We start from the raw sequence: 68,069 nt of genomic DNA, 5'->3' as shown, positions 1-68,069 counted from the left end.
GACCACTGAACAACTTATGATAATAATCCTCAAACTAGAAAAACGACAAAAAAATAAATAAATAAATAGGTATTACAATATCTTATAAATCTCCGACGGCGTAAAGTATTATAATGTTTTACCTGACACGCGGTGATTATCTTGTAGAAATTTAAAGACCGCGTTTCAATTTTAAATTATTTAAAAGAGAAATATCTGATTCACTGCAAGCCACCACAGCGTCCCTTCTTGTTTATATTAAAAGACGGTTTCCTATAAATTAGTTTTCAACATACCATTTTAATCGACTTTTCAAATTCCTGCGGCACTGCAAACGGTATAACTTGCGTAGACCCCAACGGCCAAGCACCCGCCTGGAGGACTTTAATGGAGAGATTGATGCCTGTATAGAAATATACATTTTAGCCAACTAGGAAAAACAAATTATAAGTTATAAATAACCTAAGTCCACATTGTTATCCTTTAGGTGAGTATTAAACTTGTTGTTCAGGTCTGTAGATACCGATATATCCGTAAACATTCGATGTAATTTATTGGTAAACTCATATCCGCAGGCTTGCTGTAAAAATAAATAAAAATCTTAATGGAATATAAGAAGAAAAGTAAGCTAATATATATCACTATTAGTGTTAAAGGGCAGTTATAATGACAAATTATCAAACTATAATATAAATCAAATTAGGTTATCATGGTGCGCGTGCAATATTACGATAATTATGAAAGGTCAGTTTTCGCAGTTATCAGTTTGTATGATTATTTTCAATTTATCTGTCATGGCTATTAGCTAATCATGCTATATTCCTTTAATTTTTTGTTGTACTGACTTGTATCCTTCCAAGAACACTCACCTTCAACCGATTAATCATTCCCTCCTCCGCATCCATGCTCTGACTCTGCTCGTGGATGAGGCGCTTGGCTAACAATCGGCTATAAAATTTCTGGTACACATCCTTATCCTCGATATACTTAAAGATGGTTATGTTGTTGGTAAGCTTTTGGTCGATCTCCGCTTCGCAGGTCTTGGACTTTTTCAGTAGCGTATCACAGTATTTGGCCACATACTCGGCACTGCGACAAGGCTGCCGTTCAGTCGGCCGGCGATTAATAACGCTGGCGCATGCCTTGTCTAACGCGCTAAGGAAGAGAGAATCGTTCTCGAAAACGTCTGCGATGAGCTCCTGGTACTTTTGATGCACCTTTAACATATTCTCCACGAACGCAATGTGAATATTTTCGCCCTTAAGCGCGGATACAGTCTGCAAACCCTCACTTTTAATGTGATCAAGGAAGGTCGTGATGAGCTCGGATTTCAGGTTGTCAGGTATGGGTTTGAGTACGATATACATGTTGCGCAGATCTTGTCGCCGCTCTTCGGACACCATTTCGCGACACTCCGAATAGATAAAGCCCAAACGGTCGTTTATAAATTTCTCCTCGCACTCTTTTCGTAACTTTGGCAGGGAGCTAAAATGCAGGAACTTCTGTGCTCTCCGGCTCTCATATTCTAGTATGCGAATAACCTCCTGCATGTACTCCGATACAGAGCAGCGCTGAAGCAGCTTGTTGGCCTCGTCTGTGTAATAGGCACCACTGGCATCCAGCATGGGGCCTTCGAAGAGTTCCTGGTAGAGCTTGAGCGAACCTGTTTTCTTGTAGTCCTGTACCTCCACGAAACTGTGTATCACTCCGTTGATAATTTGCACCCGATGGTGATCTAAGGTGCCATTGCTGGCCCTGTCTGCGGCAATTCCCTCAAGTATATGACGCACTAGTTCGCTGGAAAGGAACTCAATCATATTCAGGCGCCAGATGTCTAACCCCAGTTCACCAATTTCCATTTGCTCTGAAGCATCGCTGGACAGATTTCCGTAAAATGATTCCGTGTCGGTGATCTTTTGTTTTTTGATGTGCTGCTGGTTCAGATAGCTGAAAGTAATGAAGCCCAATTGTCAGTACGTTTATAGAATAACTTTTAACGGATGCTTACATATACAGCTGGTGCAGATACTTGATTCCCTGACTGTATTCCATCCAGGTGGTGTAGTAGCGATGTAGAAGGTCCGGTCCACCGTGCGAGTTGGAGCTGTCGCCCTGGACTACCACCTTCTTGGACAACATCTCCTGGACGTGCTCTTCGAGGAAGTGCTTTGTCTCGCCATAGAGTCGATCGGCCATCGGTTCCGGCTGCGCCACGCACAGCGTGTAAACGTCGCTATATGTTTTGGGAAGGTGATTGGACAGGCAGATGTGTTAGTGCGTATTTTATTTTAGCAATTCCATTTTGGCAACTCACGCTGCACACACATATACGAACAGCTGCGGTCGGAATAATAGCAGAATCTGACTTACCCTAAATCCCCAAAATTTACAAACAATGTTTCTTAAAGATTGCGGTCAAAATATGCGGCTGCAAAACAAACCCTATTTGTTATCTACACGTTTACAAAACTATCAGTACATTAATCAGGCCGAAAGATTACGAAATTGTGCAAATCACTTGCGACTTATTTGCATCTAAATTAGTGACGGCTGCTGTTGGGAGAAACATATGGCTATAAAGCTAAGTAATAACACCTTGTTAAGCTAAACAAAAAATAACTTGCTATTTCTAAATATATATTTAACATTTTAAATATAATCTTCTCGAAGACCCTAGTGGGTGCTATTGTCCCGACCGCATCTGTGGAAAACCGATACCTACCTGAAGCTTGTGTTCCACACCGAGCGCTCCACTTTGGTGAGCGTTATCACCGACTCGGCGATGCAGCGCAGGCGCGGCCAAACATCGACAAACTCCACTATCTTGGGCTTGAGCGACATCTCGACTGGGTCTGGATCGTGGGTCCGTCTGGGGATGGATGTGGAGGTGTTGGCTATTGGGGCAGGAGCAGTAGCACAAGGGCGGGATTCAGAGTAGGATGGAAGCGGATTAGAAGGCGAACTGATCCCGCGGCCTGCGCGATTACCAAAACGGGCGGACGACCGACCCTCATGCGTTGGCAGAGGCCACTTTTGCTTTGCGTTTTGGCATAATCGCGCAGCTCGCTCACTTTTTGTGTGGGGGCCACCAGCCCGATGGCCTTGCCCTCGGTCAATTTCACAGCTGGCCAGGCACAACTTCTGGGGTCGCGGGGTGTGCGGGCTGTGCGCCTACTCACCTGCTGCTTAACTACGCTATTTACTAATTAATTACGCCGAGAATTTAGTTTTTTGCACTTTTTTGCTATCGTGAAATGGGTCGTCAGACGGGACGATATCGATATATCGATATATTGTTATTGGAACGAACTATCAGGGCTGCACACACATTTATTTCCGAAAATTCATACGTTCTCACTGCACCGTCAGCTGTTTGACTAACACAACATAATTTAAAAGTGTACATTGCGCAACTTAGTTTAATATTATGTTTTTTTTTGAAAATTAATAATATTGGAAATGTTTTCCTTCTTATTTATAATTTTTGGCTTTATCAAGAGCTATAAAATACCTTAAAACTGGCAGGTGAAGTATGTACACAGGGCGGGCTTCTTAAAAAGAATGATTTATAAAGGTTGTTTCCACTGATTTTCAAAAAGGAGTAATAGAAAATAATAAAACCATGGTTTTGGGAAGTACCATTGTTCTGAGTGAGATGAGAACTAATTAATTACATAGGGTAATTTGAATTAATTGAATTAAATATTAAACCCTTTAAAATTAATTGTAAAAACGTGTTTAGAAACTACGTATAAGAGTTTTAAAAATAATTAAAAACTACATTGGATTTTCCACTTTCCTTCTCAGTCATAAAAAGAAACTAAACACTTTATAATTTATTTATTTTATTTATTTCTCTATAATTTGCTAATTGTTTGGTATTTTGTTTTCCAATTATAGATACATTTTAGGTAATCATCTTTTTTAAATGATAGGATATCCCAAATTGGAAAAAAATAATTTTAAAATCACCACACCCTTTGGCTAGAATTAAATGTTTAATAAAGTTTTGTAGTGTTTATTTAACAAGTGGAAAGGAATTGAATATTTTGGAAGCTAAACCAATCATTTATACCGTTTCGTTCGTCTTGATTGTCATGCTTTTAGCCATCAAAGAAAACAAATTAATGTGGGAATTCTATAGGCTGATGGACATACGCATAAAACAGATTTTAGACCAAGTTAAGTTTCATGTTTTCGTTATGCTTGATAAGTAAGTTCGTTTGTTGTTTCTTTGCTAATTCGTTGAAATGTTCTAACAAGCATGCGATGCCATTTATAAGTTTCTTTACATCTATATACCTCTATATATAAGAAGGTGTGTATATATGTATATATTAGTTGATGACGTACAAGATTATTTCATTCCAGCTTGACTTCTATTGCGTTTTCTATTATTAAGTAATTTCGTTAACTAATTTTTATCGTTACTTTTATTTGCTTATTGGACTGACTTGTGGGTTGCATTTGTTTGTGGTGGGATTCGGATTCTCAACTAATATTCACTCTCTATATTATTAGGGCCTATTAGCGTTTTTTTTATTATTTATATTAGTGTTCCATAGTTTATGCGCATATATATATATTTTACACATTGAGATGCAAAATGGTTGTTTCTGGTGACCTACTAAACTACACATCAATTAATTTTTAAAGCAAAGTGGTTCACTTATTAGTATATTACAGTTCGTGGAAATCAAATAACAATTTTGTTTGAAACAAAAACCGATTCACAATAACCGAAAATACTTAGTCGTAGTCAAATATATTTAAATACTAAATATATTTCTTCTTTTTAGGTACACAGTTTACAAACTTTTGGAAAGCAACTTTATAAATTTAACTAAATCGGAATTATGCTTTATTTTTTTTCATAAATTGCTACACCTGGCATAGAATATCACACGAATACTGAGGCAAAACCAAATTTATAGCAAGTATAACAGCTTTATAACAGTTAACTTTTGTTCTCTGACACAGCCACACACACATTCACACCTTTTCGCATGCACACTCATAGAAACACTCCCACACAGACTCAAGTGCAAATAAAAAGCCAATTAGCAAATTATTCTAGCAAAGAATGGGATTCCCCGACCCCCGCTTGGACAGCCATGCCATTTCCCAAGCTCTGCTCCTGGGCGATTCCTTCACAGCCCGCGGACGCCTCCGGGACCTTGATCTTCAACAAAGGCGTCTTAATGTCGGAGGCCTCTAATTCGGTGGTGGATTCCAGAGCAGATGATTCCTGCCCATGGAGCTCAACGGCGGCAGGCGCTACTTGCTCAGCACTCGACTGGGACTTACCCTGTAAAAGAAAGCAAACAATAAATGTAGTACATTTCTTTGGGCTACAGGTCGAAAACAAACCTGCAAATAATATGTCATCAATTGTCCCTTTCCCTTGACAGCAACCAGACCTCGCTGAAGGAATGTGTAGCCAAAAGGCTGTAGTATGTTGCATGTTTCCTCTGTGACCTGAATGGCGCCTGCCTTTCCTGTGCTCTCCATGCGCGATGCCACGTTTACCGTATTGCCCCAGATATCGTAGTGCGGCTTACGGGCTCCAATTACGCCCGCCGTTATCGGTCCATGATTGATGCCCATCTTGAGGACGAAGTGATTGAACGACTGCTCGTTGATGCCCTGTAGGGCGTGCTTCAGTTCCAATGCAAACTCCACCAAAACGGCCAGGTGGGACCAGCGTTCTGTGATGGATGCATCACTGCGGAGGTTCCTCTGTAGGTTTATGCCGCTAGCGGCCATGTATGTGGATCCAATGGTTTTGATTTTGATGATGTCCTGAAACTGTGGCAGCTCCAATAACTAAAAAATAGTTCATGTAATAACAATGTAAAATCGTACCAGTTAGGTTATCTTTATAGAATACTACTTACTGCATCAAAATCTGAGATAACCTCATTGAGAAAGCGTAGACATTCCAAACCCTGATTATTTACTGTTTCTTCGGAATAGAAATCTAAAAAGGAATAAAGTGTTTTTTAATGAATTGAATTGAATTTTATTAGGTACATTAATAAGTTAATATTGGGCTTGGAACAAGTTTGAAACAGAACAGAAGGCTTAGTGTCTTACCCGAAAAGTTTGGCATACTGGCAAATAAAACGCCAACCTCAGCGTAACTCTGGGAGTATAGATCATCGTGGGATCGTTTAGTGTTCTTCATGAAGTGCTCTGCCACATGGACTGGTAGGACATTATAGACCAAAGCCTCGTTACGTTGGCGCATATCGTTTGCTGTCTCTTTTTGCTCGGCCACCTCGGTTTTCCATTTAAAAATGACTCTGTCTTCATGGTCCATCTAGAATGGTTTAATTACTATAGTATATCTATATCATGGGCTTGTTTTTACTCACGTGTCTAGCCAAGGTGCTTAACGCCAAGGCAGCAACCAGTAAAAGCCCTGAAGCGCAATACCGCGTAGATATGATTCTAATAATGGATAAGAGGGTAGATATTTTAGATAGTAAATTAGTAAAGCCTTCCCCACTTACGGTTGATGTGCAAAATCGTCCTCCAAAGCATAAAGGTCCTGCATGATGAATATGTTGAAGTAGCAATGCAGAGCTATTTTTCAAAAACAAAATTTTTAACTTATAAAAAAACAACACTGCGCTTTATCTAAGTTACCTGCAATGGATAACAGCAGCAAAATCTTCGTAAGATGAGTGAGTTGAGCAATTACGGCTATCGCAATCAATATAAGTACTCCAAAATTACTTAAGTAGGACGGATATAGAACTCTTTCCGTCGGCACTGCCTCGCGCATTTGTTCCACAAATGATGCGGGCAGCAGGTGCTCGGCGGTTACCACCCCCTCCATCTCCACGTCTACGTCCACCTCGCTATCCACGCCGGCCGTGGCATTGAATTCGCTTTCACTCACAATATGTTCGGTGCGCACGAAGGTAACGAAGAAGAACTGTCAAGGAAATAGAGGGAAATCAGTGCCAGGACTTGAGCACGCCTAACCAACACTCGCAGAAAAACATTTTTGGAATAAATACTACTTTTATGCAAATAACAGTGAATTTCCATCTGCCAACAAACTAAGATAAAATTATGATTACTTCGACTTATGAAAAATAAATGTTTGTATTATATATTAAATATATTTATGCCTCAAACTATTGCCAAAACGGTTTTTATTTTGCTGAGTGTAAAGTCCCGTATGAAAAAAATGAACAAACCATGTCTATGACATTGCTGAGCCCTATGGTGAGAGCAATAATTATGGCCGCCAGCTCCCGAACGAAGGTAATGTCATTGAAGCGCTTGCTCACGTCCACAAAAAACTTGGGCAGCATTCCGCTGAAGCTCTCGGCGATGCTAATCACAACTAGCATTGCGATCGGTACCAGTGGAGCAGCAATATTAATGAAGTGGAGCGTTGATCTCGGCAGAACTAAATAGGAGTATAATACGTCGATGCACTGCACCAGCAGAGCGGCAAGAAGCGGAAGAGAACTATACGGCTCTCTGTACACGGCATAGGATTGCTCCAGTTGCGGGTTCTTAAAGCGCAAGAATATGTTGGTGTCCTTGGTCAGGTTCCTACAAATAAGGGTTTGTTTGAGTGAGACTATAGTATATTTTTTGTTTAAAATATAACACATTAGGGCATACAACTTTAGTATAAGCATACATATTAGGGGTAAATCATATGCAAGTTTCTTAAAATACATATACCACGTTCCTTCTTAATCCACACATATGTAAGTGTGTACACATATGGAAACGTAGCCAATGTCTTATATACTTACTCATGTCCATCACGGGTCACCAGTTCGTCTTTCAATCGTTGCTTGAAGTTCTCCAATTTCACCTGCTCTTCTTCATCTTCCGCCACCGCTGTTTGGTGCCCATTAGATACAAAGTTCTGCGCCAGAAGCTCCTCATCATCCAATGTGGCGTCGTTGTCATCTTCACCTGCCACGACGTCGATGGCCGATCCATTAGGACTGTGGTGAGAGTTTTCAGCTTGAGTTTCACTGATTTTCTTGGCACATGGCGATGCAAACTGGGGAAGATTGATTTCATTTTTATTAAGCAAGTTGATAGACAATAAAAAAATAAAAATAAAATGCTAAGCATTAGCCTTTTAAATATAGAAATTCGGCATTATCATAATTTATCAGACTATTCTTGAAAGTCAATTAAAAATGTTCAACATTCAAAATATTTTTTGGTCAGGGAAACTATGTACATTTGAATCAGTAACTCGCTTACTTTATCATTGGTATTAGAACACATATTACACGTTATGTTTATTACGGTTACATTAATTAATTACATGTTAAAACATAATAAGTCAAAATTAAAAAACAAATCTGGGAAAGAAAGTACCAAATCCAGGAAAAACAAGTTTACACCTACCGGCTTCACCACCTTGGTGATGAAGTAAGTCTTTAGTCCAGCGATGCGCAACAGCTCCTCCCTTTTCTCGCCAAAGGCGGGCTCCACTTCAAATTCGCCGTTAAGGAAGGCCAGCGTTTTGTCCGAAATGTGAACGCGTCTAAAGCGATTAGAGTGAATGAAATTTCCATGAGTAAGAATCAGCGAACAGAGAGGGACAGGAGCGGAATAACTGAACGGTGCATAAACAAACGCATAAATTTGCATGCCAAAGTGACAAAGCCAAATCATAATAAGCACTTGCCACAAGTGACGACGACCGCGATGGCCGTTATCAATTATGCAACAGAGGGAGTGACGTGACAGCAGTTAAACCCGACTCACCCAGCCTTGCCGCTCGATTCCATTTTATTAGCCAGCTCTACGTCCTTGGAGTAAACGTCAAACTGCCACTGTCGCTGGCCGAGAATGCCGGCGAGCACCGCTCCCGTGTGAATGCCCACACGCATATCAACAGGTGAGTTGGCCTTCTGCTGCACATACCTGCAAACACAGAACGGGAGTGACACGCAACATCGCCCGGTGAGTGGTTGGTTGTTAGTAACGCCAGAAAGCATGCTTGGGAAATGGCTTTCGCCCAAAGAGCGAAAGGAGCGAGCGTGGTTAAGTGCAATTATTATTAATTGAACAAACGTTGATTTGGCATCGCCTTTCGCCTGTCAAGCTGCTTTCCCCACTTCCCCAAGGGAGCTTTCTTCAACTGCTACTCACTTGATGGCCTTCACCATGGAGAGTCCCATGTGCACGCACATGACGGCGTGATCCGGTCGCTCATCGGGGGCACCGCTAATGCAATAATAGCAATCCCCAAGAATCTTAATGCGCAATTGTTGATATTTCTATGGGAACATAAATATGATTTAGTTCAAGTTTAAATTAACCCAATATATATGGTTATTTAAATCAAAAGTAACCGAAGAAGAATAGGACCTGGCCAACGTAAGCCACCCTCGTACTTTACTTTGCCCGCAAAATCAAGTTAATGAACTGAAAAAACAATTCTTCCAAAGACCAGTGAAAGGATAAACGCAAACACACATGCAGGACTCATCCCATTCAGCCCAGCCCGAGCAAAATCGCTGTCAAATTAACTGAACCCAAAAATAAACCACATTGAAAAAACCGCAAAATAAAACCCCTCGAAGGAAAAAATCAACTCGAAACATTATATACGCCTGATTGGACATAACTTTTGTTGGTCATTCGCCCCCTTGTCCACCACGTCATGAAATCTAAAAAGAATAAATAAGAAGAAGAGAGCTGAATGAAAAATTTAAACTGAAAACAGAAGGGAAAAGAAAATTCAAATTAAAGTAAAGAGACACCCAAGAAGAGAAAAGAAAAAGTCCCCGTTTCTAGATGGGGTATCTTAAACATCATAATCATCATTAGAAGAAAATTCTATGAGTTAGACCTCACCCATGGCCCGGACAGGTGAATGAACAGCTGGAGTAGAATCAACATAAAAATAACGCAGAAAAAACATAAAACGTTGGAGAAGAAAAACACAAGGAAATATTACCTCGGCGAGCCTATCGAAGCGTGCGAAGAGCTCGTTAAGCATTTTAACCAAATCTTGGGCGCTATAAGTCGACGAGATGGCGGTAAAACCAACGATATCCGCATATAGAATACTAGTTTTGCACCAGGCAAGGTATGAGAAATTCCGGAATTTAATCGTTAAACAAGTGGCAAAGCAATACTGTTTTATTTAAATGTTTACACCTTGAAATATGCAGCATTATGTAAGTGGCATGAATAAGTTAGAACCTGTTTCCGACTGAAACCGCTCGAAAACATTGGAATACTTTTTTTAAATTTATCATTAGGTAACAATATACTCGTAGTTTTTGTTTAATTATTAATATTTTAATAGCTGCTAAAACGTTACTTTTGGTTTTAAATAATCTAGCAACAAATATATGTTTTCAGATTTGAAAATACATTTCAGAAGGCGTAAAACTGTTCAGGCCAAATTTATAATGAGTCCAGGAAAAGGTTACAGGTCTGAATTTAAAAGCTTACCTCACATTCTCGTGTCGACTCATGTAGATTTTTTTGAAAGCCTCCGAACTAGATGATCCCAAATCCTCCCGCATCTTAATAGCCACGTGCTTGGGTAGCACGGACAACAGCAAACGCTCCTAGTGTTGATAAAAATGATTGCAAACATATATCCCAAGTGGGCCTTAACTCGTATGAGCAAAGCTTACCTGCTCAGCTGACTGTTCCTCGATAACCATTTTCACCTCGAGGCTCTTTTTGGCCTCCAAGAATGCTCGTTTCTGCTTAGCCTCGCCCATGAAGTAGTACAGGAGCCCTATCAGCGCGGCAGTAGCTATTAAAACCGCATTGGCCGCCAACTGATTTGAGAGCAGGGAGTCCCAGCGAGAGTAACCCACTGGCAGGCTAAGACAAATAAAATACGTGACACATCCTATGGACAGACCAAGGAAAATTAATGGCAACGGCAACGTCACATAGACAAGGAAGTTAAGCAATATGGCCCATCCTAGAACGTCCCTAAGATAATAGCGGAAAAGAGAACATATCAATTAAAATCTGCCGCCTTGTATTCAATAAAGAAAGATCCGTTTTGTTATTCGATAATACCTATAGAATAACAAGGAAAGTTTTTCAAGAGTAGTAAAATTATAAAAATAAAAACTAACCTTGGGGAGAAGCTGGGTTGTAGGATTACGTAGGCGGCAAAGTGTAGAATACTTAGTAGCCACAGTGCTCGTGGAACAATCGTCAGGAGTATTTGGTGGAACCGCCTCAACGCCGGTTGCTCGGAACGTCTACCAATGTGGAGTAGAGCTGTTAGGGCCAAGTACGCCACTAGCATACAGCAGTTGACCACTAGAATGCCGTTCATAAAAATAATTAAAGTTATTCAAATAATTTTCAATGAGAACTCTTTAATCTTTAATCTTTACACACTTCAAGTCTAGCTCTCAAATATACACAATTATATATACAATTATACACAAATGTAATGCAGAAGTAAATACAATATTATTAAACAATATTATTTTATAGATAAGCAATTTCGATTTCTTTTGTATACATTCAAACAACATCCATATTTCAATGTTTTGTGTGAATTGTAGCTTTATTTATACATAGTAGGAGGCGCTCTTTTGGATAAACCGTAGTATAGGGTTAAACGTGTATCCACTACGTATAGGAAAAATGTGTCCACTTTGTACTTACCTCTTGTGGGCACCGCCTGATCCCAGGGTATTCCGATGGTCCAGATATTAAACAGCACGGCAGCGAAGAGGAACCACTTTAAGCCGCTGCGTCGCTGCTTGATAGAGTAGTTGTGGTAGAGTTCGTTAAGCACGTGCTGCGGCAAGATGACGACTCCGCCGCCGGTAATTCCAACCCCACCGGCCACATCGCTGTCGTTTTGACGGCGGCGGGATGTTGTCTTCTGACGCTGCGGCTTCGATTTGCTAGGCGTCGAGGCAGCCGTCGCCTGACCATTCTCCAAATTGCCCTCCTTCTCCTCAGGCATGGTGATATTACACTTCTATACCTTCCGCTCCTTTGGGTCCTCGGGATTCCGTTTAATTATTCGTTGATCGGCGGCCGTCTCCAGGCTTTCTGGCTTATGAATGAAGCGAAACCATTTCCTTGGCTTATTTATTTATGATGTTTGGAGGTCCTGGAAACTGGGAGACGACGCTTGGGTAAATAGAAGCACAGCGAAGCACAAACTCAAACACAAGGAGCACAATCGGAAGCAAGTGAAAATACAAACTCGCGTTAACGGTAAATTTGAGTCTTAGCGCTGCTTCATGGCGCCTCCCTTCGCCCCATTCCAAAGGAAGTTAATGTTTGTATGTGTGTATGCGAGAGGCAAGGCGGAAGCGTCCTTGTGTGAGAGCGGTGAGTATGCCCGTATGCACGTAAGTCGGTGTGTATCTGTCTGTGTGGGGTATCGCACAGTGGTTTGCAATTAGAATTGCATTGATTAAATATTTTTAAAAAATTTATAAATATTACTTGGTGATAAGGTGGACAAGAGCATTTTATTTACTGGTCAAGCTCTATAATAAAGTATGATAACAATTGTCTTTGACATGCCAAATTCTTATCTCTTGACATTCTTCTTTAGCTAACTAATTTTAGACACCTTCCCTGCGAATATGCTTAGCGCACTTTAGACAACAAAGCTGGTAAAATATTTAAAGACGTCGTGAAAATTATGTGAGCCACATTTCTCCTCCTCCCCAAAACGCCAATATCCTGCTTGCAAAATGCTCCTCTTCCGCTACTCGAATCCAGAGTCAATTTCCGTTGAACGTTAATTAGAGAAAATTGAGTTTTCTATTTTGGGGGAAAATTGAAATTGACTTGTCAAAATTAAAGCGGGACGGCTCCTACTCAAACCTCTTGCCCCAAATATGAATAAATTATCCATTTTTCTACCGCATTCGACACCCGCACAAACCACGGTAACTGTAATAGGAGAATCTCTCCGGCTCTCTGTCTCTCTCTCTCCCTCTCTCATTCACTGCTTCCTCTTTTTTTGAGTGCCGTTTCCTTTCCCCATTGCCGAATATTTCGACTGACGGACCGTGTAACAACAGCTCCTTTTTTTTTCCTTATAGAAAATCCTTTTCACGTCTAGGTATGCGCGTACATGTGTTTGTTTGTGCTTGTGTGGGTAAGGTTGATTTGCTCAAGGTTCGTTATAATGCGTTCTGATTTTGTTTGTATAGCTGCGAGCAGAGGGGTGTGTGTACACCCTTCTTATTACACTGCAGACGGGCTTCGATTTTAATTTTAATCCAAATAAGTTACACCCGCAGCCTAAAAAGCCCTTCCCTAAGTCCTCTATTTTTTTGGAGGAAGCTGCCATAACGGTTAGGGAATGTACACTTTATTTTTCACCACATTTCACACCTTCGTTCGCAATTCTCGCCCTATTATTGTATACTTTCTCCAAAAATCTGGTTATTTCCTTTTTTCGTTGTGTTTAGTTTTTTCTTCTGGTTAGTTGTATTTCACCTGGCTTGCGACTTTCTAAGCTTGGCGCCGCGCGATTTCTTTCAACTAAACTAAGGCGCCCGATAAACTTGACTGATTGTCGAGTGAAAATTTTCGACAGTCAACAAGCCCCAGCAGCAAGGACTTCCGTTATTTCCCGTTCTCCCGCTCAGAGGAAGAGCGCGTATGAGCTTTTTTTGCTGAAAGCTCTTTTCAGCGCATGTCTGCGAACGGGGCATGCCACTGATAACGGTACAGCTGAGCCAGCTTGATAAGGCGCCCTGCATCTGTCCCTTGCACAATGGCACAATGACATGCTATTACCACAAACGCATAAAGTTAATTAGATAGTGAGCAGAATTAATGCCTCTGCGCGCTAAACGCTAATCGAACAGCGGCTGCGGAGGAGGAGGAAGAAGACCGCTAGGCTGCAGCTGGCCTTGAATGGCATTGAAAAAGGTGCAGCTGCGGGCTGAGAGAACGTGTGTGTGTGCGTCGAGTGCAGATGCAAAGGAAATGCACAATAAAGCGAAAGAGATTTCGGTGTCTCAAGATGGGGGTGATGTTCAACATAAATTATGTACTTACATAAATGAACGGAGTGTTAATAAAATAAAAACAAAGTTTCTCTACATATCGTCAGATTTCTGTAATGAAAATTAAATCATTTTTCGGACAAATTAACTCCATTTATAGTTCCTTTTTATAGTCGTTGCATTCTTACAGTAAAGTGTTTTGTCCTAAACAGCTATTTAGTAGTAGTAGTTAGAGAGGTATTTATTTCACTTATTCTTAAATTTGTTATAACTTATCCGTATTTTTTATAATATTAACATTAAATAAACATAAAAAACTAAGTTTAAGAGCAAACAACTGCATAACTAACTTTCTTCATTGATTGAACGCTATATAGCTTATATCTTTACTAGCAATTAATTACCTAATGCACATTATATATTTTTAAGTTAGGTGTAATTATTTCCTTTGATTTATTTATTTATATTATTTGTATATGTCCTGATGGAATTGCAGTTCTTCTTGTTTTAGGGGTAATCAAAATAACATCCTATTTCATTTAGTTTATATCTACACTTTAAAAAATAAACACCATACATAAGCATGTATATTTAATTTAATAAATGTACATAGTTCTAAAACTAAGTAATCGAGGTCAGAAATAAATGATATAGCTGACCGCTTTCCACAAAATAAAATTTCGCTTCTATTTTTCTGTCCAGTAGTGTAAGTGCAGTATAAAAATTTCAGTTTTAGGAGAACAGCTGCTTCTCTCGTGACGAGAGCCGAAAAAAGACATGTGCACCAAATTCACAGCGAGAAAATTTTCCCAGCAGCTGCCTGGTGCAGTTCAATTTATTTTCGTATTTAACCGATCCAAAAAGCGGGCAAGGCCAATGGGTACTTACCTGGCTACCTGGAAAAATTGAGCGAGATAGAAAATTGTTAATTCCGTCTGTGACTAACAAAAGTTGTTGATCGATTATCGACTGAGTAATAGTAACGGAAATCTGTATATTTTATTTAGTTATTTTTTTTGGGACTGGTATGTAAATGTTTGGCAGATAGTGCAGCTGGTTATTTAACAGGACATCTTTAGGCATCCGATCCTGCCACATCAGCATCTGTCTGTAATCCCCCATTTTCTTTCTTGAGCAAACTAATCCCGGAGCGGATATATGTAATAGCATGTGAGAATGCCTAATCCATTGCGATCTGTAGGGGTTTTTACCTGAAAACTATTTTCAACGCTCAGGTACACATGTACTTACACAAATTTAAGGGAAAGTTTTAAGCCATATAAGCTATAAAAAACTTGAAAGCTGACAACCCTTTTGTAGACATGAACTCTTATTTAAAAGTAAGTTTCATTTTCCATTTTATAAATATATATATAAAATAATATTGGTTAAAGAAGATTTAACAATATTTAACAAATTTAATCCAAAATAAAACCGGTTTTATGAGTGAAAATAGAATTCAATATTTAAAAATAACTGTGACACATGAATAAGTTCCACCTCTAATTCTTATTTGGTGTTGGCTAACGCCCAAACGTGCGCTGCAAGCTTACAAAGCTCTTCTGTCCCATTCGCCCGTTAGCTTTTCATAAAAAGCGCCAAGAGAGCGTTGTGATATGAGAAATTAAAACAAATTGAAAATAACATAATGTTCAAGCAAATCAATCAATGCAATGCCCTTGTGCCCGGAATTCAAGGGAAAATTGCCAATCTGCAGGCAGAATCATCGGAGGCAGAGGACCGACGCCTACCAACACTAGAGCAGGCCGCTTTAAAAGCCGGGTCGACGCTCTTCGCTCTCTCATTCGGCGTTTTTCTTCGTTACTGTGAGGACGTTCTCTTGTACGGCTAAATACCAGCATCCAGCGACTTTCTTAGCAAAGCTACTAAAGAGGAAACTGCAGTTTGCACAAATTAATAAAGTTTTCAAGTTTGTTTAAACCTACGTGTTGGTCTTCGAGTCGTGTTTGGCGCATACCAAAGCCCGCTATTTTAACGTGTTTTCGCGCTTCGCTTTCGAAAACTTAAAACCAACAGTAATTCAAAATGGCTGATGTGGCTGAGCAAAAGAAGTGAGTACTTTATTTGCCTTGTATATGTGCCCGTGCATTTTTGTTTAAACAATTGGATGGAATTGACTTGAATCGAATTTCGCGAGTGTACATCTTTTTCGATGTTCGCCGCAACGGTTTGGAAAAATTTTCTTTTAAATTCTGTGTCTATATACGCAAACCGCTTTGTGGAATCTATGTTGTTGTCTCGCTTTTGCCAATGGGCTCTAAGTGTGCGCGCAAAAAACGACGCCGTTGAATTTGGCGCGGCGTCATAGTGCTTTCTTGCTCACTCTCCGGCCGGCAAACCAACGACAACGAGAATTGACTTGTGTATGTGCGGTGGTGGTAGCGGAGTAGCTGTTTGTGAGTGTTCGTGCGCCAAGCGAAGTGCGCAAATATGAATTTGTATGTGTGCAGCATTCAAGTTGCCGCTCTTTTTCTTGTGCTGTTTAGTTTCAGCTGCTTTTTTTTTTTTTGCTTTGTTTGCTTTGGCATTTGCTTCTTTCCTCGCCAACCCATTAATTTTCGTTGGTATCTTTCACACGTTTTTTTCTCTCTTTAAGCTTAAAGCTTGGCATTAACTACCACCAATTTCTTATTCATTCAAGTTATTTTGTCATAGCCAAAAATAATCTACACTGTTGCCGGCTTCATGAGCATGAGGCTTTTAAGCATTTTAGGACGGTCGCACAAGGAGTGCAAATGGAAAAAAAAAAAAAAAAAAAGGGGGGGTGGGATTTAAATCTTTTGTCTGTTGTCTTAGGTTGTGCCGGTTTTCTTTGGTTGGGGGAGGGGGATAGGAACACAAAGTGGGTGTTTTTATACATGTTGCCTGTGTGTGCGTCCTGACCGTTATTTTTGTCTGTTTCACTGCACACTGCATCTTTTCTATTATCATACTCCCTCTCTCTATCTTATGGCTACGTGACGCGCGCGCAAATAATACGCTCATCGGTGTGTGCGAGTAGGATGACTATAGTGACTCGAGCCGCATATAAACCAGTTTTTTCTCTTTGCTTTCGTTTTATTTCAAACAAGTCTGGCTTTTTACTTTTTGCAAAGTCTGCAAACATCTCTTATGCTACCCACTTTTCGTCGTGTGTAGAAGGCAAAGGAATAACACACACATAAACTTATGCCATTTATATGAAAAAGAGCATGCTGGCAAATGCCGCTCACCTTTTCTGGTTCCTTTTTGCGTCGCAGTTTGCACGAGTTGTTGCTCCCATTTATCATCTTACGGCAGCGACGCCGGCAGATGGTACATTATTGCATTGTATTGTTGTTGCTGGGCTTGCTTGTCCTGGGTTTTGGCAAAGAGATGTACATATGTAAAGAGAAAGGGGGAGGAAAAAAAAAAAGAAAGAAAGATAGGAAGCAGGCATCAAAACCGTTTTGCCGGCGCTACAATGGAAAAATTTCCAATTGCACTAATGTTGAAAATACAAATACGATTGTCTGAACCAAATGTAATTCCGGTAATGACTAATGTCTTGAAGACATGTGCATTTTTATACGAAATAACTGTTAACACAGAATATAATGCTTTTTGAGATATTTGCATAAGTAAATTAATCGTATTTGAGTAATAACCTAATGAAATAAAAATTATCCAGTTATTTGAGCAAAATAGCAATAATAAATACCATCTTTACCTATTTACCTCTCATCAACAGCGAGACCCCTGTTGTCGAGAAGGTCGCAGCTGAGGAAGTCGATGCTGTGAAGAAGGATGCTGTTGTCGCCGAGGAGGCAGCAGCTGAGAAGCCAACCACCACAGAGAACGGTGCCGCCGAAGAGGAGAGCGCCGCCAAGGAGAACGGAGCAGCGGCCGCCGACAGTGCGACACCCGCCGAGGCTGACGTCGTCGATAGCGAAAAGGCGACCGAGGCAGCTGCTCCTTCCGCCGATGATGAGAAGGATGAGAAGAAGGACGAGGAAAAGAAGGAGTCCGCTGACGTCGAGGTGGCCAAGAAGGAGAGCAGTGAAGCAGCTCCAGCTGCTGCTGAGAACGGCGCCGAAGAGGCAGCCAACGGCGACTCAACAGGTGTGTGTACTACTGACTTCCTCATTTAAAAGGTGCTAACTTTTCTATTTCGTTATCGCGTCGCAGATGCTCCCGCCGTCGAGGCTGTTAAACGGAAGGTAGATGAGGCCGCTGCCAAGGCCGACGAGGCCGTTGCCACGCCGGAGAAGAAGGCGAAGCTGGACGAGGCCAGCACAAAGGATGAGGTGCAGAACGGGGCCGAGGCTAGCGAAGTGGCTGCCTAAAGGAATCACCCGCAGTGCAGCACACTCAGAAATCTACTTATAAAATACTTACTAACAACAACAAACAAACGCAAATCACACAAATTATGGTTCTACCGCCAGCGAAACGCACCGAATCACCCAACGTCCGCAAGTGTGAGCGGGTGATGTGTGGATGACTGCGTGGGCGGGCTGGCGCAATTCTCCAATAACAATCCTGCAATGGGAGCGTAGTCTTATAGCGTCTCTGTCTTTACTAACAACCAACCAACCAACCAACCAACAACAAACGAGAAACAACAAAAATCCATTATCATTTAAAACCTTACTTAAAACTTAACTTTAAAGCAAAGTATATATATATAAAGCGAAAGATTATGAGAAAAAATAAGCGAAATTAAGAAGCGAGACCCTCTATGTTTTAAGATTAAAAGTTGTAAACAAAAAGCGTCAAATTTAATAATTGTAATAATAAATACGAAGCGAATGAAAAAAATTGCAAACAAAATCTCTAAATAAGAAATTGAACGGCAAAATAACTTTTGTCACTTTTAATTTAACAATCCTATCCTATATTGTGTATGAATATTTATATGAAACAAACAACAAACTATAAAATCAGCAAAATGTAACATCAAGCTGCCAACAAATCCCCAGAAAAGTTTCTGCCAAATGGCGAAAAAAGAAGAAACAGATCATACCATATAGAAACAATAAAAATAAAAACAAAAAAACGGAAACAGAAATTACATTTTTATATAGTACTCAAAAGTAAATATCCAGTTCTTTTATAGACGGGCGGCGACATGTTAAGTACCTTTGCTTGAAATGTATTCGCAACATTCAAATTTGTTCATTATCAAGATTTCTAACTGTTTTACTCACAATTTTCCGCTCCGTTACTTTAGATTAATTGTTTTACCGCTCTTAATGCGTAGGGGTTTTACTAAAGAGAACCTAACTAACTTGTAAGTTAGTAAGCCTATTCCCACAAGCATGTGGGAATAATAATAAGTTAAAGCGCCCAGTTCAGTAATAACCCAGTAAACCGGTATTCAGAGTTCACCAACAACAAGAAAATTCGATAATACTCAAAAATAAATAGAAGAAAAACTGACAAAACAAAAAAAACAAAATATAAAGCTAACTGCTTGTATCTTGGTTTAAGGTTAAGTGTTCGGCAAAAAGGACCGCGGACTGTACTTTCTGTATGTGAGAAGAGGGTGGAAAATCGTGGTGGGAACTCTAGTTCGCCTGGAATCATCTAGAAAACCACTTCGGGTACGCTTCTACCAATTAATGCATATGTTCATTTTTGAGTACATATGATCTGGAACGTGAATCATTTATTCTCTAGGAAATTAGAGAAAAAAAGCTCGTATAGCTCGAGCTTTTAAATTTCTCTTGCATGAATCACGGCTAGAACGCTTTTCTCTCATTATAGTCAGTTGCTTGAATTTAAGTATGGTACGTAAATGGGATCAATAAAATATTCGATTTTTATCACCAGTGCTTTTTCGTTTTAAAAATGGAATAAATATAGATTTTCTTTGGAAGTGATAGGTAAACTAATGCTCTATTTCCTTATTAATAAGTCCTTATGATAATCGGGTTATAAAAATTATTTAAACCGTAAGCTCATCACCATTTCAACTGTCGGTGTTCATTTAAATGCTAAGCACATGATCCGGCAAGACTTGTTGACTTTATTATTTAAAATGGCAGCATTGGCGACTAGCGCTAGGGTGGCAACGACAGGTCTGGGGGATGCCACTTCTGGTTTCGTATTCGGCGGTTAATTTCGAATGTTTAAACTTTAGACCGTCTTGCTTTGTTGTCATCTTTTGAGATGTAATATTTCGATTTGTATTAATATAATAAAACCACTAAATTAAATATTTTAAAATGAAGTGTTCTGACAAGAAATGGGTACCAAAAATACTTGCCGCAGGGCCTTCGTGCCGGTCGTCACGAAATTTCTTGTGAAACATCATAAAAGCTTTTGTAAACATATTTTTAAAACGCAATTAAAAGGCTGTGACCTAGGCAGATACAAACAACTGTAAACGAAACAGAAAACTGGTTTCTATTTGTCTTCAGAGAGTAGATTAAAATTGTTTTTAAGTTAGTAGATCTCTTTTATCTTTCATTAGGCAGTTCATTTTGATATTTGAATGAATCAAAATGAATTTATGAAAACAATCAAAAGAGTTTTTTAGTTTTTTTAAGTTTTGTTTTTTAAGTTTACATTCATTTGGCACTTCATTTGAATAAGTTCTCAAATTCTAAATTTAATTTCGTCTTCGCATTTTAGTATTTTTTGTAATGCGAAAACCACTGATAAGATAGCAGAATTGCGAAAAGAGCAGGAGAGTAGGAATTGACTCTCTCGCTCTCGCTGCCACTGCTCCCACAGAAAATAAGCTTTTTCCCTTGGCGCCGCCGATCGAAGGTGGCGTGTGTTAAGTCGAAACTGAAGCGTTCTCGGGAGAGGTCGTGTTGAAACCGCTAACTGTGACTGGATTCGCGCATGTACTTAATAATACAACTTGGCCTTTGTTGTTGCAACTATATTTAATACCAAGTGACGTCGGCGGCCAATAGCAGTTCGCTCAAGTGCTTTTAACCTCGTGTCGTATTGCTCCATATTGTTGGCGTCTGCCGCTGTGTGTTTGTGAGTGCCCGCGCTCCGGAAATACCATATAGCATTGTTGAATCGAGGACGATGTCCACCAACCTGCAAAAGGTAAGAAACCTCAAAAGTGTTAGGCAGCGCCTAACCTTTTCTCCCAAGCGTTTTGCGACTGTCTGGTTTTGCCAATGTTTTTCCCACACCTTTCGTCATTCGAGGGAAGCTTTCGCGTATTCAGATCGTAGCTGTTTGCTGGAGTTTTGGTTACATACCCATTACTGACAATAAAATCAGGGAAAGGGTCTTCACTAAAAGGAATGCCCCAATAACCTTGTTGTTGCCTATTATCAAAATCATACTATGTAGATATGTATGTCTGAATGTATTTACTCAGTATGTTTTCCAACTGGACTGTTGACCATCATAGTGGTTTGCATGATTTGTTGCAAGATTACTCTTTTATGGTTCATTGACTTGTTATCTTGTTATCATCAAATAAAAGCCTATGCGAGAATTTTGTCTCTGAGTGCTCTGAGTCTCGATCAAAGAACCCATCTTATCTTGGACTGGTCTCGCATTCCGTTTACAGTGTTTGCGATTCCTGGCTGACTCGCAATCGCACAGAAAGATTTCTTATCGCCACCTCGTGGATCACTTCTTCGTTCATTGGCGTTGCCGTCCTCCTTTATTCGCAATTATCAGTAATTTGGCGTAAAGTCATTTCAGCAATTTCGTACGTCTCATTATTCCCTATACTTGTAGGTTGATGGGCATATTGTATTCGTTAAACAATATGATTCATACTAGTTGCGTTCTTCTAGCCAGACTGCCAGAGATCGCCGGAGCTATACGACAAAGAGAGTTGGTATTAATCAAACAGATTTGAATACGTCATTTTTAGACATTGGCTGCGGATATTTTCTTATTATCGTTGACAGACAAAATGCTTCACTCCGAAAAACATGGTGTATGGTGTATTTGTCCAGAAAAATGCCAACAGAAGGAGCGCATGGTGCAAGAGCATATTAGTTCGAATGCATATTATTAGAATGTCAGAAAAGTATATTTAGATTATAAAGGGTATCTGCTAGGCTGGGCACTAGACTGTTTTGTGTTGCGTGCGGCGCTCACACGGTCTTCCAAAATGAGTTATGGCCAGAATAGATTTTACGATCGAATTGATTTGACAACATTGTTGTGGTTAGATAGTCACGTTTTTGTTAGTCATTGCGCAGTTAGCATCTCAATCGCAGTTATATAGAAGCGCTTTATTGAGTCGTCCCATTTACAAATTATATTCCACATTGACGTTTTTTATACATATATCGTTAGACGGTTATTCCCAAGCTTTATAAAGATTCTAGATGTATGGGGTTAAGAATCCCATTACAACCCTCAACGTTTAATCAGTGAGTCGAGATTTGATGCATATTTATACCCGTTACTCGTAGAGTAAAATGGTATACTAGATTCGTTCAATAGATAGATGTAACAGATAGAAGGAAGCGTTTCCGACCCTATAAAGTATATATATTATTGACCAGGATCAATAGCGAAGTCGATTCAGCCATGTCCGTCTGTCCGTCCGTCCGTCCGTCCGTATGAACGCTGAGATCTCAGGAACTATAGCAGATACAAAGTTGAGATTAAGCATGAAGATTCTTGAGGTCCTGCCACGCCCACTCTAACGCCCACAAAAAAAAACCAAATTCGCTCAAATCTCGGGAACTTTTAGAGCTAGAAAGTTGAAATTCAGTATGTATAAACTTTGGATGCCAGTGCATCTTTTAGTGGTACTATTATCTGGCCACACCCACCTATACGCCCACCAAGCTCAAAAGACGGTTTTCTCGTGTTCAAGAAAACCTGATATCTCGGTAACTATAAGTAATAGAATGTTCGGATTAAGCATGTAGATTTTTATGATGCCCCAAATGTGTGTTTTTTTTCATCTAGCCACGCCCATCCTAACGCCCACAAAACCCGAAAAACCAAAAATGCAAAAATCTCGAGAACTAAAGGAGCTAGAAAGTTAGGCTTAAGAATACGGCCACGCCCACTCTAACGCCCACAAACCGCGGAAGATTGTGGCGTCTATAATAATATTATGAATGCCTTCGTTTTACCTTGTGTAACATATTTCTGTTAATATCTATCGGTTTTCCAAAGATTTTTCAAATCGGAACAAATCGGGATTCCGTTCTATAATGACTTGATACACAGCCTGCACGTTTCCCAAAACTAAGCCCCAATTCCGATGTACCGATTAGGTACTCATTATGTGGGACTATTTGCTCATTATTACTATTAAGCACCACTAACCGATTAATGAATTATCTTGATGGCAATAGATAAGATTCCTAGGGATAGCAAGTCCCCATAAATCAAAAATGAAATCACGTGTTATTCCTAATTACGTTTGTTATTTTTGACTATCAGATCGAAATATGTTGATTTATAATCAAGCTAAATTACATGCATAAAGACGTTTCCTTGCTATCATAATAATAGGAATAGTCGTTTGGATTAATCAAAAGGTTTTCAGAAAACAAACTTGTTTCCAGGAGAGCCGTATGTGACGTTTTTAAGCCCCATCGCGCGTTTTGGTGATTTTGCTTATCAATTAAAAATCAACTTCTATAAATCTTTAAGTTACACACTTAACGCACAATTTTTATAGCTTTAGATTGAGTGACTTTCAGAATATAGTTATCTTTATTTGGTAGTTTGGCGATAAGTACGCAACTTTTTTTTCCGACGATAAGGCTCCGGAACAGCCTAATCAAATTTATTTACAATAGCGCGTGCTAGTTTTGGCCGGCGAATTCTCGACTTCTCATTCGTCAATTATCATTTATACCCCATAGCCATGCCCATAGACCAGCAATTAGTTTAACCCATTATTATTATGACAGTTTTTATTGCCTTCCTTACATTTCAGTTCACACAGAGCCATGGCTTTTGTACTTGTTGGGGTATTTATTTGTTTTCACTTTTCGAGCGAGAAAATCAAAGCAACAGCATGGGGAATATTAACATGATAAGAGTGCAAGTTGGTTGTGCGTTGCCATCTACATAAGTGTTGAATGGAAGATTTTCATGCGTTTTACGATAGTTGCGTGGAAAATTCCATGGATTAGCCGAGATCGTTCGCTGCTCCCGTCAAAGTTTGGATCATATCAAGAGGATCCAGTTCGTTAGGAACTGTTTTTCCCAATATATAAAAAAGTAAATTGGCGGTTTATTGCCATTATAAACTATTATACCTAATTACAAACAAAAACTGTCTGTTAAATTGAAGTCAGTACACAAAAAATGAATTTAATTTATATTACTCTGACTTGTTCGGATAAATCGTAGTTGTTGGCTTAATCATACGTGTTTTCAGAGCTGTAGATTACAAACAGGTGTGATGTTAAATATAATCTTATCTGTTGAATTGCAATAACACCATACTGTAAGAGAATTACAGGCAATTATTGCGTTTAAATCGGACGCGTTTCCCCCTATTTTTACCTGATATAACCATCATTCTTAGCGGACGAACATCTGTTGAAAGTCCCAGCGAGGAAATTTTTTTCCCATTTCTACCTAGCCGCCTACGAGGTGAACATATGTTTACCTTGGCAACCGGTCGGTCGGTCGTGGGGGTGGCGCCCTTAGTTGGTGATGGTGGTGCGGTGGTGTAGGAACCACCGCAGCCGCCGAGAGAGCGAGAGCCGCGCGGAGCGTAGTTCTATTTCGGCTACCCCAGGGCCTTGGTCTTGGTCTAGCGATGAGTCAGTTTGTTTTTGTACTCCCAGCTGAGAACTACTTATCGCTTAGTGCTGAATCTAACCGAGAGACTTTCCTGTGTGCCTTTGCTGCCCGATTTCACATTTATATAATTCGATTATTACTATTTAGTACTTAGTTCTTTGCATACACTACGCGTAGCATGAGACAACGAATTCTTAGGAACAACAAAGCCCTGAAACGTCGCCAGCAGCAGGATAATTTAAATCAAAACTGTTGTTTGAGTAAACGCTGCAACTATGAAAATATCTGGCAGCATTTTAAGCGCAATGTAAGCTATTTTCCGAGTGTCTATTTTCTCTTGATCAGAACAAGTCAGATTTCTTAGCTTTAGACTGTATGCTGGATATAAATCTAGTTAAGAGAGAAAAATCCTTTCAGTTTATGTAATCACACTTAATTTCTGCTGGATTTCTTTCCATTTCCTTTTGGGTATTTAATCAATATGTTTTTCTTCGGCTTGTCTGCACCTCTAATTGCATTTGCATTTTCGTACCCACAATGTTTTTTGTATTTTTAGTTCACCACCAGCACCAGGGCCAATTGTTTTGTCGATTTGATAGTTTGCCTTAAGTTTTCTCTCCTCTCTTTCCTGCTTTTCTCTCCGGCATTATTTATAAAATCCACCCACCACCCTCTCGTTCACCCGCAGGCAACCCTTGAGGAAATTCGCCATGCGGCCGCACGCATTTGCCGGGACTATCTAACTGGGCGCTGGAAAGTGGTTACTCCGGAAAATTTGGTGGTGAAGCGCATAAGGTAAGTCCTTGGTACTAGATGTTATTTTCAATCTCTTTCCACTCAGTTGCATTCTAGAATTTTCTAGAAATATTTTCAAGTAATTTGTGTTAAAATTTGAAATATTGAGATATTGTTTTTTTGAATTCATACTGAAAGGTATCATTGGACATAAAAGCTTACCCAAGTATTTACCATACATCTTTGTTTGCAGTGGAGGTCTGTCAAACTTCTTGTATTACGTAAGTCTTCCCGACTTGGACGACTTCGATGAGCTGGAGGAGCAACAACACCAGATTGCAAATGGCAACGTAGGCAAAGGCGTCATTGCCGCCGCAGCCTTGTCCAATAACAGCCACGTTTTCGCACGCGACGATGAGAAGTCAACCAAGGCGGTGGGCGTGACATCGGTGGCCACGGAATTGCCGAATAACGACGACGACGACGATGACGACGCAGCGACTAGCGCAAAACAGGCGAACAAGCGTCAGCGGTTCGATAGCGATAGCCGCGACTCGAGTTCGTTGAAGCGATTGCACGCCCCCAAACAGGAACCCCGTGAGGTAGGTCATCCACATCGGCACCTTGCTGCCTCCCTATAACCTAACCATCCTGTGACCATTATCTACATCCGCAGGTCCTGCTGCGCATCTATGGACAGACACACGGCGATCACGCGCTGGAGAGCATGATCACCGAGTCGGTGGTCTTCGCTCTACTCAGTGAGAGGAACTTCGGACCCAAGCTGCACGGCATCTTTCCCGGCGGACGCATCGAACAATATATTCCGGTAAGTCGAGGCTATAATCGTGGACTAACTCAACTATGATGCTTTTTCTATTGCTATCTATGGTATATTAATTAATCCAACAAAAATGATAAGTCGAAGGCAAAAATGTCTTTAAAACAATTTTTGAATTTGTTTTTACTTTTTAGAGAAATAGTTAGAAACCTTCGAATTTAAAAATAAGAAATTTATATATTATATGTAATGTTAATTTCATTGCTTTAACTTCTTAGTTAACATACACCATTACCCAAAGAAGCAAATAATTAGTAATTTTGAATTTTCACATCACAAATAGGCCCGTGCGTTGACTACAGCAGAATTAGGAGAGCAGCGCATATTAATGAAAGTGGCTGAGAAAATGGGTGAGATCCACAGTCTCAACATACCCATGTCCAAGGAGCCGGACTGGATATGGAACTGCATGGAGCGGTGGGTTTCCGGGTTCGAGAACATTGTGAAGGGAAATGTGCAATCGAAACCGAAGTCGTCTGTGCTGGAGAAGCAAATGGAACTGATGCGCACCTTCGACTATGTGCAAGAGGTCGCCTGGATAAGATCGGTCATTGACGACGGAGATTATCCAGTTGTGTTTTGCCACAACGATCTGCAGGAGGGCAACATTTTGCTGCGACAGGCGCTAACTGGTCCGACCGAACGCACGCCGCGGGAGTCGATTAGTAGTCTGAGGTGGGTAAAGTGCAATCACGAACAGAAATATTGAATGTTCTTAGTGATCCTATTAAAGATAAATAATATAAGATAAATCATAAAGAAATGTTTTACATATTTCACAGGTCAAACTTCGACGAAACTTTGGGCGACAGCCTTGATGGCAATAGCAACATTTCGGAACCGGAGATCAAGTAAGCACATCTCGATCATTCGAGAAACTGTTAATCGCTAACCCGTTGTTTTGTTGTGGCCTGCTAACCAGTAACTTCTTGCCATTGGCCCATTAGTCGTAAGCCTCTGCTCGCCAGACCCATTTAAAACTACCTACAATTCTAGATGGCCCCAATTTGCTGCGGTCGAGATTTGAGTTTAAGAAGTGCTGGTCAAAAGCAATATAATTGTTGGCCAAAGCAAAACAAAATACAGGTTATTCATGACATTCGCTTAAAGCCATATATGCCATATGCTAACTAAATCCATTAACTCCTTGTATTACATTAGCAAATCGAGCAGCGTATCGCCGTCGCCCTGCCCGGAGTTGGACACCACTAATGACTCGGCGCTGGATGCCAGCTTCACTACCGATAATGAGCCGGATCTCATCATCATTGATTTTGAGTACTGCGCGTATAACTACCGCGGTTATGATCTGGCCAACCACTTCATCGAGTGGACGTTCGACTACACCAATCCGCAGTTCCCTTACTTCTACCACAACTCCGACAACTGTGCGACCGTGCAGCAGCGGCGCGACTTCATTGTGAACTATCTAAAGAAGTATCACGAAGACGAGAACTATAATCCCACTGGCCAGGAGCTGGACAAGGTGGATGCCGAAATCCAGTTCTTCACAATGCTTTCTCATCTCTTCTGGAGTCTGTGGTCCGTGATTAATGTCACGTCGGCCATTGAGTTTGGTTATTGGGTGAGTTGACCTCAAAGAGCTCTTTAGTTAATCGAAATCAATATTCCACATTATATTTATTTTTTAGGAATACGGTATTGCTCGAATTCTCGAGTATCAAAAGCTAAAGGCGGCCTATTTAGCTAAATGAGAGCGGATGGTTAAACAAGGGTCAAATATCAACAACCTTCACTTAAATCGAATCAACACCGTACTTAAGTGGCCTTAAACATTAAATTCCCTGTGCTCCCCGTCTCTCAGTGCCCTTCCCTAGCAAAGAGTTCGTACTAGTTGGCCAACAACCAGGTTTTTCACACAACTTCAATATTTCACAAGGAAAATGTAAAGATATCGAACTATTCAGAAAGACTAACTTATTTTTGTATAGAAAAAGTAGCTACTTAGAACTGATAAAGCTAAAAGGAAAAGTTATAATACCAATTACTGCTGTGATTATTACGTGAGACAGATGACAGATGTCAGATGATAGATACCTTCAATTGTTGCTCCTGTTGCGGATTGAGCTTGTCCAAACAGATTCGATCGAAAGTATTACAGGCAGCACCCACACACAGCACAACCCTAGATATCATATTGAACGCAGGCTCATTCTACGATTAAATGCATTCTATCTTTCGAATTTATTGCTTATTCGAATTTGTTTGTTTTTAAACTTCAAAAATTAGATTCGTTTCTAAGTATTATTTTGCATTCTTCTCACGAGTTGCCACACTACGTTGTACTTCTATGCACTAAAGGCTCAGTTACTTCTTTATCCCAATTCTTTTTATATTTGCTCAGTCGAGGAAATCATGCGAGTTAACAAGCTCGTCCAGCAACCATCGTGTGTTTTATGTACCTACCTAACTATACCATATTCCTTATTAGCAAGTAATTGAATGTTTTTAGATCTTATTATATTTTGGCGTGTATTTTTAATAAATAAATATTAGAAACTAAAGTATGCATTTTAAAACTTCAGGGTAACCTCCAAAGCTGTCTTTCTTCAGTGCGGTAAGTCTTTCTTCAAGGCAATTTATTTGGAACTATTCGAAAATGCGAATGAGCTGCCAAGAGGCAAAGGCCAGGTGTATAATTTTCAGAGTATATATAAACCCCATCCAGTTAATTAAAAACACAATGAACTGAAGCGCACACTTGTCGGTGTGGAACTAGGTAACCGATATTGCCACGCATCTTTAATTAACGTGTTGAAGCTGGATGGAGTGGCCGGAAGGAGCAGTTAATGCTTGACAGACAGGTAGTCCCTTTTCCGTCCTTGCCTTCCCTCCATTTGATAACTTGTCCTGTCCTATCTTGTGGTTATGCATTGCTCTTGAATTCATTCGGAGATTTCTGGCCAGTGCCTTTATATAATGCAATGCACGCCCCGATGGACAGAATCAATTTATAGCTATTGTCTGTAGAAATGCCACAGCTTGAAATGCTCCTGACATCGGGACACGTAGTACTATTATATGTGTACAAAGTAGAAAAGGCTTGCGAGTGCATCACATATCCTTGAATGGGTGTTGAGAATAATCAGTCAAATTAAACCAGTTCTTGTTGTTGATTTGTTGTGCTCAGATTTTTGACCGCAAATGGAGAGAATGTCGAACTTTCCCCCCAGAAGGCTGCACCAGCATGATATAGGGAAACTAATCAAAGATTATTCATTCACTAATTTAATTTTCAATATGTTCACTAAAATGTAGTCTTATAAAAAGCTTCAAATGCTTGCAATGGCCTTTATTTAAATATTTGGTAAACTATTTCGGTTAAGGATAAAATGATATCGTAATGATAGAGTACCGATTAAAAAAATTTAACTTTCTATGGAGAAAAATTTCCCAAATTCCGTGGAACTCTTGGAGTCTATCAGTAGTCGAGTTGATTTAGCCATGTCCGATTGTCTGCCCGTATGAACGCCATATTATGATGCCGAATTGTACAATTACAAGCGCCACCTTTTGATAGAACCTTAATTATGAAAACCTTAATACTCCCGTTACTCGTAGAATAAGAGGGTATATTGATAGATAGAAGCGTTTCCAACCCTATAAACTATATATATTCTTAATCAGGAGCAATATCCAAGTGGATTAAGCAAAGTCCGTCTGTCCGTATGAACGCTGAGATCTTAGGAACTACGAGAGACACAATCGCAGCGCACGTTTATCCTGCCTTAAGGTGGTACCATTATCTGGTCACGTGCACCAAGTTCCAACAGCGACTTTCACTTTTTGTAGAAATTCTGGGATCTCGGTACCTATAATTGACAGAATGTTGGGATTAGCATGCAAGGGGTATACTGGTTGGTAATGGCATCCAAACGTCATCTGCCACAGTGAGAAGTTTTTAGTGTACTTAATAAGCAAGGCTGTCGCTTTTGAAGTGATGAACAGCCAAATGCCATACAGGAATCATGCGATTTAACGTCCCCTTGATTATTTTTGTGTGGTTATGTGAAATCTTTAGTCTATGTAGACAAGACGAACACGATAAAAGCCATTCAGGATAACAAAACTCGTGTAATTCGTCGAATGCAGGCAGAAATGGTCGAAAAGTGACGCAAAACTGCTGGCCAAGTCTAAATAATCTCACAGGTGTAAGGACAAAAGTTTACGTATGTTGGACCAGTTGAACCGCGTACAACATTTCATTGACGTTATTTTTAAAACGTAAATGGCAAAGGCCAATTTATAGATTCCAATAAAATTTTTGATTCTATGATGCAAATTGGAAAGTTTAATTTGACTTAAAAAAATACGCTTAAAAAATGAACCTTTAGTTTTTAATCGTGCCCCAATGTGTATTATTTTCCTCCAAATCAGACCACACGCACTGTTGCGCCCAAAAAAATGCGGAAACAGAAAACGCTAAGATCTCGGTAACTACAAGACCTAGAATGCTAGGGTTAGGCATAGACATTCTAGAGATCCCACGCTCACTCTAACTTATAAATAATTTCATAGTGAAATTTCATGTCCATAAAGACTAAAATACTGGGAAGTAAAATGTTGAGCAACAATGCATACCTACTGTTACTGAAACATGATGCTGCAACACTTTTCCCCTTAATGTTGCTGCAGCATGCTGTGAAACGGTTTTCAGACTGTGGTGGAAATTAAAATTTGAATCTGAGAATAAAATTTTCCACTCAAACCCTGTTTGAAGGGGAATCGCTTTGGGTCGAACTACTTCATAACCTGACAAATGAGCTTTGTTGGGACCGGAAAAGATTTTTGGCTTTAATGCGCTTAAAATGTCTGAATTCAAAACCCATTGCAATGTTGGTGGTCGAGTAAGCGATAAAAATTTGAATTTCTTAACGCTTTTTATTGTGATCATATTTAAATGGATTCCTTAACGTTCCTATATCACTCAATCGGTATATTTTATCACGTTAATCCTATTAACGCCAACCTACCTTGTCTGGGAATATCGTAAGTCACTAGCAGTGTAGGAATGACTTTTTGAAAGATTTCAAGTTGTTCCGCTAAATATAATCATTTTCTTTGAAACTGCAGGAATGTTTTCTTTAAGTTAATAGTAACTTCTTTCTTTGATATATAAAATATAAAATATATATATATATATAATATGTATAAAATATTGCGAATTTGGAAACTGCCGCTTTAACTGATTTACTAAAGCCACAAATCTGCTCATCTTGTCTGTTAAATAAATTAATTTGATAATCAATTTGAGTTTGTTGTTTGCAATTGCAATCGTATTTTAGCTAGCAATCAAAAATACAAAACAACAATATCTGATTATCACAGGGTAAAACCACTTCTTAGCAATTGTAGTTTCAGATATGTCAGATAGACTCACAAACGGTCACAGCTAGATCGACTCGTGGATTGATCCTGATCGAGAATATATATTATAACACTGTTAAAGTCTTTAACACCTCCACTCTATCTTCCTCTATATTTTCTACCTAATTGAGCAATGAGAAAATATTAAACAAATATTATTACGAAAATATCAGTATATAATAAAAATGGTTTGAATGTCTTTATAAATAACATAAAAATTATATTGGGAATGTAGGGACGTTGCGCCTAGTAAATATGAACCATTCCGACCCAACATTTTTTATTCCCTACTTGGCCCTATCCTTCTCTTCTCCAGCCGCGGCAATTCAATTTCATGGCTCTGTGCGTAGGACAATTTGCCTACTGTGCAAGTGCTAAATAGTTGACTGAATGGTACGCCCACACTCAGTTACATCCAGTGGGGCGGGGTCAGTCGTGGATATGAACATACATCCGTACAGTCGGCAATCAAATGAACTGAAGCGTTGATAGCCTGTGTTCCATTGCACCGGGCTCAGGATCCGTAGCCATTCGTAGACAAGTAAGTCCTCCGAAACATAATGAAAACTTTTCGATCGAATGCATTCTACCCGCCTACCAGCAACGGTTAACTGTTCGTTATTTCTGCAAAAGTTGCTGCCCCAGTGAAAACATATAATCGGTCATATGGTTCCGGATGTGCAGCATTAAATAGAGCAGCAACTGCAAAGGCATTCGTTTAACAAATGTTTGCTGATTGCTCTTTAAAGGTGATACCACCTATAAAAGATAAAAAATTGTCGATTTATTATTGAGAAATAAGAATATTGGTCAATGCCTGAAATGTTTTTGGTAAATATACTTCAAGATAAGTTCACTAGATTGGTAAGATGTCAACAATTTAAATGAATACTTTTAAGTTCCTAGTTCCTTTATGGAATACAGAGCAATTGCCACTTCCATTAAGTATACGCACACATTGAAAAGGCTGTTAAACTTACTCGGAGCTGATGATAAGTATCCAAAAATATCGAATCTTTTTGTTGTAAGGGACAAGGAAAGCAAACCCAATTAAACAATGCTGACTAAGGGTCATGGCTAATTATAATGTTCTACCTCACCGAAATACCGTCAGCGGCGGACGAACTGCGATATACAAATCCAAATGTGCTTACCCCTTTGTAAGCAGTTATCCTTTCCCTTGGGAGTGCAGGGGGAGTTGGTTGCAGCGGGTGCCGGGAACCACGAGATTAAGGCTTAGATACACGTGCATGGGTTGGTCAGCGGAGGAGCTGACCGGAAACCGGTTTGGTTGAAATCTGAGGAAGTTAGAATGGGCAGACCCGAGGATTGTTTTCCCATTGGTGAGCATATTCAAAAAACTGCAAATAAATCAAAAGCCGGTTCCCGCTCAATCGGATGCATTTGACTAATTGCCCTGATTTTTCCATATTCTTTTACTTCGGTACTCACTCCCGCCCGAATAGCATCTTACTGCATCAGAATCTATATAGCTCGTTGGTTGGCAACACTTCATATGCAGGCAGCTAACAAGAAAACTGCATTAAGATTCGAATCGACGAAAAAGACCATGTAAAATGGAAATTTGTTGAGTTAGTTTTAAGCTGTGGTCGTGTGAGGAAATACGAAGTAGAATAAGTAAACGACTTAAAAGGTCACTCGACATAGTTTCAGTTACGCATTTTTCCAAATTGTGGAATGTTAAATTCTGTTTAATAAAGTATGTGTGGCTCGTCATGCTTGTAGAACTCAAGAGTTGTCTACATAAAAAAGTATCTTAATTCTGGAACAATCACTCACTCGCAACATCAATCCCAATTCCGGAATCAATAGACGGTAGAAAAAGAGCGTTTGAGACTGACGACCAGTGTCGGCCGTAATCAAATAAATTTTAACATTTCCTAGCACATTGCCGCACTTTTCCCATATAAATTATTAACATTAATGCCCAGCACGAGGCAAAGGCCAATGCCAAACACAAAGTGGGACGGACGGTCACTCGGCACTCTGTATTGATGGCAATCTAGGAGGGGAATAGGAAATTGGCAAAGAAAACGAACTGAAATAAATAATGCGACCCCATAATCGGAACGAAGTGCACCTCTTCGCCACCCCTCCCTGCACATTAATTGAGTGATCATAAATATGTGAGCATTGACTTTTCCTATGAGGAAAAATGGGAAAATCTTTGCCGCCCACTTTCGTTCACCGCTCCGAAGAAAAGATTAGCTCTTGCGTGATGGGAGGTTTCTGAGCCTCAAAGGCAGTTCCCCATACAAATGAGGGAATGACTAATCCACGACATTAATGGGTGTGACCAGTGCTTGAATCTGAATGGGCTGAAGACTCAAGGGAGCAAGAGTCAACGCAAGGCTTATGAATAGTACAAGTTGACAGTACAATTTGGTTAAAGTTTTTATGTAATTTTGTAATCTGGAATTTCGAGATTTTCGATATCTGTTTGAAAGAATAGAGCTTATAGCACCATTTATACTTGCTGTTAATTCTAAACATCAATGTTCAACCTTCAAAAATGCATACTGTCGTATTCCAAGTAGTTTCTTTTTGGAAATCATCCCGAAGTGCAGTAAGATATTGGAGAAACCGTAAACGACTTTTTGGTCCGATGCAAACAGGAGTTGCACCTAAAACGCAACTTAACGATTTATTTGAATTGTAATTCAGGTGAAAACTTTGACCTGCGAGATGAAAAGAGGTATACTAGACTGAATACCATTAAGCCCTTAATTACCATTCATTTTGTACATGCATCTGAAAATATCGCTAGTCTCCTCAGCCACAAGCGACGTACTCAACAAATCCACGCCGAGCAGCTCCAATCTGGCCCGAGCTCATTTCCTAATCAATTAAATATTCTGATTTCAATATTCAAAGCCTGGACGAAAGAATAGAATTGTAGGTTGGGCACAGAGCAGTTTGGGTTCATCGTGAGATGCGCCGCACTCTCTGCATCCTTTTGTGATTTCGTAATTACGTCTAATGAATTCAGCGAAATGAAATTGAAAGACCGTTGCGAAGCTTTCTAAGAATATCGCGAGCCCCTTCTTCCCCCTTCCAACTTTTCCTTCATGGTTGTTCACTTATTGTCTTTTTTCGCATTCCAGTGAGCTGCGATTTAGGCTGTTCCCTGTCCCTGTCCCTGACCCTATCCCTGTCGTTTTTCATCTTCAAGTCTAGGGAAAGCGGATGGTGGCGGTTGGGCTATGCAAATTCCATTTAAGATTTTTTTTGATAATAAATCCATTTTTGTGCTTGGGTCACACAAAGCCAATTAAACACTTTGGACCATCGATTTTCTAAGGTATGTATCTCGGCTCGTGAAGAGTAATTTCTCCAACTACCGGCTCGAGCCTTACAAGTGCTTTAAGCACATTTAGGGTAATTGACATTTTGACATCAATTACTGCATTTTCAAGGTGTACAAGGTGTTCTAAAGTTGAAGTTGTTTATTGGAAAAGGGTTGACAGTCGGGCAATACTCAATATTCGAAATGTTAACTGTGCGCAGAGAGCAGGTGCCCAACTTATTAATTTGAAGTATTTAAGCTTAAAGGGAAAATAAAAGAAAACTTTAGAGCAGGATTGGGAGATTTTCTTGCCAAAATAAAATATCTCTTGGCCCTCATTTGGGACCACTCGTCTGGTCCAACTGGCGTCCAAGGGGCGCCTCCTGATATGTCTGCTCCTTGGCGCTATTCGCACTGTCAGTGCGAACTCAATGCGCCAGACTGTCAGGCTGCCAAAATACAAAATCGGGCCAAGCAGCTAAGCAAATATTGAAATCGCTGCATAAAACAACAACTACAAATTGCCAGAAAAGAAATTTGACTGAATTTGTACACCCAAGCCAGCAACTTGAAGGAACTACAAAATAGAACCCTGTAATCCAGATTGGCGGCTATAAGATACCCGTTACTCTGTTTACTTATTTCAGAGTAAATATGCAAATGAATAAGACCTATGTCTCCACTAGCTGTGACGATCCTAATAACTTCTCAAACAATGACCTTTTATTATTAAATGTATTAATTAAATGGTATTTAAGATTTTTTTTAATTTTTCATAATCTAATAGTTCTTTATGTATTTCAACAGACTTTGTTTTTGTTAATATTACTATTTTAAATGAATAGGAATGGCACGCACTCCTTCTACTTAGAAGACACTTTTAAACATGCAGTACATTCCACTAGAGATTCGTGGTGTAACGAGCAAAAAGTACAATAAAAAGGTGAAGGACTGAATCCTCATTTACTTTAATAGTGAAATGACTTTTGCATACTTGACTATGTGTCGACATAGCATACTCTAAATGAGCGAGCCGATGCTCAGCTGTCCTTTAGCACTTTGATACTTTTCCGGCACAGTTGTCGACAAGGCTCAATTTTTAATATTCAAGCTTTTCTCAAAAACTATACAACCTTCCGATTGGCTTGGGAATGATATCATGTACACGGCACCTAGTTACTTTTGAAAAGAAAACTACTCTTCAATATCAAGATTTATTTGTGGTACAGATTTTGTGGGCTTATGCCATAATGAGGCAAAACCGAAATTACGATTCTGCGGCGTGGAAAGGAAATGTTCGCTTGTATCCAATTCTAAATAGCTTACATTTTGTCCCAACACTTGGCCGGTAAAGCCAACAATCAACAGTTAACTTGGCCACAGTTGACAGTTGAGTGGCGCCGAAAAGCAAGGAAAGAATACAATAAAAATTGGAATATTATATAAATAAAATGCTCATCATATTTTTATAGCAACGTAGACATAAAGATTCCTATCGCAACACATCTCCGAGAACGGACAAGGTCCGAAACGAACTTTTGGCCTTCCATTTGCCCTTCGACCTCCCCCGTTCCGGTCATTCCTCGTCGCTCCGGTTGTAATCTTTTGTTATGTGACCAATAAAGTAGGCGGCAGTTGGCCCTCGAGCGGTTACTGGGCAAATAAAAACGCAACAACATCGCATCACATTGGTCCAGATGGGGGGCGTGGCCGAAGGCGAGAAGGGCATTCGAAATTGGTACGTAAGCCCCCCGGCATAAGCCAAATGTGCAATAAAAGGATTTGCGTGAGAAATTGCATGAGCACGCATTTTAAATCCCCATTAAGTATGTATGGCCTAACTGGCAGCACCGCTCGAATAAGAACGTCGACAATGGAGGCAGAAAGGAACTACGACTAAAGTAAGTAATCTTTAAAACAAATATGCAGTGAAAGCCCTTTAAATATTAAATGGGCCTCCGCGTACTGTCGAACTGTAAGTAAGCTGCTTAATCGTTATAAATACTAATTTGTGTTCTCTTGGATTGGCAAGTGTATCGAAAAGCAGGAGTCCATTAAGCCTATCTGTCAATACTTTAGTGATATGTAGACCTACCTGAATGACTTTCGGGAACAATGATTGTTCCGATTTTGACTATGAATATATTCAATACTTTCTGTTAATACCCCTTAAATATTATTACTTTACAACAAAAAATGATGTTACGATTCAGGAAAAATATCTGATAAGTTCAACTCCAAACCGGCCAAGAGAAGCTCAAAAAGTTTTATTTTGCAAGATCTTAAGTTCAGAGTATAAGGCTATTTCATACTTGATTGCTCCTTTTTGAAATGTTTCTTTCTCAATTACTGCTTCTAGGCCAATAAAATTGTCTAAATATAACCAGTGTGCAAGTTATGATTATAATATGTTATTGTTCTAACGGTATTTCAAGAGGTCTTGTCAACATAAATGCTTTACCATTACAATTTTTTAGATATGTACAGTGTGCCTTTACACTGCAACCTTTTCAAACTATCTTTGATATTTCTTCTTTATTAAAAGATTTACACAATGAGAAACGATAGTATATTATTTATTTAACTTTCCTTTTAACAAAATAGTAGAAAAATTAAAAAATGTACATTCCACAAATGTCATGATACACTAACGACTAAATTCATTAAAACTATTCTTAACTATACTTATGGTTAGATCAACGCGGTTAGTGACTCTGATCAAGAATATATAACGTTGTTATATAACCAGTTACACACATTTTGAAATAACTCGTAACTTACTCAGAGATCAATCTTTAAAACACACAGCTTGTACACCAATTGATTAAATAAACAAATAAATACCCTCGTTGCAGGTTACCATGCTGTTTGAACCAAACCATTCATTATTGGCTATTTACAAACGATAATCATCTTCAAGTCAAAGTTCGACCCGGGTCTCTTGCAATCATGAGCTGCTTGGCCAGCGGCTATCATTACAATAGATCCATGCATCTACTTCGGAAATGTGCGCAGATCTTTGTGCCCCTCTGGCCCACAGAGCACTCCACTGCTACAGGAGAATGCCATGAGAGGCAGACAGTTCTGATTTCGTTGGGTGTGCCTGCTAAGCCAAAGAATCTCGGTTTGGTTATCTGCACTCTATACGAGAAGAGTAAGCTATAATTGTTAGCCAGAATGCCTGGAATTTCTGATTCTTTATACGGGAGCAAAAGCAAAATAACACAAAACAAGAGGAAACGCTATAGTCGAGTGCAGTTTACACAATTTAAAAATATTAATTTTGCTAGTTAAAATTCCCCAAGCGCCACCTATTGTCGGAGAAAGAATGTTGAGTAACTGATAGTGCTGCGAAAATCGTCTTTTGAGCCTTGTGGGCATATGGGTGAGTGTGGCCGGATAGTATTATTACTATTTCAACTTTCTAGCTCTAATAGTTCCTGAGATTTTAGCGATTTGTAGTCGTTAGAGTGGGCGTGGCAGGATGCGCTCGCGCTGCGTAGGGACCTCAAGAATCTTTGTGCTTAATTTCAACGTTGTATCTCTTATAGTTCCTGAGATCTTAGCGTTCATACGGACAGACGGACAGACAGACGGACATGGCTCAATCGTCTTCGCTATTCATCCTGATCAAGAATATATATATTTTAAAGGGTCGGAAACGCTTCCTTCTACCTGTCACGAATTTTATTTTCAACGAATCTAATATACCCTTTGACTCTAGGTGTAACGGGTATAATTAAGATTTGATTTTTGGTGTAGGTTCTCGCTTACCTAGTTCAAGTGTGTAACTCCAGCGGGATAAAAAATCGACTTCATTTATTTGGTATATGTACAGATGTAGTAAAGACTAACGAACATTAGTTTTAGCCTTTATATAAATTGAACACGGCTTTTTGGTCGTTTGTGCGTTTTGGCTTCATTACTAGTACTACTGGGAAACCTAAATTGATTATGAGTTAATACTCGTCAGTTTCCTTATATATAATATATATATTCTCACCATTGATATTCATCTGGTCAGCTTGAAAAAAAAAAATTTGAAATTGTAGAAGGAAGCGGTTTGATCCTATAAGGCTTATATTCTTGATTATTAGGGCATCCTGCCACACTCACTCCAATGGAGGCCCAAACTAAGAACACGGAGATCTTAGGAACCAAACAGTTTGGCCAAGGCATTCAGATGCCATCGCAGTTCCTGATGGTGTTTTCCTCCGGCCACCATTGCTTATCAAACAGTTTTCAAATCGGAACATGATTTCATAATACAATACGTTATAAGGCCTCGCGATAAGCAATAAGCAATAAGCAATAAAATTGTGCACTCCGCCGACTTCCACCAACTATATTATTATTTTAAATCTGGTTAACACAGTAACGGGAATTTTAGAGTCTTATAGACAACGTAAGCTAGCTTTTCCGAACATATTGATTCGGTCGCTTTTACATTCGTATACTCTATTCGTAATCTTTCAGTACTTTGGGCCTGAGTGTATTTTAACACTTTTCAAACTGGTCTTACCAGGCACACTGTAATAGAAAACACCTGCTTAGTATAGCGGAAAGCTTAGCGTAGTGTCTTGCATAGCGCATATTGCAATCGATCATTGGTATTACTATCAAAATTGATCGAACTGCCTACTCGGAGACAACTAGAGATTCGATTTATCGGCAGAAGGTAACACGAAGAAACTGTGAGAATATAAATCCAAGGCTTGAAAACTGCACAGCCCTCCGCCCAACGCCTTCAGAGCTTCTATCCTTGGGGATGCAGCCGCAGGATTCGATTCTTGGCAATCATTCATTACGTCAATCAAGATGGCAGGCAGGTTCAACCGTTTCGCTTCAACTGCACTCGCATTTCAATTTAAATTAAAACTTTGAACGAACTTTAAACACAGCTTTACATTTCCCCATCCAAGACATTCTCCCGTGGGCTGGCACTTAACCGAGCTCCTGAGCCAAGCTAAATTCCAACGCTTCGCTGGCAACCGAAGAAGGCGGAAGTAAGTGAACTATGAGCGGGCAAGTAAGTTGTAACTTTCTAAAACTTTCCTTGGAGTCCCACACGTATGTGGTGCGGATTACAAACTGCAGTTAATGACCAATAAACTAAATGCGTTTTCCCATATAAATTTAAACACGGCACTGCGAATCCCTATCTATCATTCAATTCATCCGTTCCCTCACTTTGATTTCGTTAACTGACAGTCACAAACAGTAAAAAGAGTTTAAAAAAAAATACGTTCGGTCTGTATACACTAAAATAAAATTAAATTTACCAAATCGACTAGCTAACTCAGTGCGGCTTCCTACGCCAAGTTTATGAAATTAAAGGCCATGGCCTGAAATAAGGAATTGCTCTGTACACAGTTCGTTTGCAAGGTCGACTAGTCGTTTTAACTGCAGTATAAACCGATATTATATTTATAAATTGCAAAATAAATATCCAGCAGCAAATTATGTATTATACTTTAAATGAAATAAGCAATGCTAGGGTGGAAAACCTGGTTAGAATTAAATCGACTAAACCTTTAATGTTGTTTGTGTTTTATCTACTTTATTTCAGCTGAAGTTTCACCCGCAGCTAGTAAAGAAAGAACGACAGAAATCTCTTCAAATGCTGGCATCTCCGATTTTCGGTTTTTTCTGCCATTTGCTTATTCATAGCACTGCGAGTCCTGAGGCAATGTGATTGATTGCTAATTAGCCATGTTTCCCCGGCCGCGTGATCCAGTTTTAAAGCTAAAGCTTGGGCAACGACATCGGGGAGGTGTATCAAAACTCAAATAGAAAACTGAGAGGAGCACCCAGTTCTCCTTCCAGCCATTATGGCAAATCAATCATTTTCCTTTTCAACTGCACATCGAGCTTGCCATTCCTTAAGCATTCAATGGGTTTGCTGGTGCCTCTGTTTTTGTTTCTCAAAGTCTTCACTCACCGCCACTATCAATGAAAGTTTCATTCAACATCTGATAAGACAGATTGTTGGCAAATCGTTCGACTCATAACTAGGGATTAGGCAGTAACTGCATAAATGGGGTTTACTGCGTAAATCAGCTAGGTGCCTTGTGGTATATCGATTTCTTCTCTGGAGGGAAGCAAGTATTCGGCTGAGAAGATGTTTAATTGCTTATTAATTCATAAGAAGTTCTGTCGAAAAGCTCATGTTGTACCTGTAAAAAAACATTTGTGTAAAGTCCCGCAATATCTAATTTTCTCACATTTTCTTATTTAACTCTCAGCAAAACGAAGGGGAGACTAAATGGGAGGTGGAGCCTGCGTTCAGAAAACCACTGAAAATGGAGGCTAATATCATTTTATTTGTTTGGTTGCCTCGGAGCATGCAAGTGCATTTAATTTTTACCCTCTTTCCCACGTTCAAACCCCTAAAGTTCACGCTGTTTTCAATTTAATTATAGACTTTAATGACACTTTGTAGAGGAAGGATATTATGCGCGGCGAATATTCTTGGCCAGAAAGGAGCTACACCAAGGTACAAGAAGGGGTTTGTTTTTAGCAAGTTATTTGTAATTCCAATAGTGACTATTCTCTATACAACTCTCTCTCGTAGCAAAATCAGTCTTGCCCTTTTAAATTGGGATTAATATATTGGTAGTCAACGACTAATGTTAACAAGCTTAGTATTAAAGATATACAAGAATGATTCAAATCAGTAGGCCTTGGAATTGAATTCACAAGCAATATGCCTGCCTGAATATTAAGCATCAGATTTACTCCGATACTTGTTTGGTTTGGGCTGTTGAAAAGTCAGGATCGAAAATTTATTTCGATTAAAATTTTCCTATTTTTGTGCTAAACGAGCAACGTGGGTTTGTTTTAATACATTATTTGGTAAATGTAACAAATTGTCGATATTTCAGAATTTGACCAGATAAAAATGTGCTGCGGGTATCCGTGCTATCCTTGTGCCGCTCTGTGTCCTTGCGGCGGATGTGGACCTAGTGGATTCTACGACCCCTGCTTCGGTCCCTTCAACGGCCCATTTAACTCTTGGTGCGGCCCGAGTGGACCTGGATTCTGGGGTGGACGTTGCTGCTGAGACCATTTCACTGGACCATTTCACTAAGGGTCTGGTCTCTCTGTGATCGTTGCAGAAAAAAATCAGGAAACTATTCCCACTTCCATCGTATTCAACAGTCCCAAACAAGTCGGTTTTGCATACCCAGCCAGACCAAACGAAAAAATTTATATGTGATTCCATTTTACTTAAATATAGTAATATACTAGATATTATGCAAATATTTAGTATTTTAACAATATAATTAGTGCAGCTATAAGAAAATAAATGTCAACGAAAATGGTAATTTAATTTTTCGTAATTAAAATTCTAGACGTTAGTTGAAAAGAATGGCAATAAAAGTTTTGTATTTGTTCCGCGTTGTTACTATATGTTACTATAGCTAGGAACTAAAGCAATAAGAATAATGTACAGCACCTGCCACACCCTGCTCAAAGAATGGAAACATAATATTTTTAGCAAATACGATAAGTGAAATTCTCATAATAATGAATATACGTACGTTCGATCGTTACGATTTTCTTGTGCAAACCATTAGCTGAAACTGCTGGATAGGCAGTCAACCCACGACGGAAGCTGGCAACATCTACCTCCCCAAAATCCTGGTCCACTTGCCCCACACCAGGAGTTAAACGGTCCGTTGTAAGGTCCGAGGCACGGATCGTAGAATCCACTTCGTCCACTACCATTTTACTTAAATATGGTAATATATTATACAAATATTCAACATTTTAATAATATTAGTGCAGCAGATTAAGATAAAATAAATTTCAAGAAAAATGGTCATTTAAGGAGCGCCACAACATCGCAAATTCGTGCTTAAAATTCTAGGCGTTAGTGGAAAAGAATGGTAGAGGAAAAGTACAAATAATGCAAGCTAGTCGCGGCAGCCAAAGCGTCCACTTCCTCTGCTATATGTTACTAAAAGATACCTGCTAGGAACTAAAGCAATGAGAATGAACAGCACCCGCCACACCATGCCCAAGGAATGGAAATAATATTTTTAGCAATTTATTTTATAAACGGACTACTCTTCGAATGCGACGGTAATTTTAATTCAATTTTTTCAATTCCATTTCAAATTTGCGAGAGATCTGTTTCGGATTGTACGATAAGTGAAATTCTCATAATCATAAAAAATACGTACGTTCGATCGTTACGATTTTCTTGTGCAAACCATTAGCTGAAACTGCTGGATAGGCAGTCAACCCACGACGGAAGCTAGCAACATCTACCTCCCCAAAATCCTGGTCCACTTGCCCCACACCAGGAGTTAAACGGTCCGTTGTAAGGTCCGAAGCACGGATCGTAGAATCCACTTGGTCCACTACCGCCGCAGGGGCACAGAGCGGAACAGGGATAGCAAGGAAAGCTGCACATGTTGTATTGCTTTGTCCTGAAATAACAATGCCTCGAGGAAAAATAAATAATACACAAATATATGCTAAACTTACGGTATTTGAAAGATTGAAATTTAATTTAGATTTTTCTTCCCGTTACGGTCCGAAGAGTTTGAATTCGAAAGTTTAACTAACCTGGATAAGGTAATGGCAGAGCATCGCAAATATTTAATTTGAATTAGATTTCATGGCATCCTATTTTTATATAAAAAAGTTCAACAATTTTATGTGGGCGTAGATAATAGGCGTTGATTTATCTGATATCTGAATTTGGCTTGTTCTTTGTGCAGTTGCGAAGAAAACGTTGACCGGCTAAAACCGTTGTGGTTTAAATTTTATCAAAGTAAATTTTTTGAAAAATTTGTGAAGAATCAAATGTTTTGTAAATCCCAATCCCAATGATGGCTAAAAGGTAATTAAGCTGCTTTTAACTATATTTCTTAAATGGCTTTTTAGTTTTAGGTACCAAAATAAAAATATAGACGTCTTGCTTGCATTCTGAGAACGTAAAGACACAAGAACACCCTTCCCTCCATTATCTCTACTCTAATACCTTCTTATATTATCAGTCCTGGTATGTAGTGTTACCAATTATCTTTCCTAAGGCTTAGTTTTTTCTTCAGGTTTGGCCATACGTTGGGATTAGGAAAGTGCCCAACCTTTAGCTATGGGGCAAGTACGTAACTGCAGGGCAGTCATTAATGTAAGATCTTATATTAAATAAATTCAAATTAATAAAAGGGTTTCATTGCAGATGAAATGTGTACTCGTTTTTACCCCTACTATTTATTGCTTTTAAATACAAACATAAATTTGTAAATAAAGATAAAAACAATAAAGATTGATAAAATATCTAAATATGCAACAAATTCATATTTCTCTACCCTAGGTTGTTGTGGGCGTCGAAAAAGGCGTGGCCATCATTTTAATACTTCCGATGTGCCCCAGAAGCAAAGCCAAAAAATTATAAAATATTTAAAATTTTATTTCGTCGGCTGTTCAAGTGGTAACATAAAGTACTCGTTCTAATTAGCAATTATTTAGGGTTAGGGAGCAGAGAACTCTCCCGACCAAATACTTTTCAAAGCAATTAATCTCAATTATTTCCCCCGAATTTAGTATGCAGCTCGGGTGAAAGGTTGGGGAATTTAAGCTCCACAGTGATGGGCTCTGTTTAGATTGTCCAAGGATTGTCAGCAAATCAGGTGCAAAACGTGATGTGCTTTCGATAAAGTGCACATAAAATAAAGAATTCAGGCAGGATGGAAGTAAGGTACGATAAAAAAAACTTTTAATGCGCTTAGGCGGCGGCGATACACGAACACTGAATGGTAAATGTTGCAAGGTAAACAAAATCAAAGCCAAGGCAAGCCACGTGAACTGTCCAGCATTTAAAGTCGGCTAGCCTCTCCTACATTCCCCCTGGCTCCTTTAAAAGGACTAGCGGATGCGTGAGAAAGTTTTCTAAGTAAGAAAACACGTTCGGGACTGATGACTGGCAGAGACCATAGCCAGATTTCTGGTAAAGTGTCGACACACCCAAAATGAGTAATATTGAGACTAATGGTTAATTAATGGACTCTGTTAATGTTGACTCTGTTTTTATTTATTATTCCTATGGCACAAGGTTTTAAACAGGTTACCTTTGACATTGTAGTTATATATTCTAATGGAAGTGTCCAGTTTTACTTTTACTTTATTCGGAACGAGACGTCGGTCGGTTTGAAAACAAAAATTGAATACGTGTTAAATTATAGTTATATTATGGCTCTAAACAAAATTGATGGTGTTAAAAACATTTCAAAACAACTAAACCGCTGGCGGGATGGTGAGCGAACGACTTTCAAAGACCGCCACCTCACGTGAGGAGTACATTTGCTGTTTTTTAAGACATTATATATTTTTGTTTTGAATATCATATTTTATATTTTACCAATTTAGTATTCGGTCTTTGATTTCTTTATAAATAGAAAAAGTAAAATACGATTTTTACCTTGCAGTAGTAATTTCTATGAGCCACCAATCGAGGAATGCACACGTGGCTAATCGGCCATTGCCATCCGAACAAGCAGTGGCAATCGAAGGACCCAAAAAAATTACAGACAATTTGTCCTGGTCGAAAAACTCGCCTGTCAGCCTTCTTGTGGAAACCACTCGGAAGCCACAGCACAACAGGACTCTCGAACTTAAAAAAGCTGCTGCACAGCTCATCAGAAGCAACGAATGCCTCAAGGCGCACTACATACAAAAGCGCAACGACCGCACTGCGGAGGAGCTGGCGGCCAAGGAGCCACAGACGGCCCAGAAGCTTGCCAATTTAATGTCCCTTAACATCACAATTGAGGAGACCAAACGCCCGCGATCTTCCAGCAGCCCTGCCAGACGTATGGAAACGAATTACGCGACCGGCACTTTAGACTTTAAGCCACAAAGCAATCAAAGTGTGCGATGGCAATATAAAAGACGGTCAAATGAAATCAACAGTTTCGATGAAGCGGGCTTACAAAATGCAAAGGATCTCCTAAAGGGCTTAAAAAAGCCAGAGCAGCCAGAGGGGACCCAGCATCCACAGCAAAAATCATCGGAAGAGGATAGTAAGCAAGGTAGCACGATGAAAACTGCCAAGGCCGTGAATAAATTACAAATGGGTAAAATTATTGACAGTTTTAAAACAGTGTGTAATTAAATGTTTTAGCAGGCACCTTGAATGATCTAAACTCGGAAGATGGACAGGACTGGCGAAAGAGTGTACGTAAACAGACCGAAGCGACCGAACCGATTTCAAAAAATTTAAATTCCCTGGCTAAATGGAAAATAGGTAACCATTCTAGAAAGTCACTAAGGCGGTAATTCAGGTGTATAATTCACAGGTACCAGGTCTATCCCTCGACTAGATATTTAACTCTTGGATGTTATGTTTGATTTTTTTATTCTTTTCAAACACTTCACTTTAAAAATGTCAAAATTGTATTCATTGTGCCGAATAAATTCAAAAGGTTGCTATACTACTTCATACTATGGTATCCGTTATACCCTATGACCGCGCTATCTCGCATGCCCCTTTTACGAGTAAGTACGCTGAACAAGACAGTTCTTAAATGTATCAGGTCTTTAAAGAATCTTTAAAGATAACTTATAGTGTTCTTATAGGCACGTAAGTGAGTAATGTTGTCGAACCAATTAGCAGGACATTCAGGTGTCATGCTTGTTCTGATCAGACTGGTATACACTCTACAGAAAGCACGAATCTTTTACTAGATTGGGGAACAACGTCGGCCAAGTCAAATGTTAAACGTGCCATTAAACGCGCCCGTTTAGTGGCCAAAAGCAAACAAGGGCCAAAGGCAGGTGGAGAGATATCCCGACAAAAACAAAGAACCATCTCAGACCGAGGCACCAGGGCCGGTGTCCAGGATGCGGCCACCGCCGAGGCAGCAGCAGCAAAACAATTAACAGTCTTCGCTTGTTGTAATTGACACAACTGAGCGCAAACAATAAATAAAACAGAACTGCGCCAGCAACTTTTCAAGGGATGAGAGCCGTTGACAAGAGGCAACCAAAAATGTCTTGTGCTCGTAAATTACATTTCATAGAAGTCACAGAAAACTAATCTCAAATTGGCAAGAAAATAAAGAAAGCTAACTCTGACCCGGTATATCTCCCAATTACATTTTTTATTGATTGCCTCATTTTTGTTGGGTCTTTGGGCTATGATGTAGTCGCCCTATTCGTGTAAACCTAAAATCCGCAATTGCAAAAGACAGCGGGTAACCGGTAATAGCATGTGCAGTACTGGAAAATAAACGTTCATCGAAGGATCGGATGGAACAGCAGCCCCATGTCCAGGAACCTGGAATATTCAAGGAAACTTGGTACATTGTACCTCTTTGACATGTGCGATTAGATGCTGCCAAGGAAGTTAAGTATGTAAAAACAAATACTTTTTGAGACAAGAAATTTTAATAACAATAACGATGTTCGTCTCGCTTATTTCTTGATCGCTTCTTTAATGAAACGAGGCAACACGTTTTCCAGGCTTCAGACATTAGTAGTCGTTATACCCGTTACTCGTAGAGTAAAAGGGTATACTAGATTCGTTGAAAAGTATGTAACAGATAGAAGGAAGCGTTTCTTCAGCCTATAATAATAAAATTTTAGTTGTCTTCAAATATTTTTTGTCAGTACCTATCGATCTACCCTTTTAAATCAGAACCTTATTTGATAATTTATTAGGGAATTTGGGTTACGTTTCTTTCTGATACCAACCTTTTGTTAAACTGTATATCCTTTGCCCTTTACAAAAATCGAAGAAGCTATAAAATTGCGCGGCAGAATTTGAAATATTTAAAGCTGCGGGAAGGACAGATTCAACTACTTGCAGTGTGGCAGCGTCTAACACTTGGTGGCTTGGCCATGTCCCCGTCTGAACGTGCTTGCCACAAATAAATTTGATTTGCATGTGCAAATTAACGTGGAATTGAATTTTCTTATGCATGAATTGTGCGCATAATTGGTCACTGGCACTCGCAAGAGCAGCTGCCTTCCTTTCACGCCTAGACAAGTGCTCGATCGAACGTTTTTCCAAATGGTGTGACATTGCTTATTGAGTATATTCCTTATGCTGAAAATACTTAAAAGCTTTTACTGGTTCTTTTATCTCAGCCCTCTCGATTTCCTTACCTTGGATTTGAACTTCCGTTCAAACCGTTTCGTTTTTTGGTGGGGCGATCATTGTCATTTCTTGGCGGCAAAATGAAACTGCGTAGGTATTGCCTTTAGTGGTCTAGCTAATGTTTCGGGCGAATTTCCACTTCTACTTTCTGTTTGCACACGAACTTCGCCCACAAGGCTAATGCGTTTTTTATTGGACTTATAAACTTAAGTGTCAACTTCCGGTCTTGCCAACCGGAGGTCGACTTTCAAATTTGCATTTTTCTTCGTCACGGACATTTAAATACAGAAGCTCTCCACCCCTATTGCGAACTAATAATTCTTTGCTAAAAAATCATACTTCAGGTAGAACAAAGCCATATCCCTCTTTATATATGAATTCTGGATTTTGATTCTAGGATCAAAAGCCAGTGCCTGCAGATTAATCCAGATACTTCATTTTTAGGAACTTTTATTCTACTTATATACACCCTAATCTGCTGGCATACTTAAATTGAATTTGGCAATCGTTAATTTCTGTTAGCAAAGTGATTTGGTTAATAGAGTAAGAGTTAAGTAAAAAGTTTCTTGTTTTTAAACTTGATTTAATAAATTATAACAAACGCAAGCACCTTTACTCAACATCTTTTCGCTTTAGGATCTATCTTTTTATTGTCCCTACTTAGCATAAACAGGATTAGTGAAGAGCTATATTAAACTTGTTTTCCTTCCGAGCTCTGAAAAGACAACTTCTGTAAGCGGAAATCATTAAACACTTTCTGGATATTTGGCAGCATTAGTTACCATATTTTTACAAAACAAAAATAAAAGCAAAATAGAAGAGCAATAACCACAAAAGCTTTTTGGAGTTTTAGGTTCCTCGGACTTCATTTTGCGCAAAGTTTTGACCTACGCGCTCGCAAACCAAATCTGTTTAACAACGTTTGAAGCATTGGCTACTGTGTTGGTGTTGGTTTATTCCTGCTTTTGCCTTTTGCTTTTCTTCAATCCCTTCTTGTTTTGGCCTCAGCAAAGGGAAGCTGAAGATTCACACAGCTCAATCGAATTTCAGCAGAACCGATTTGTACGCAAATCATTTCAACGACCAAGCCAAGTATCCGGACAAATGCGTGCGTCCTCAAATTAGTTTCGCCTGAAGTTTCCTCTGGGGTACATCCTTATGCGGGATATTATTTCCATAATTTCCATAGTGATTAGCTTATATTTTCATGCTAAGTATTTGGTAAAATGATTAGTGCTCAGATCAGAACTTATTTGATTTAGGTAAAGCATCGAGAATATAATGCATAATGATGTCGTCATATCAAGAAATGTCATTACATGACAGTAGATGATCTGTCCTCTCCTTTAGCATTCATCTTCTGCCTGAAAGCAGTTTTTCTTTATTATATTACTTTTGTGAGTTACCTTTCTTGTTTGATTGTTGTTATAGCTTTTCTTTTTCATGGATGTAAAACACAAAAAGAAGCCAACAAAAATCGGCAATTTATAATGTATGATTATGAAGATGTTACTGGTTCTTATAGGTTTGCTCACGATTTTTGACACACACATTTTTTTATATGGAGCACCTACTTCTAAATTTATTACGAAGTCCAGATGTTATTCGATTTCTAGGGAATTATCAATTTTGATTATAAATTATATATAATCTTGGTCAGATTCAGTATCCAGTCGTTTCATTTGCCTGCATGTACACGTCAATTTTCGTTAGCATAATTATAATGTACAGTGTATTATTATGTATTATTATTTATTTATTATTACTTTGTATTATGTTTTGTAAACACGGTTAGCTAATAGACGCGTGTCCTTTGGACGCTGTCGCGCAACTGATTGGCTTATAACTGGTTAAGTGACAGCGCGGATCAAAGTATTTCATTGGCGAAGTTAGGAACACTTCTATAGCGTTCTGATCCGATTGCAGTTTATAAGAACTTTATAAAGATATGGCTTCATAGACAAATTATCAGAGTCGCCCATCTGGCGATTGCCCTGGAAATTGACAAAAATCAACTTCCCACAGGCATACACCAAACCACCACATGACCTCCATTGGTGGAGGAGAATGACTGAAGAATTCTAGCAGAATGGCAAACAATCGAAAACTTTCGAGGCTGAGGGGCCAGCATAAGGGATTGATGACCACGGAATCGTCCCGATTCCATCCGAACTTTAATTGCGCGGTGGCGCATAAAGTACAAGCCAAAGTACAATATTGAGTGCAATTCCGACCGCGCTCACATGCAAGACAGGGAAAGGAAACTTTCGGCCATCGGTTGTAAAACTTCACACGCTCAGTGGGTTCCGGCTAAGCAGAAAAATTCAACTTTTAATTTGTTCTAAAGTCAATTTTAGCCCAAAACTTCAACTCATATTGGTAGTCGGCCGACTCGGCGGCTGTCCCTATCAACACGCTCTTGTTATGGGCGACGCGTTCACATAAGGTGACGTAAGCCTTTACTCAGTGAAATCAAGAATAAGAAATCAGTCATACTTATTTTAACATAAGTAAACCAATGGCTACATCAAGTTACTCGACTTGTTTCCTTACCTCTTGTCTTCGGCATCTCTACTATAATGGATAGCAAAAATGCGATGCATGAATTCAGTAGAACACATATAGGGACTATTCAAAAATATGTAAAAGATAGTTATAGTAAATTCTTATTGGTTCTCGCCCATAGAATGCCAACTTTCTTTTATACGAAAAGATAAACATTGATAAATGCATTCAGCTAGTGATCCTGATCAATAATAGTATGCTTTATAAAATCTGAAACGTTTCCTTGACCATGTTTGATATACCTATTTTCTATACCTGCAGGGTATAATGATAATCATATATGAGCAGATGTGCGGGATGACATTTTTACGATGCTACTATGCTTCTAATAAAATACAGCCTGAGGTGTAGCAAATTATGACACGGCACACTTCCCAATCCCGACCTAGCCGTGGGCCCTTCGCTCGGGCACCAAGTTGTACAATAGGAAACTGTCTGGTCCTTTCCATTTGCTTGCCTCGTAATATCGCTGACAATTTAGCTGGAGACGGACTTGAAAAAGAAGCAGGGGACCCTAGCGCCAAACGAAGTGTAATCTGATTGCATTTGGCAGCGGCACAAAGCGAATAAGGATGATGAGGAAGATAGGGTGTCATGCCCTGCTGACTGCCAAAGGCGTTTAGCTTAACCAAACATCTCCCTTTTGTGTCACCGAGTTTTCACATTGCCCACTTCCAAGTGTCTATTGCTTCGTTTCCACGCCCTGGGCATACCTCAGAGAAGCAATCGTTGAGATTGATTGTCTGCTTAAATCTGGGTAATGTAATCAACATAAATATATATTTACATACAGGAACGGATCCTTTCTCACTTTGTATTTAACCTTGCTAGCTCAAACCTTATTATAATTATGATAATCTCCGCTTTACTAACATTCTGAAATTAAATCGATTCACAAATGCTTTAATGCATTACATCTAATCAAAAAAAATATATTTTCGAATTTTCCATCGAAAAAAATTGTTGAATGTGGCTTCGTTGAGAATAATAATAAAAATGTACGATAATATAGAGTAATAATTTCTCAGTTGGCGTTAATTGATCTTAGAAAGCGAGAATGCTTATAATTCATAGTTTGTGACAAACTTTTCCTGCACAAATCGAATGAAATATAGAATTACACTTGCAAGTTACTGAATTTACTCATATCTACACACAGAATCATCATGCCTTCGTCCGAGTATGTTTCATTTGGTATTTTTACACAGGTGATGCGCATACCTAGTTAGTATTACCAACTTAAATGGAGCTCGACGGCCTCAGTTCTGATCACCAAGGAAACTCGACCAAAACAAACCAACCAACGAGCAACCCCTTAATTTTGCTTTTAGCTCAGTAATGCCTTTTAAAATATATTTTGTGACACAAACAAAGAGTACGAGCAAAATGGTTTTTAAAAGCAGTCCCAATGTTAGCCAGAAATTAGAAGATGCTGGTGCTAAACAAAAAGCAGTTCCCCCTCCCCCACCAACGGCGGCTGGCAGGCCAAGGCCGCCGACATCACAGCTTTTTTCGGTGAGTTTCGGGAAATATGAATTTTTGTTCCCTCAGTAAATCCTATTATTCAGCGCGGCAACCTGGTTAGTAGTCGGACTGCAGGAGTCGATAAATCTGGTCTGGCCAGGCCATCAACAGCAGTCCGAGCTGTAGGCTATGCGGCCAATAGTGGGTCTGCTGGTCAAAGGTTTGACCAGTTTTTCCTTGAAAAGGCCAAACAGCAAACACTTTCGTCGGCTAATGCCGTGGATACTGCCAAGGAAGTTAAGTATGTAAAAACAAATATTTTTTGAGACAAGAAATTTTATTAATAATAACGATGTTCGTCTCACTTACTTTTTGATCGCTTCTTTAATGAGGCAAAACGTTTTCCAGGCTTCAGACATTAGTAGTTGTTTTTGAGAGTGAATGTTTTGCTCAGAAATTAATGGCTTTTCATACCCGTTACTCGTAGAGTGAAAGGATATACTAGATTCATTAAAAAGTATGTAAAAGGTATAAGGAAGCGTTTCCGACCCTATAAATTATATATATTCTTGATCAGTCGCAATAGCGAAGACGATTAAGCCATGTCCGTCTGTCCGTATTTCCGCTGAAATCTCAGAAACTATAAGAGATACAAAGTTAAGATTAAGTATGAAGATTCTTGAGATCCTTACGCAGCTCAAGTTTATTGCATCTTGCCAGGCCCACTCTAAAGCCCACAAATCTCGAAAAACTAAATTCGCTGAAATCTCAAGAACTAGTAGAGTTAGAAAGTAGAAATTCAATATGTAGAATCTTGAGATGCCAGCCCATCTTATAGTGGTACTTTTATCCGACAACACCCACCTATCCGCCCTCCAAGCTCAAAAGAAGAATTTCGCATTTTCTAGGAAAGCTGATATCTCGGTAACTATAAGTGAGAGAAAGTTCGGATTAAGCATGTAGGTTTTTATAATGCCCCAAATGTGAATTGTTTTTATTCCAACTAGCCACGCCATGCAAAAATCTCAGGGCCTATAAGAGCTGGAAAGCTAAGCTTAAGAATATGTATTTAAAAGATGCCACTGCAACTTAGCACGATTTTTCATCCGGCCCACTCTAACGCCCACAAACCGCGGATAACTGTGGCGTCTTTAATAGTGTTATGAATGCCTTCGATTGACCTTGTATAACTTATATCTATCGATTTTCCAAAGATTTTTTAAATCGGAACATTATATCGCCATTTATGAAGAAACATCATATGTTTTACTAAAGTGTATACCAAATTCCCCAGTTAAAAGGTATTCCTTTGATATGGAAAACAATTCTTAAACTTGGTTCAAAAAAGCTGTTTTTAGTATGTTTGGCTTGCTGCTTTCAATTCTCTTTGATTATAGTCCGCAAATCAAGTACAAGAATCTGGAGGCCAAAATAGTGAAGCTCTTGGAATCGTCCATCATATTGACCTGGCAAAACACCGCGGATTGTTCACGTGGAGAGACAAGTTCGGAAGCGAAGTCGATATTGTCCGAGTCGCTGAATAAGGCCAAGGAAGCATTCTCGTTGGATCGCACATTGCACCGATTTAGAGACCAGCAAGGCGAGAATGTTTACCACAACTTCGATTTGACCTATGCAGTGAGAGAAACTAGATTAATAATTTATTTTAAATTCAATTATTCTCTATTCTTCAGGTATTCTTTAATCTTGCAGAGCAATACGAACGCAATGATTTGCACATTGAGGCCCTCAACACGTACAGCATCATGACAAAAAACAAGATGTTTCCACACGTCAATCAGTTGAAGATCAACATGGGAAACATATACTACAAGATGGGTATTTACCAGAAGGCGGTTAAAATGTACCGAATGGCCCTTGATTCGGTGCCAAAGAACTTGAGTCAGTTGCGACTAAAGATCCGTGAAAACATTGGAATTCTTTTCGTCCGCATGGGCTCCTTTACGGATGCTGCATCTAGCTTTGAATTCATCATGTCGGAGCGAGCGGACATTAAGAGTGGCATCCACCTCCTGCTTTGCTACTATGCCATGGGCGACGTGGAGAAAATAAAATTGGCCTTTCGTAGTCTGTGCGATGTCCAGACTGGGGAAACCGAAACCGATCTGGGAAGTGAGAGCCATATTATCAAGCTGCAGCAGCAGGCCGAGCAGGTTGCTCAAGACGGAGAGACCGATTTGCATAGGTCCTCTGACCGCGGACATAACGGGGGAGCAGAAGTGGCGGTAATTGATGCAGAGGGTGGTGAAACTTACGAGAAAGTTCAGGAATCCACGAAGTTTTCAGCCAAGGCCAAACAGCGGCTTGTTCTACAAGCCCTAAAGAAGGACGAGCTGGCCATATTCACCAATAAACGCCGAAATGCCGAGAAACGGTCTATTACAATGATCGTAGATCTAATCTCACCCTTAATCGAAGAGAACTATAATGACGGTAAGTAACTGTATGAGGAATCGATAGTTTGAATTCATGAAAATGTTTTATGTACAGAAATTTATTTATATAGAAAAAACAATAACAATAATACATAAAAATAAGATATTATAGATTAAATAATTGTAAAAGAAAGATTACTCCCTACTATCCCCATCGGATCGACAAGTTTCATCTAAGCAAACACTTTATATTGTGAAAACTAATTTACACTTTATACAAGTTTACTTTCATTTAACAGGAGAAAGAACATATGTCCGATTTAAATTTAAAGTCTGAAAGGGTCTGAAACTGCATCTTAACTTCTCTAAATACAAAATCAATTTTAAGTACAAGTATTTTACCTCACCTTGGCAAATTACAATTACCAGGATACAATTGGTGCATTGAGATCATCAAGACCTCAAATCTGTCGTGGCTTGCAAATGAACTGGAACTAAACAAGGCCTTAGTGTACCTTCGCCAAAATGACGTAAACCAAGCCATTGAAACGCTACAAATGTACGATCGCAAGAGCGAGGGATCGATGACAGCAAGCGCTCTAACAAATCTTAGTTTCATCTATATAAGTGTAAGTTTTACTATATATATGTGATTTGCGATTTCCATTGTTCAAAAATTAATTCGTGATTATTATAAGATGACTTTTTAACTTAACAAAGTAGAAAAACGTGACGATCACATTTTCTTCTAATAATAATACTTCTTAAAATTTATCAATCGTATTGCGTTCCGTACAAAAACCAAAAACATTTTTTAAAGTATTTTTCCTGAGCCAAACATATTCGTATCAGGCTATTCAGAGTCTACGCCTTCTACCTCTCTCGGTATGCACCGCCACTAAAGTCACAAAGTGTCAGTATAGGTGTTTTGATTGGCAATTTATTAATTTAAAAACTCGATAAACACTTAAAAAGAATATCAAGTGCTAACATGCAAGAATACCTTTCAGCTTGGCAACCTGGAGATGGCCAGACACTGCCTTAACCAGCTTCAGGAAATCGGAGCTCTAGAAAACAACGCGCTAGCACTGATAAATGCCAGCATAGTGGACTTGCGAAAACAAAACCTGATATCAGCCCGAAATCGATTGGAGCAAGCTTTGGACCTTCAGCCGACCAACTTTGAGGCCAACTACAATCTCGGACTGGTCGCCTTGGCGCAGCAGGATTACGAGACGGCCGAGGAGCGTTTCGAGCTCCTAAAAGCTGAATTGATGGTCCCCCACTCTGTGCAGCACAGTCACGTGTTCTATCAACTTGCCAAGTTACAAGAACGCCGTCTGGGAGCCGGATTTAAAGCTAACGCTACGCCAGGCGCGGCATTGCAAGCGTACCTCCAGGTTCTTGGCATCTCCGCCTCCAACATCGATTCGCGAATGTTCGAGAAAGTCGGTTCACTCTACGAGAAAATTCAAGACCATCAGGAAGCAAACCAGTACTACAATGAGGCGTACCGCATAAACATGAGTGACATTAGTATCGCCAGCTCCATCGGATCCTACTATATTAAGCTCCAGGCCACCGAAAAGGCACTTTATTACTACGAACGAGCGGTGTTAGCCGATCCTAACGACCCCAACCTAATGCTGCGTATTGCCAGCTGCTTCCGCAACTCGTACCTGCCGCCGAAGCAGTACCTGGGCATGTTCCAGAAGATTTACGTTCGTTTTCCGGACAACATCACTTGCGTACGGGCTCTGATGCAAGTATCCAAGTCGCTGGGCTTTGGCGATTTGCATGAGCGATATGCGTTGGACTATGCCCGCCTGCAAAAGCAGCAGCAGGAACGTCAGAACGAGCAGCGATATCAGCAGCAGCGCCTCTCTTCTGCGGCCTCAGCTAGCAGCCGCTTGCGAAGTACGTTGATAGAACTGAAACTTATATCTATTATTTTTTATATATATTGGACTTTATTATTTTACATTTGCCCATAGCTGAACGTCAGTCTAATGAGGAACGCCTACAGGAAAATAGTGACATCTCCAAAAGCATGACCTATACGCAGGATCGCCCCACGTATTCCAGTAAAGTTATTTTATGACTTTTATGAATTTATTTTTTATATTTGGTGCATTTACAGTCCAGCAGTTTGATCCTTTGGGACCTCCCGCAGAACGTCCTCGAACTGGCGTATATCAAGCACAACAAAGTAGAGACGATTCAGATGATGAAGCGGAAATGAATGCCGAAAGCTTATTGCCTATTTAAATTGACTTTGTTTGATAGCAGTGAAATACTTTAAAGAAATAAACAAAATGTAGAATCAAACATTGATCGTTTTAATGAACATGCCTGAAGCTCCACAAGAAACTCTCTCCTTTCTGTAAACTGCCGCCCTGGGCATTGAAGAAAATGTCGCCCTTGCCGAGTTTGCCGGCCTGTGCCTAAGCTCCGAAGGCACATAGTCTAAATGCGGCCCTGACCCCTCCCATCAACCCAAAATTGTTGAGCTTGCTTTATGTTATATTATCTTTATTACGCTTTCAAGGCCAATAATACATACATTTTTGTGTTCTGATATTATAAGGTTCGAGAATTTAAAATTTAGACTGAATAGAAAATTTGCCATTGGTATCGTGAATTTCTGAATGGTAGTAGGTTTCCTCTCCGAATTTCACCGTTTTGAACGACACGCTTGTTAAATTAAGGTTTTTGATTTATTGAGTAAAATGTGTGCTACTATTGCAAGTTTAAATTATAACGTTCTGTTCTCTTCGAAAAAATCTGTCGCATCTGCAGACGCCCACAAGTAACACATAAACATATAACACATAAACAGCTTCAGATCTTGATATTATTTATCCATTATTATGCTCGCTGATTTTCTATTTCCCTCGATCTTTCATTTCTAGATAAAACAAACCATTTTAACTTCTACAAATCAAAAGGTACAAAACAATACGGATCGTTTTTTACTCACAGACAGCTTCCAATTATCAAAATCAATCTTAATTTTCTCTCTAATGATTCTTATTCCTTTCTCTTCCAATTCCATTCCTAAACTGCCCCAAATAATTGGTTGCTCTTCCTCCCTTCCCTTAGAAGCTCATGTAGCCGCGGGAGGTAGAGCGGCGTCTAGCACACAAATAAGAGATTAAAACGACAAGAATAAGTGCGGCTAGGGCAATTCCAACGGCAATGGGCACTACGTCTGAAGTCTCGGAGCTGTCGCAATCGTGTACAGCTGAGAACCCGGTGGCGTTTGCCGTCCGGAAGGCCTCCACTTGGACGTGACTGACGCTGATCCAGCCAATTAACTGCTGAGCATCAAGGGTCTCGGAAAGATTCATTTTTTGAACTCGGGTACAATGGTAAGACATCTTTTCGGGTGTCTTAAAATCTCCATCGCTCCTATGGATGAGTTGAATCGTTTGGTTTTCTGCAATAAAAAGATGATTAAATGGTGTAATGTGATGGTGTAAAAGCAATTCTTTAAAGCTGTATACCCTTGGCGTTCGGGAATTCCTCAGTCAGTACGGTCAAATGGATTTGAACGGAGGAGAGCACAGTGCTGTCGTTCTTTTTGTTGAAATACATCAGCAATGACTGCTTCGAAGTATCGGGTCCCCAAATCAGATGAATATCCTGGATGGTCTGGCTTACACACTCCACATCTTCAACCGAGGCGTTGCTAGGGATATTGTAAAGACCATGGGTGAAGTTCCCATCTAAGCGAGACAAAAATGAAATTAATGTTAAAACCTTAAAAAAAAAGGTACTAAATTACTAAATCACTAAATTTACTATTTTACCAGAATTCTTGTAATTTCAATAACCGCAGCATTTTGGTAAAACATCTCCAAGATCTAATAATGCCCTTAAAAACAAATCTAGTAGTGGACTGATACGTTTTCTATTGCACTAATTAAGATTGAATTTTTTTTGAAGTCAATTAATTATTTGTATTACTTTGGGCGTAGATTTCATCAAATTTTGTTCTTGTTTATACAATAACAAGAAGATTGGAATTTTTTTAATTTAAAGTGAAATGTTCGGGTCTTAAAGATTATTAGTAGATCTATAGGCAATTACAAAAAATATTATATAAGGTCAAACCAAAGCATATATAATCTTATTATGGACGCCACAGTTTTTCTTGGTTTGTGGGCGTTAGGGTGGGAGTGTCTGTTGGCCAGTTGGAACTAGGCATGCTTATTGTATAGATGGTAACGCAGCTCAAGGTTTATTCATAATTGTCTCACGAAACGCGAAAAATAAGAGTCATATTTATATAATCTTTTTTGTCAAGTTTAATAAATATACCAAAAAATGATAAAATCTGAATTTTTAGTAATTTATTAAACTATATAGACTATAGCGTTTTTCGTTTCTTACCTTTAGTCTCATAGGTGAAGTTTAGTTGTGCTGCCATTTGAAGCATAATACAAGAGGCATTCCAAGTTCCGACGGAAGGCTGCGGATATGGCTGTGGAGCAGGGGTTGTGGTTGACACTGGTGCTGGTGTAGTAGTTGTCTTTGGTGGCTCCGTGGAAGTTGTGGTTGATGTCGTCGAAGTAGAGCTGGATGTGATTGGTTTCCTTGTAGTTGTTGTAGTTGATGTAGTTGATGTAGATGTGCTGCTAGTTATAGGGTTTGGTTGGTCCGAAGTCACATCAAGATTCTTGAAATTGTCACCCGGCAAACTAATGAATTTTTGAGAGAGCACTGAAAGAAGAAAAGTTTTACGAGTTTCAGAATTTGCCTTAAACTGTTTTTCCTTGCAGCAAAATTGTATATATTGACCAGATTTTTTTCAAGAGATCAATTCGAAATACAGAAGATCATCAACCGAATTATAAATTCAATATATTTGTAATATGTAAAGCGATTTGGTATGATTTCATTGGTCTTTGTTTCCCTTTTCATTAAGCTCTAATAGCTGTCGTACATGTGACTCATGTTGCACTCGATGAATAACTTATTGGTGTTTACCAACCAAAAAGGGAGATATCAAGTAAACTACTCAGTTTCAGATATCTAAACAAATAAATGAGGACAGAGTTAAAAAGATTATAGGAGTTTAGATGAGAATTTAATATTATATTTTTTATCAAGCTTTTCTGCTTTATTTTTTTGCTATCATATCGCTTACATATGTAATGATTCACTCACCATTCAATCTAGTTTTTTTACATTGTTTATATATTTTACCAGTTACCCGCAGGGTACCGTATTGGTTGAAAACTATGTAATAGGCAGAAGGAAACGTTTCCGACCCTATAAAGTATATATATGTACATATATTCTTGATCAGGATAAAATGACCTGTCCGTCTCATTGTCTGTCCATATGAGCTGAGATCTCATGATCTATAAGAGGTACAAAGTTGGGATTGAACTTGCACTCTAACGCCCACAAATCACGAAAAACTAACATCGCTGAGACCTCAGGAACTACAAGAACTAGAGAATTGAGGCAAAGTTTGTTTAATTTTTAAAGCAAAGCATCTTAAAGTGGTACCATTATCCGACCACGACCACTATTTCTCTAGCCAAACTCGAAAAGAGGTATCCGCTTTTTGTAAAGCTGAAAGTTTGGATTAGCATGTAGTGGCCACGCTTACTCTAACGCCCATACAGCTCGAAAAACTGTGCCGTCCATCTATATAAATATATATCTTTATATATCTTTTATACATATCTTTTTTTCAATATATATCGATATACCAAAGATTTTTCAAATCGGCACATTTCTTTGTGAATTATAAAGAAATGTAGGTTATAAGGCCTCACATGGGTAGTGATATCACAATTAGTTAGTAGGCTTTCTTTTTCTGAAAAAAAAGGTGGCACTGCAGCAATTTTGGCTGGCAAAATGATTATTTTTAAATTTGATAGGGCATTAAGAGGACTCTAATAGATTTCTTTCTTTTACATTCTATGTACGGTTACGGATACAATAACTGCCCTACGTTCTAGTTCAATGCCGTTGGTAATGCAGAGAGATGACCTTTAAATGCAAGTTAAGTAAGCACACAGACTTTGGAAAAGCAGACAGCCGACAAGGGCGTGTCGCGCCTAGAAATGTAATACAGTTCTCTGGTTTAAAAGGAAATTGCTTCCTCTAACAAGATTAATTTCCCTCAACCACGCATGAAAAAGGTAAGAAATGGCAACGAGGTAGAGGTTATGATGATTACAAAAAATGTAAAAATGGATGAAACATAAAATTATCGTGGTATTCTTTAAATTTTCATTTTAATTTGCTTGAATAGTTGGATATATAAGTTTAAAAGATTTAGGCTTAGGTAGTTTTGCAGTTGCAACCGAACATCTGTGTATCTGTACAATCTCAGATGAATTGAATAATTAATTGCCTATAATCAGTGTCAATAATGAAGGGTATAGATTTAAAACCGATTTTTTGACAGTAAATTAAAATATTTGTCAAAATAGTACATATAAGGGTTTGCAGCTGATAACCTTTTTTTGTCTTAAAGACCTCAGAAAATTCAGTTTTGCTTAATTCGCTTTTTCATTTATTTATTTAACAAAGAATGTTAGATTTTTGATGGCTCTTATTCCATCGGATGGACTATCACTGAAAACTAATGCACCTCATGTGGGTTGCTAAAAGTTGTGTAATCAAATGCGAATTCCACGGCTTTTGAATATTAGAAGTGGAATTATAGAATAGAAGCCCTAACCACAAAAAATCGGAAACTTCATGATTGCCACTAACAGCGGAAAAGTGCAAGTTTCAGAGGGCATTTACCGTTATCTAAAGACGCCCCCATGGGATAGGGGATGGAGCTTCAGGGTGATAAGCTGTGAACAATAGGCATTCGAGATGAGAAAATAAATACCAATTAAGAAAATCAGTGTAATGCTTTGTAATGCTCAGTGTGGCTTTGCCTAGCTGCGTTTTTCGGGAAGGAAGTAGTCTAGGCAACATGATGGACGAAGGAGGGTGAGGGTCAATGTGGATGCAGCAGTAATGGCAACCATTATGCTAAAGTCAAGGGTTTTCAACGGCCAAGACTTACGATTAAACTAAAGAACTCTGCAATTCTGATGCATCGTTGTGACACTTTGTTCGCAATGTTAGAGCCCCAGAGCAAAATGTCTTCCTCGGCCGTTTTTCGTGCCTTTTAAAAATTTTCCACCAGATAAAACACTACAATCGGACTAACCCTGTGGTTACGTGAGAGCGAGAGAGATGGTGAATGACGGGAGGCGAATAAGCGACAAATAATTGGCGATGAATAAGCACATTGAACAAAGGCTTCCAGCGCGACGCAGTTTTTTTTTTCGTTGCTAAAAAAGGGTTGGCGTAGTTCGTTATTATCTCACTTACCTGCACCACTTAACATTAGCAATGTCCAGTATGTCAACATTTTGCGGGCAAACATATTGAATGCAATCGAACGTAAGGCCGTGCTGCTATTTTCCGATCTGCCGAGTCCACTTCAATGGCAAATTGTTGCTGCTTTGTTCGAGTTAGTTTTTATTTTTCCCTTTATTCCCAGCTCCGGCCAATAGTGTGACCAAACTGCTCAAAGATAATAATAGTTTCCTATCGATAACGATAGGATCGCTATGGGAATGATATAGTGTATAAAAAATGTATTTAGATGGTCGAAAGAATCGTTTCCGTTCTTAAAGTTTATATATATTATTGATCAAGATATTCAACTGACGATCTGAAAAGGTATAAGAAGTCGGCTGCAGTGAATGCTCACTATCCTGGACATCAATCGGGTGGAAAACTTTGAAATAAAATTCCAGACACAAACCTAAGACATCTACCTTTTTGAATTGGATTTGAGCAAATTATTGCGGAATTCCATGTTGCCGCTTTATTATGTTCTTTCCGTTCTTGTTTCTTAATACCTTTCGAACGCAATTTGAGGCGATATTATTGGAGACAAAAAATTAGTGCGCAAAAAGGTATACATATATTTAGACAAATTAAGTTAGGACAATGAAGTTAACATTTTAAAATGAAATTTCAACAATTTTGGAACTCCAATTATAATACACGAGTTTGATGGTATTTAAATAAAATAACCGCTCAAACTTACATTTAGATCCTAATGATAACCGTTAAAATCCTAGTCTTGGCTAAGTGACATTCCAACGCTTATCGCAAATATTAATAATTATTATTTGCGCAAATTAAATAATAATGTAGTGCTTTTGGGTCGTTGAAAAAGGAAAATCATTTCAACTAATCAATCTAGAGCCGAAAACAAGCAGCACAAACATAAGTTAATAACAAGGGTTATCTATTGTTTTTTTTTACACTTACAACACTACAACGTTTTTCGTAGTATTAAGACCATTTACGAAAATGTAGTTTTATTTCGCACGGTTTTAAAGAAATTTTTATAAATTAAAGATAAACTCAAAGTGTTTTGGAGGAGCAGCAGACGCCGATAGCAGAGACGGCCCAGGGGAACTGGTTCCGGGGTAGCGCTGTTTCATAGCGAAAATAATAGTGTAGAGGGCCCAAGATATTTAAAATTCGGAAATCTTTCTCTCGAGAAGCTAATTGAGTTCACTACAAGAAGGGCAATTAAAGAGCAAGTCAAAGCCATCTAATAGCTGAGAGGAGGTAGACGTGATCCAGCCAACAATTTTCCACAGTATGAGTGGTGATTAAAATAAAGAAGAAACATAGAAGTTAATGTGGTTTTATGCTCAGACGCCAAGTGCCAAAGGTAAATTGTGAAAGTCTGCGAGGAAAAGGAAAATAAACAGGAAGTCCGCAGTATCGCCGCCGACATCTGGGTGCGCCAGGTTTTTTTTATTTTTAAATTTAATTTTCAAAGTTATGAAGACCCCTATTGCTTACTCTGCACAATATATACGCCCATATAAAATAATCTACCCTTCCTAGAATTATATATTTCAGAGATAAGATTGATTTAATTTGAAACACTGTGTTAAATTATTAATTATAAGTCTCTCAGTGTATAGTTTAATAAGCAATAAATTAGCTTGCTAAATGAGAGAGAGAGAAGCTTTTGGAATGAGAGTGTCGTGGGGAAGGAGAGCAAAAGCCCTGCTGAGTGTGGCGCAATGATGGGAAAAAGAGGAAGAGCAAGAGAAGGAGGAAAGCACTCAGGAGTGAACAGACGTAAAAAACATCATTGCGACTCGCTGCGCGTTGTAAAATACAAAATGGCAGACGAAATCCAGGCGCATGCTATTTGAATTGCAAAATAGAGTGCTAACTGACCTACTCAAAGCCACGCCGCAGCCTTACACACCCGCTGTTCTCGCGATGTTACCGACATTCGACCCCGAAGCTGCAGAAGTGCGAGTAGATTAATTACATCATTATTGATCAAGTGGAAATCAATGACCCATGACTGCAGCGCGTAGCGTTCACTACAAACATAAAAGAGCGGGCTGAGCTGCAGAATACTTTCTGAAATAGAGGGCCCGGAAAAAAAGAGGTTCAAAATGCAGACGCCGATTAGATGCCATAATTGCGAGAAACTTGGACATTAGACAATGGAGTGTCGCAAGAGGAGAACAGAATCGCGAAACGAGACTAGACCGGGCCATAGTAACAACAGATCGACGATGGTTCGAGAGAGATCAACCGTGACTTGTTTAAAGTATGGCGTCAGTGTCTACGAGGTGACCAGCAACGAAAGAGGGGTGGACTTGTGTGCATTACATCAGCCTAACGGGATGCAATTCAACTTGGTCAGAAATTTCCATTTTTCTTCGATATGGGATTGGAGTGCTCTCTGATATAAGAGACAATCGGCGTGACGACATTGTCAAAAGCAACATGCAAATTCTGTCCACCATACAAATCTCTGAATTTAAGTAGATTAGTAGATGGAAATAAAACTGATCAGAGACGACAATAAAGTCTTAGCGGGAGTGAAAAAGAACTAGTCACAGAAAAGATTCAGCGAATGCTGGAATCCAACGTAATTCTAGTCCAATGTTACTAGTAAAAAAACAAGAGGAAATGCTATAGTCGAGTGCCGCTACTATAAGATACCCGATACTGTTTTACACAATTTTAAAATATTCATTTTGCTAGTGGAAATTACCCAAGCGCCACCTATTGTCGGAGAAAGCATGTCGAGTAACTGATAGTGATGTCACTGCCCATGTGAGGCCTTATAACCTAAATTTCTTCATAAGTAGCGAAATAATGTTCCGATTTGAAAACTCTTTGGTAAATCGATAGATATAAACAGAAATAAGTTATACAACGTCAAACGAAGGCATTCATAATAATATTATAGACGCCACAGTGTTCCGCGGTTTTTAGGCGTTAGAGTGGGCGTGGCCGGAAAAAAACTCGTGGAAAGTTGCAGTGGCATCCCTAAAATACGTCTTCTTAAGCGATTTTAGTTTTTTGCGATTCGTGGGCTTTAGAATGGGCATGGCAGGATGCTGAAATAAACTTGCGCTGTCCCGGGACCCCAAGAATCTTCATGCCTAATCTCAACTTTGTATCTGCTATAGTTCCTGAGATCTCAGCGTTCATGCGGACATGGCTCAATCGACTTCGCTATTAATCCTGATCAAGAATATATATACTTTATAGGGTCGGAAACGCTTCCTTCTATCTGTTACATACTTTTCAACGAATCTACGAGTAACGGGTATAAAAAAGGACGGAAGTGATAGACTATGCATAGATTAACGAGCAATAAGGAAAGAGAAACATAACACCTTTTAACGGGGAAAAATATTCGATTTGGAAATTTAGAGTCAGGGCTTTGTTAGAGGAAAATGAGTTGATAAAAGTAAATGATGAAGAACCAAGTGATCAAGAAAGTGAGGAAGTAAAGCGAGCAGAAAGAAGTGCAGAGTCTTGTAATCGAATATTTGAGTGACTAGTTTTTAGTGTTTGCCAACAATGTGAGCTCGGCTAAGGAGATTTTTAACAATTTGGATACTATTTACGAGCGTAAAAGCCTGGCATCTCAACTTTCATTACGTAAACAATTATTGTCTCTAAAATTGAAGGGTGATACACTAGTGAACCACTTTCGTTTGTTTGATGATTTGGTTTCTGAGTTAGTTGGTGCAGGTGCCAAGATAGATGAAATGGACCAAGTGTCTCATTTGCTTCTAAAACTTCCAACTAGCTATGATAACAGCGATAGAAACTCTCTATAAGAGCAATTTAACATTAGCCTTTGTAAAGACACGGCTTCTCGATCATGAAATAAAACTAAAAGGAGTTGGCAAGGACACAAGTGCTAAAGTGTTGCGGGCTATAGGTAATCGAGAGTCAAAATAACAAAATTTGTGAAGAAACAATTTCAGAGTAATTCAAAGCCTAAGTTAAAGTGTTTTCATTGCGGCAAATTAGGCCATATGAAGAAAGACAGTTTCTTCTTAAAAATACAGGCAGGAGGCAACCAAAATGTTCATGTCCAGAGTAATGTTAGAGAGAGACAGGCTCAGATGGTAACAGCAACGAAACCAGAACGCTCATTTGCTTTTATGATGAACGTAGCAGTTAGAGAGAGACAGACTCAGATGGCAGCGACGCAGCCGGACTGTGCTTTTGCATTTATGATGAAATTAGCTAATTCCGGGGAAAAGACAGATGGCGTAGATATTATATTAGATTCAGGGGCGTCAGATCACATAGTAAACGACATAAATTTATTTTCCGAGTATGAGAATATAAATCCAAGTGTGGCGATTGAGATTGCAAAGCGTGGAGAATTCGTGTATGCTACTGCGAAAGGACTAGTAAGTCCTAACAGTTCTGGGAAAAACATTACATTACAAAACGTGCTGTATTGCAAGGAAATACCGCACAATTTACTATCCGTGAAGAAGATGCTAGATGCTGGAATGTGCGTCGAATTTAATCCGGATGGCATAAAAATAATCAAAGATGGTAACTTGGCATTTGAAAGGATAAGTAAGTATAATGTACCGATTGTTAAATTTTATTTAAACAGTGAAGTATATATGTACATCGAAAAGTTTAAATGATGCAGAATATCGCTTGTGGCATGAAAGGTTAGGCCATATTAGTGTAGAAAAATTCTTAGAAAATTAACGAAACAGCTTGTTTGAAGATGTTGAACTTATCAAAAACGTACAGCTAAATTGAAATGAATTTTGTGAGGCATGTATTAACGGAAAACAATCTAGGCTAAAATTTGAAAAATCCAGAAACAAAGAAAATATTGACCGCCAATTGTTCGTAGTTCACTCTGATGTATGTGGTCCGATTACGCTCTCAACTATTGATAATAAAAACTACTATGTAGTATTTATTGATCAGTTTACACATTACTGTGTGACATATTTAATAACTTATAAATCAGACGTGTTTTTTGTATTCAAAGACTTCGTGGCGAAAAGTGACTTAACTTTTTAACTTAACTTAAGTTTTAACTTAAAAATGGTAAATCTATATATTGATAATGGCAGGGAATGCCTCTCAAATGAAATGCGTGAATTTTGTGTCGCACAAGGTATCAGCTTTCATTTAACGGTTCCTCATACCCCACAATTGAATGGTGTTGAGAGCGGATGATAAGGACAATCACCAAAAAAGCTCGCTCTATGATTAACTGTACTAAATTTAATAAAAGTTTTTTGGTGAAGCTGTTTTAACAGCAACTTATTTAGTTAATAGGTCTCCAAGTAGAGCTTTAGAAAATATAAGAAAAACACCATATGAGACGTGGCATAAAGGGAAGCCAATATTAAAATATTTGGATCGACTGTATATGCACTAAATAAAGTGCGTAAGCGAAAATTTGATGAGAAATCGATCAAGGCTATACTCGTCGGGTATGAGCCAAATGGCTCTGGTAAAACATAATGATGTTAGCAGAAGTCTTGATTCTCCAATGGAAGAGAATGAAGAGTTAGATTTCCCATCACAGGAAATGAATGAATCAATGGATTCAAAGTCTGAAGAAAACTCAAATTAAAATTCCACTTGTCTCGAGAATATCGATCCAGTAGTTGAAACTGGTGATAATATACAAGAAAATGAAAATCAACAAGTAAGACACAGTGAGAGAAATAAAGATAAACCAAAATTATCATATAGATTTTTAGAAAAATTTCTTATGAATACCCAATTGTGTTTAAGTGATATTCCCAATACATATGAGGAAATTAAATTTCGCGATGACAGAACCTTGTGGGAGGAAGCCATTCAAGATGAACTAAATTCTCATTTTGTAAATACTACATAGTGCTTAGTGCAAAGGCCTATCGATAAAAACATAGTAGATTGCAAGTGGGTTTTTAGTTTCGAGCAAGATGAAAATGGTAATTTACTAAAATATAAGGCAAGACTGGTAGCAAGGGGCTTCACCCAAGAATATATGATGGATTATGATGAGACCTTTGCACCTGTTGCACGAATTTCTAGTTTTAGATTTCTTTTAGCTTTTTCGAATCAATATAATTTACTGATTCATCATATAGATGTGAAGACAGTATTTTTAAATGGAACTTTAAAAGATGAAATTTATATGAAGGTTCCAAAAGGTTTAAACCAGTGCGATGGAAATAAAGTATGTAAACTAAATAAAGCTATTTGTGGCCTTAAGCAAGCTGCACGATGCTGGTTTGAGGTTTTTGAAAGT

At 39.0% G+C, this 68,069-nt stretch overlaps 9 protein-coding genes across 18 annotated transcripts in view; 5 read left to right on the top strand and 4 right to left on the bottom strand.

Annotated features, from left to right (window-relative positions):
* The window catches only part of LOC108114841 (cullin-2), a 4,753-nt gene extending 1,493 nt beyond the window's left edge, over positions 1 to 3,260 (bottom strand). Inside the window, exons 1-7 of one of the 2 annotated variants that reach the window (XM_017225986.2) lie at positions 3,159 to 3,260; positions 2,702 to 2,873; positions 1,988 to 2,212; positions 849 to 1,926; positions 442 to 559; positions 276 to 382; positions 1 to 34 (exon numbers count right to left, since the gene is read on the bottom strand). The exon at positions 1 to 34 is cut by the window's left edge and continues 335 nt beyond it. In XM_017225986.2, coding sequence (XP_017081475.1) covers positions 1 to 34; positions 276 to 382; positions 442 to 559; positions 849 to 1,926; positions 1,988 to 2,212; positions 2,702 to 2,820 — 1,681 coding nt within the window. In that variant the 5' untranslated portion in view covers positions 2,821 to 2,873; positions 3,159 to 3,260. The remainder of the gene's footprint in view (positions 35 to 275; positions 383 to 441; positions 560 to 848; positions 1,927 to 1,987; positions 2,213 to 2,701; positions 2,874 to 3,158) is intronic. The other variant, XM_017225987.2, reaches the window with a different exon arrangement.
* A 553-nt stretch (positions 3,261 to 3,813) lies between these two features.
* On the bottom strand, positions 3,814 to 13,572 carry LOC108114862 (adenylate cyclase type 3). 4 transcript variants are annotated; one of them, XM_017226012.2, is made up of 18 exons: positions 13,333 to 13,566; positions 11,632 to 12,095; positions 11,088 to 11,277; positions 10,629 to 10,938; positions 10,441 to 10,559; positions 9,938 to 10,049; positions 9,127 to 9,254; positions 8,740 to 8,898; positions 8,377 to 8,515; positions 7,764 to 8,020; positions 7,191 to 7,554; positions 6,631 to 6,922; positions 6,495 to 6,567; positions 6,357 to 6,432; positions 6,076 to 6,301; positions 5,877 to 5,959; positions 5,350 to 5,805; positions 3,814 to 5,287 (listed from the first exon to the last, which is right to left on the bottom strand). In XM_017226012.2, exons 2-18 carry the CDS (start codon positions 11,936 to 11,938, stop codon positions 5,048 to 5,050), a joined length of 3,531 nt encoding a protein of 1,176 aa, XP_017081501.2. In that variant the 5' UTR covers positions 11,939 to 12,095; positions 13,333 to 13,566; the 3' UTR covers positions 3,814 to 5,047. The 4 variants fall into 4 exon arrangements, with proteins under 4 accessions (XP_017081501.2, XP_017081502.2, XP_017081500.2 ...); XM_017226013.2 differs by having other exon boundaries at positions 13,438 to 13,566; XM_017226011.2 differs by having other exon boundaries at positions 11,632 to 13,566.
* A 2,338-nt stretch (positions 13,573 to 15,910) lies between these two features.
* On the top strand, positions 15,911 to 18,752 carry LOC108114859 (brain acid soluble protein 1). Its single transcript, XM_017226004.2, has 3 exons — positions 15,911 to 16,024; positions 17,683 to 18,053; positions 18,120 to 18,752. The coding sequence occupies exons 1-3, from the start codon at positions 15,999 to 16,001 to the stop codon at positions 18,275 to 18,277; spliced, it is 555 nt and encodes a 184-aa protein (XP_017081493.2). The 5' UTR covers positions 15,911 to 15,998; the 3' UTR covers positions 18,278 to 18,752.
* A 1,967-nt stretch (positions 18,753 to 20,719) lies between these two features.
* On the top strand, positions 20,720 to 28,748 carry LOC108114863 (choline kinase A2). Of its 3 annotated transcripts, none has more exons than XM_017226016.2 (8): positions 20,720 to 21,002; positions 25,336 to 25,442; positions 25,636 to 25,984; positions 26,059 to 26,211; positions 26,507 to 26,898; positions 27,006 to 27,074; positions 27,385 to 27,808; positions 27,876 to 28,748. In XM_017226016.2, the coding sequence occupies exons 1-8, from the start codon at positions 20,982 to 20,984 to the stop codon at positions 27,936 to 27,938; spliced, it is 1,578 nt and encodes a 525-aa protein (XP_017081505.2). In that variant the 5' UTR covers positions 20,720 to 20,981; the 3' UTR covers positions 27,939 to 28,748. The 3 variants fall into 3 exon arrangements, 2 of the variants coding, with proteins under 2 accessions (XP_017081505.2, XP_017081504.2); XR_001772767.2 differs by lacking the exons at positions 20,720 to 21,002; positions 27,876 to 28,748 and adding exons at positions 24,634 to 24,954; positions 27,220 to 27,309 and having other exon boundaries at positions 27,385 to 27,500; XM_017226015.2 differs by lacking the exon at positions 20,720 to 21,002 and adding an exon at positions 24,650 to 24,954.
* A 12,870-nt stretch (positions 28,749 to 41,618) lies between these two features.
* Positions 41,619 to 42,246, top strand: LOC108114794 (male-specific sperm protein Mst87F-like). Its single transcript, XM_017225906.2, has 2 exons — positions 41,619 to 41,747; positions 41,803 to 42,246. Exon 2 carries the CDS (start codon positions 41,820 to 41,822, stop codon positions 41,979 to 41,981), a length of 162 nt encoding a protein of 53 aa, XP_017081395.1. The 5' UTR covers positions 41,619 to 41,747; positions 41,803 to 41,819; the 3' UTR covers positions 41,982 to 42,246.
* Positions 42,247 to 42,955: 709 nt separating this feature from the next.
* LOC108114801 (male-specific sperm protein Mst87F) lies at positions 42,956 to 43,516 on the bottom strand. Its single transcript, XM_017225914.2, has 3 exons — positions 43,415 to 43,516; positions 43,108 to 43,356; positions 42,956 to 43,054 (listed from the first exon to the last, which is right to left on the bottom strand). Exon 2 carries the CDS (start codon positions 43,338 to 43,340, stop codon positions 43,182 to 43,184), a length of 159 nt encoding a protein of 52 aa, XP_017081403.1. The 5' UTR covers positions 43,341 to 43,356; positions 43,415 to 43,516; the 3' UTR covers positions 42,956 to 43,054; positions 43,108 to 43,181.
* Positions 43,517 to 45,055: 1,539 nt separating this feature from the next.
* On the top strand, positions 45,056 to 46,368 carry LOC108114782. Of its 4 annotated transcripts, none has more exons than XM_017225891.2 (4): positions 45,056 to 45,188; positions 45,361 to 46,008; positions 46,059 to 46,178; positions 46,231 to 46,368. In XM_017225891.2, the coding sequence occupies exons 1-4, from the start codon at positions 45,125 to 45,127 to the stop codon at positions 46,260 to 46,262; spliced, it is 864 nt and encodes a 287-aa protein (XP_017081380.2). In that variant the 5' UTR covers positions 45,056 to 45,124; the 3' UTR covers positions 46,263 to 46,368. The 4 variants fall into 4 exon arrangements, with proteins under 4 accessions (XP_017081380.2, XP_017081379.2, XP_017081382.2 ...); XM_017225890.2 differs by having other exon boundaries at positions 46,056 to 46,178; XM_017225893.2 differs by having other exon boundaries at positions 45,060 to 45,188; positions 45,364 to 46,008; positions 46,056 to 46,178.
* A 5,546-nt stretch (positions 46,369 to 51,914) lies between these two features.
* Positions 51,915 to 57,607, top strand: LOC108114857 (intraflagellar transport protein 88 homolog). The gene is made up of 8 exons (XM_017226002.2): positions 51,915 to 52,112; positions 52,166 to 52,362; positions 53,459 to 53,699; positions 53,756 to 54,515; positions 54,887 to 55,086; positions 55,468 to 56,374; positions 56,452 to 56,541; positions 56,598 to 57,607. Exons 1-8 carry the CDS (start codon positions 51,936 to 51,938, stop codon positions 56,723 to 56,725), a joined length of 2,700 nt encoding a protein of 899 aa, XP_017081491.2. The 5' UTR covers positions 51,915 to 51,935; the 3' UTR covers positions 56,726 to 57,607.
* Positions 56,973 to 62,009, bottom strand: LOC108114858 (lysosome-associated membrane glycoprotein 1). Its single transcript, XM_017226003.2, has 4 exons — positions 61,814 to 62,009; positions 58,853 to 59,182; positions 57,964 to 58,185; positions 56,973 to 57,896 (listed from the first exon to the last, which is right to left on the bottom strand). Exons 1-4 carry the CDS (start codon positions 61,866 to 61,868, stop codon positions 57,556 to 57,558), a joined length of 948 nt encoding a protein of 315 aa, XP_017081492.1. The 5' UTR covers positions 61,869 to 62,009; the 3' UTR covers positions 56,973 to 57,555.
* Between the last annotated feature and the right edge of the window lie 6,060 nt (positions 62,010 to 68,069).

The sequence above is a fragment of the Drosophila eugracilis genome, unplaced genomic scaffold, assembly GCF_018153835.1.
Source record: "Drosophila eugracilis isolate 14026-0451.02 unplaced genomic scaffold, ASM1815383v1 contig_1567, whole genome shotgun sequence".
NCBI lineage: Eukaryota > Metazoa > Arthropoda > Insecta > Diptera > Drosophilidae > Drosophila > Drosophila eugracilis.
Note: the sequence above shows the minus strand (reverse complement) of the source record. Positions and strands in the feature narration are given on the sequence as shown.

Coding starts and splice junctions, on each gene's coding strand:
- LOC108114862 (XM_017226011.2), bottom strand. CDS start 11,938: ATGCCTGAGGAGAAGGAGGGCAATTTGGAGAATGGTCAGGCGACGGCT. Junction 10,939..11,087: donor CAACCCAGCTTCTCCCCAAG/GTTAGTTTTTAT, acceptor CTATTATCTTAG/GGACGTTCTAGGATGGGCCA. Junction 5,960..6,075: donor CAGTATGCCAAACTTTTCGG/GTAAGACACTAA, acceptor ATTCCTTTTTAG/ATTTCTATTCCGAAGAAACA.
- LOC108114859 (XM_017226004.2), top strand. CDS start 15,999: ATGGCTGATGTGGCTGAGCAAAAGAA. Junction 16,025..17,682: donor GATGTGGCTGAGCAAAAGAA/GTGAGTACTTTA, acceptor TCTCATCAACAG/CGAGACCCCTGTTGTCGAGA. Junction 18,054..18,119: donor AGCCAACGGCGACTCAACAG/GTGTGTGTACTA, acceptor ATCGCGTCGCAG/ATGCTCCCGCCGTCGAGGCT.
- LOC108114863 (XM_017226015.2), top strand. CDS start 24,826: ATGAGACAACGAATTCTTAGGAACAACAAAGCCCTGAAACGTCGCCAG. Junction 26,899..27,005: donor GAGTCGATTAGTAGTCTGAG/GTGGGTAAAGTG, acceptor CATATTTCACAG/GTCAAACTTCGACGAAACTT. Junction 27,075..27,384: donor ATTTCGGAACCGGAGATCAA/GTAAGCACATCT, acceptor GTATTACATTAG/CAAATCGAGCAGCGTATCGC.
- LOC108114794 (XM_017225906.2), top strand. CDS start 41,820: ATGTGCTGCGGGTATCCGTGCTATCCTTGTGCCGCTCTGTGTCCTTGC.
- LOC108114801 (XM_017225914.2), bottom strand. CDS start 43,340: ATGTGCAGCTTTCCTTGCTATCCCTGTTCCGCTCTGTGCCCCTGCGGC.
- LOC108114782 (XM_017225890.2), top strand. CDS start 45,125: ATGGCTCTAAACAAAATTGATGGTGTTAAAAACATTTCAAAACAACTA. Junction 45,189..45,360: donor ACTAAACCGCTGGCGGGATG/GTGAGCGAACGA, acceptor TTTACCTTGCAG/TAGTAATTTCTATGAGCCAC. Junction 46,179..46,230: donor CCTGGCTAAATGGAAAATAG/GTAACCATTCTA, acceptor TATAATTCACAG/GTACCAGGTCTATCCCTCGA.
- LOC108114857 (XM_017226002.2), top strand. CDS start 51,936: ATGCCTTTTAAAATATATTTTGTGACACAAACAAAGAGTACGAGCAAA. Junction 54,516..54,886: donor CGAAGAGAACTATAATGACG/GTAAGTAACTGT, acceptor TACAATTACCAG/GATACAATTGGTGCATTGAG. Junction 56,542..56,597: donor GGATCGCCCCACGTATTCCA/GTAAAGTTATTT, acceptor GTGCATTTACAG/TCCAGCAGTTTGATCCTTTG.
- LOC108114858 (XM_017226003.2), bottom strand. CDS start 61,868: ATGTTTGCCCGCAAAATGTTGACATACTGGACATTGCTAATGTTAAGT. Junction 58,186..58,852: donor CTTCACCTATGAGACTAAAG/GTAAGAAACGAA, acceptor TGTCTCGCTTAG/ATGGGAACTTCACCCATGGT. Junction 57,897..57,963: donor GGAATTCCCGAACGCCAAGG/GTATACAGCTTT, acceptor TTTTTATTGCAG/AAAACCAAACGATTCAACTC.